Consider the following 72,089-nt stretch of genomic DNA (forward strand, 5'->3'; position numbering starts at 1 on the left):
AAATGGTTTATAAAACACACACACATTATTACAAAGTATTTTAATGAAATAAATACACAGGTTGTTGTAATATTTTACAGGAAGTAAGGAGCGTTCCACACCTCGATTTGCTTATCTCTCAATGCGCCTGCGCACCCCACGCTCCTTACTTCCTGCCGCCCAGTACAAAAGGGCACTTGTTCTCTGGTCGCTCCATACACACCACCGCCGCAGACACCAGTATTTCCTCTGCTATAGGTAACTATGCCCGCTTTCATCTTTTATCTTGCTGTATACTTGTAGCCTCTATCATACTACCAGTATACTTACCGCTGTGGCCTTCTCTTTCATAGCCCCCAACGGGACTCCTACACCCCCTCCAGGGATTTGTGCCCTTTGCTCTGTTTCTACAATTTTAAGGTTAGTTCTTTGCCTTTTAGAGTGTCCACCACCTGGATTTTCCATTCTCTCCTCTACAGTACTGTATTATTTTATTGTGTATGTTTTATAGTGCTCCATATTTTTTACCGCTATTTGCTCATATTTCTGGCTCATCTTAATTGAGTCTTTGTGTCCTTACGTTAGTGCTTCCACGACGCATCCCGCTCTCACTGCCTTCTGCTATATGGATATTCCTTTAGTGCTTCACTGCTATGACAGCGTTCAATTGCAGCCCTGATGTCTTACACCACTATATCCATCTAGTCTCTTATCGGATACTGTCGCCCTGTCATCCACTAGTTTGGCGACACAGCACATATTTAGGGAACCTTTCGTTATTATTTTTGTTTATTGTTGTATATAATTTTCGTATATATTTTGTGTCCATGTTTTGTGATACGTTGTATTTTTTTGTTTATGTTTCAGTAAGGTTTGAGAAAGACCCTGTGGGTCGAAACGTTACCTACCTTGAAACACTGCGGTGATACCTTTATTTTGGTGTTTGTAATAAAGAAAACCACGCTTTTCAGCTTAACCAAAATTCTGAAAACCTCTTCTTTGAGTGTGACTGTTGTTGTATAAGAAATCCTGACGTGTGCACATAGCCTGAAACTTATTTTTCTTCCCCCATCATTTCCTTGGCAACTCCTTCAGGGGAGCCACTATCTACCAAGAAGCCACCTCCGGCTCTTTGTTGATCGGTTCATCTTTGTGGTCCCAGAAATGTTTGTGTGACATCTCAGTCTTTTTGTTTTCTATATCAGGTGTTGAAATCTCCTTATCAAGAACAGCAATGGAACCTTTTAAAGACTTCCACTTATCTAATTTGATGCAAAAAATACAACAATATTGGTAGTAGCAGTAAAAGACACTATACAGCATTTCAAAAAGGGCTGGATGCTTTTCTCACAACAAATAGCATTGTAGGTAATAAATAATCTAGCTTTAGATAATGTAATATTGGTTGAGAAACTTGATGAACCTATGGCTATTGTGAACCTATGTAATTATGTACGGTAATAGTAACATAGTAACATAGTAACATAGTTAGTAAGGCCGAAAAAAGACATTTGTCCATCCAGTTCAGCCTATATTCCATCATAATAAATACCCAGATCTACGTCCTTCTACAGAACCTAATAATTGTATGATACAATATTGTTCTGCTCCAGGAAGACATCCAGGCCTCTCTTGAACCCCTCGACTGAGTTCGCCATCACCACCTCCTCAGGCAAGCAATTCCAGATTCTCACTGCCCTAACAGTAAAGAATCCTCTTCTATGTTGGTGGAAAAACCTTCTCTCCTCCAGACGCAAAGAATGCCCCCTTGTGCCCGTCACCTTCCTTGGTATAAACAGATCCTCAGCGAGATATTTGTATTGTCCCCTTATATACTTATACATGGTTATTAGATCGCCCCTCAGTCGTCTTTTTTCTAGACTAAATAATCCTAATTTCGCTAATCTATCTGGGTATTGTAGTTCTCCCATCCCCTTTATTAATTTTGTTGCCCTCCTTTGTACTCTCTCTAGTTCCATTATATCCTTCCTGAGCACCGGTGCCCAAAACTGGACACAGTACTCCATGTGCGGTCTAACTAGGGATTTGTACAGAGGCAGTATAATGCTCTCATCATGTGTATCCAGACCTCTTTTAATGCACCCCATGATCCTGTTTGCCTTGGCAGCTGCTGCCTGGCACTGGCTGCTCCAGGTAAGTTTATCATTAACTAGGATCCCCAAGTCCTTCTCCCTGTCAGATTTACCCAGTGGTTTCCCGTTCAGTGTGTAATGGTGATATTGATTCCCTCTTCCCATGTGTATAACCTTACATTTATCATTGTTAAACCTCATCTGCCACCTTTCAGCCCAAGTTTCCAACTTATCCAGATCCATCTAAATTTTCTAAATTTTCTAAATTAGCAGCCCATCATCTCTGGATATTACAGTGCATGGATATTTTTTGGCTATATGTGCCATAACTAATACCATGTAATCAAGTAGTTAACATACAAAGCAGGAAACTGTGCTAAGAATAATGAACAAGAAATAATACAAAGTATTAAAAACATAAAATACCAAAGTAAGAAGTCTGATCTCATGACCAGAGTATGAGTTGAACACAATTTTTGCTTCTTTACAGTTTTGTAAAAGTTAGAGTTGGCATTTGTTACATACTGTAGTATGTCACATATGCAATGAACTGTGGAAAACAATTTGGAATTTCCCAAAATATATTTCAGAAGAATGTATAATGGGAATTTGCTATAAAATTGAAATGAACACCCACATGCTAAAAAGTGAAAGCTTTGTTTTAATGGTTGTCAAGGAAATAGATCTGTTTAGTATGCAATAAGAATAAATCTTGCAGACTATGTCTGCCGTCTCCAGAGCAATCTGGAATTCCATATTGAATACTGGCCTAATTTCTAACGTTCCAAGAATATACATACTTAATATCACAGCTTTAGTCTAATGGTTTGCAGTCTCTGACAGAGAGAGACGGTTATTGTTGCTTATTGTTTCCAAAAACAAAAATATTTTAATGATAATAATAATAATAATAATAATTGTATTTATATAGCGCCAACATATTTTTTACAAATTATAGAGGGGACTTGTACAGACAATAGACATTACAGCATAACAGAAATCACAGTTCAAAATAGATACCAAGAGGAATGAGAGCCCTGCTCGCAAACTTACAAACTATGAGGAAAAGGGGAGACACGAGAGGTGGATGGTAACAATTGCTTTAGTTATTCGGACCAGTAAGGCCGGCCTCACACTAGCGAGTTTTATGGACGTAAGAGAGATGCTGAAAATACGGATTGCATACAGTACAATGCTTCTCTATGCCCCAGCTCCTATCAGCCGTATTTTACTGATCCGTATTATACGGTCTTCTACGGCCGTAGAAAATCGCAGCATGCTGCGTTTGTCACCGTATTGCGCAAAAAATCCGCCAATGAAAGTCTATGGGAGCCAGAAAAATACGGATTACACACGGACCAGCAGTGTGACTTGCGAGAAATACGCAGCGGTGTTAGAGAGAAAAGCCGGCAATTCAGCGCGGTGTACAGTAAAATCACACTGAAAGCTTACAATAGAATAGGTAGAATAAATGTGTACACATAGAATAGGTATATATATATATATATATATTTATATATGTCAGTGAGACACATATATGTATATATATTATTCTTTCATATAGCGCGAGATAGCTTTAAAGCCGGTACTTCAATTGCCGCCTTTTGCTATCTCCTTCCTAAACCCGACATGATTTGAGACATGGTTTACATACAGTAAACCATGTCATATCCCCCTTTTTTTTGCATATTCCACACTACTAATGTTAGTAGTGTGTATGTGCAAAATTTGGACTCTCTAGCTATTTAATTAAAGGGTTAAATGGCGGAAAAAAATGGCGTGGGCTCCCGCGCAATTTTCTCTGCCAGAGTAGTAAAGCCAGTGACTGAGGCAGATATTAATAGCCTGGAGAGGGTCCATGGTTATTGCCCCCCCTCCCCTGGCTAAAAACATCTGCCCCCAGCCACCCCAGAAAAGGCACATCTGGAAGATGCGCCTATTCTGGCACTTGGCCACTCTCTTCCCATTCCCGTGTAGCGGTGGGATATGGGGAAATGAAGGGTTAATGTCACCTTGCTATTGTAAGGTGACATTAAGCCCGATTAATAATGGAGAGGCGTCAATTATTACACCTAACATTAGTAGTGTGGAATATGCAAAAAAAATGGGGATATGAGATGGTTTACTGTATGTAAACCATGTCTCATATCATGTCGGGTTTAGGAAGGAGATAGCAAAAGCCGGCAATTGAATTACCGGCTTTAAAGCTATCTCGCGCTGGATGAAATATTAATATATATATACATATATGTGTCCACTGACATATATATATATATATATATATATATATATATATATACTGTATATATAGACAGTATATATGTTTTTATGATTTTTTGAGCCCATGGATCCATTGTATATCCGTATGTTGGTTTTGCAAGCCTGCGAGAAAAACATGCAGTACGGATGCCATACGGATTACATACGGAGGATGCCATGTGCAAAATACGCTGACACACCCTGCCTACGGAGGAGATACGGACCACTATTTTGGGGGCTTTTCTGCGTATTACGGCTGTAATTTACGGACCGTATTTTTATACGCTGAGTGTGACGCCGGCCTAATAGTGTAAGGCTCAGGTGTTCATGTAGTGCTGCATGAACCAGTTAACTGCCTAAGTATGTAGCAGTACAGACAGAGAGGGCTAATAACTGCATAAAGTGTATGAGAACATGTTGCGAGGAACCTGATTATGATTTATTTATTTTTTTTGAATAGGCCACACAGGGATAGTTAGGTTAATGCATTGAGGCGGTAGGCCAATCTGAACAAATGAGTTTTTAGGGCACGCTTAAAACTGTGGGGATTGGGGATTAATCATATAAACCTGGGTAGTGCATTCCAAAGAATCGGCGCAGCACGTGTAAAGTCTTGGAGACGCGAGTGGGAGGTTCTGATTATTGAGGATGCTAACCTTAGGTCATTAGCGGAGCGGAGGGCACGGGTAGGGTGGTAGACTGAGACCAGGGAGGAGATGTAGGGTGGTGCTGAGCCATGGAGTGCTTTGTGGATGAGGGTAGTAGTTTTGTACTGGATTCTTGAGTGGATGGGTAACCAGTGTAATGACTGGCACAAGGTAGAGGCATCGGTGTAACAGTTGGTGAGGAATATGATTCTGGCTGCAGCATTCAGGACAGATTGGAGCGAGGAGAGTTTGGTAAGAGGGAGGCCGATTAGTAGAGAGTTACAATAGTCCAGACGAGAATGAATAAGTGAAACAGTAAGAGTTTTTGCAGAGTCGAAAGTAAGAAAAGGGCGAATTCTAGAAATGTTTTTGAGATGCAGATAAGAAGAGCGAGCCAGTGATCGGATGTGGAGGGTGAATGAAAGCTCGGAATCAAGTATGACCCCAAGGCAGCGGGCATGTTGCTTTGGAGTAATGGTGGAACCCCACACGGAGATGGCAATGTCAGGCAAAGGTAGGTTAATAGAGGGAGAAAACACGAGGAGTTTAGTTTTTGACAAGTTCAGTTTCAGATAGAGGGAGGACATGATGTTGGAGACAGCGGTTAGACAATCACTGGTGTTTACTAAAAAGGTCGGCGTGATAACAGGAGAAGAGGTGTATAATTGGGTGTCATCAGTATAGAAATGGTACTGGAGGGGCGTGGCCTAGGCAACAATGGAGTAGGGTGTGCAGGAGCTGAGCTCTGGAGAAGAACCCTCTCAAATCGGCATACATCCACGCTTTAGAGTGCCCTTTAACTCCCACTCTCTGGATATAAGCTGCCCTATCTACAGGGCTCATTTTGAAACTTTTATTGAGGGTTTGGAGGTGTTATTCGGGCATTTTGCAGCCTCACCGCATGGCAGAGGCCTCATAGCCGACCTGACCGCCAAATCTCACTCTGGCCCTTATAGACGGGCGAGGCGAGCTGGGGCTGTGTTCCCTCTCCGAGACCCGGACTAACAGGTCTGTACTACCCCCTGCATCGTGGTGACCCGCGGGGTGACCGGGACCTCAGGCTGGACAGACCTCCGCCTGCTTGCCTGCATCATGGCCGAGAGACTCTCCTATCCTGCTGAGAGGGTTAGTCACAGAGCACCGCTCGACTGGTGCCGTCCCCTGCCTGCCGGCGGAGGAGTGAGAGACTGCCGCTGCGGCTTTGACAACAGACCCGGGCATCACTCCCCCAAGCGCCGACAAGCAAAGCAGCCGCAAAGCGCGGCATCAGGCGCGAAAACCCGGCGGGGGTGAAGACGCACACAGCCGGCGAGCGAGACAGAGTCCCCCGACCGCGAGCGAGTGGAGTGCGGAGCCCCCTGCTTCCTGCCTGCCCGACGGGGGAGACTAAGAACTGCCGCTCTCTAATGCCACGGAGCACACCACCTCGCTGAGGACGGCGCGGATAGAGACGGAGGACGAGAGGCTCTCCCTGCAGCGACGAACAGTGAGTCCCCCCTCGTCGCTGATTGCGGCGCCTCCCTGCATGCTGACCCGGCGCCTGTCTAGGGTTCAGCCGAGAGACGCTGCCTGTTCGCCGTGGCGGGGACCGTGAGTTCTGCGGTACCACTACACCGCCGCTCTGGCCTGCGGCGCTGGAGCTTACTGAGCCGCATCTGAAGAGCTGCTAGGGGCTGCGGTGGAGGCCAGGCGGCGGGAGGCGCGGACTCACCACCTATTGCAACTCCTGGGAATCGTCGCTGCTTCCTGACCCATCGACACCAGACGGGGAGAGAGCGGATCAGCCGGCGGGGGAGCCGGCGGTGGTCCCGGGGTTGCCTGTGCCGCCGCTCGAGAGGGCGATACTGGGGGAGCTCACCCTCAATAGTGGCGCTCCGCTCCCCCTTTTGTTTTTGCCCAGGTACATCTCTGACTACGGAGAGAGGGAGCTGGAAACTTCCCGCCAACCAAGGCGCCATTGTGGAATCACCGCAAGACGGGGAGAACCCCTGTGGGCTGGAGGGGAGGTTTGCGACTTATAGGGATCGCTCCCCATCTGTGGCATAAAGCTGCATACTGCACCCTGCTGCCCCATACCCACTTGCTTGCTATCGAGGAATTTGCTTTAATTGCTTGGGGGCAGCGTACACTGTGTTACAGGTGTGGTCCAGTGCAGAGCACTACACCTTCTGTCGGGTCCACCTCACAGCTGCAACCCATGAGCACAATACACCCCCTACAAAACTGTGAAGGACGAGTGTATTAGCACCTGTGTATATCCAGCAAAAAGCTGAAATAGTTTTTGATGCTCTACTAAACCTCTAGCACGGGGATACTGGAGATCATTATTTTCCAACAAGACATTATATTTCTTTTCTGGTCTTGGAGTGACACCTAGTGGTCATTCTAAACATATGCCGTTAATCCATTGCAATGTGTAAATAAGATTTCTCCTCTTTTGTCCAAGTTGTGATTGCAGCACTTCACGTTATCAAAAGCTATCAAAATGGTTAAATCACAAAAAGAACGTGAAAAACTAACAAACAAAGCCATGGCAGACGAACAGAAAAAGGGGGCTCATGGTGCTCTTGACTCATACTTAAAAAAAAAAAACGAGATTTCTCAGACTCCTACTAGACGGTCTCTCAAAAAAGCGATCTCCTCCGAAAACATAGATGAATCGGACCTCAGTGATGCTGACTCTGACAGCGATTCCGCCACAGGAGATATAGCCCCTATCTCCAGAGCCTTTATGAAGAAGTTGATGGCCCAAAACATGAAGCCACTTTTGGAGGAAGTCTCGGGCATGCGAGCTGACCTTCAACACCTAGGTCACAGAGTCGAGTCACTAGAAACTGCGAACGCCGATATAGTGGAAGCTGTCACCTGCCTAAATGATCAAGCCCTCAAACAGCAACAACATCTAAACGTAGCACTACTAGCTGTAGAGGATCAAGAGAACAGAAGTAGAAGGAAAAATATCCGGATAAGAGGGGTTCTAGAGTCCTTCGCTCGAGAAGCGCTAGACAGGGTGGCGAGGGAAATCTTCGCTAATCTCCTAGACACAGAAAGGGCTTCAAAAATTATTATCGAAAGAATTCATCGCGCCCTAAGGCCTAAACCAAAAGCTGAAGAACCACCCAGAGACATTATTTGTGGCCTTCTTAGCTACGTTGACACAGCCGCCATCCTGGCGTGCGCTAGGGAACATGACAAAATTATTTACGACAACTCACATATTCAACTTTTTCAGGACTTGGCCCCATCTACATTAGCAAAAAGACGGATACTCAGACCCCTTCTGGCCGCTCTGAAAGCCAAGAATCTGACATACAAATGGCTATTCCCATTCGGCCTTGCAGTTAACACCGCTAGCCGTCAACTTACAATTCGTACCCCAGAGGATCTTCACAAAGCCTGGGAGACTCTAAACATCACACCAATTGATATACCTTCCTGGATGCCAGTCGACTCCAACTGGAGTTTACCCTCAATGAAGAAGCCCTTGGAATGGTCGCAAAAGAAGAAACACACTTCTCCTAAAGTCAAGAAACAAGATCCTAAGAAACACCCACCATGAGCACCCTATTCTCCCTCATGCCCTTTATTGGGTAAAATAGAGTAGTTGTTTGGACTGTTTAGTTTTTTCAGATAGCTACCTCTGCCTTTCAAAAGTTTTTATCTTTTAATCACTATAAGGTATTTTCTCATTGCTATAGACCAGATCACAACTTGGACTACCCCTCGCCTATGTCTGGGTATTTCCCCCCCCCCCCCCCCCCGCGATGGGCGAGGATTTAAATGTAAATAATTTAAATGTATATATCTTGTTGTTTACGTTTTTTCCCTCTTCTCCCAGGTTACCGAGATGGGATAATCTTCTCTTCAAGACATGATGAGTGCGAATAGTAAGGTGAGCTCCGGGTCCATCACAGTTGCCTCCTTTAACGTAAAAGGCCTTAACACGCCCGCAAAAAGAAACCAAATTCTCAATCTCCTAAAAAAACAAAAAACTCAAGTAGCTTTCCTTCAGGAAACACACTTTAAAAGCGGTAGGGTACCTATCACCTCTTTCTCCCCATATCCAACGTGGTTCAATAGCTGCAACTCTTCTGCGTCCAAGGGTGTTAGCGTAGTACTAAAAAAAGGTGTACCGTTCTCGCCCAAGGATATACTGAGTGACCATGAGGGGAGATATATCTTTGTTAAGGGGCATTTAGCCAATACCCTAGTCACATTCGCCAACCTCTATGCACCCAATAAACACCAGGTTCAGTGGATAACGAAAACATTAGAGGTACTACAACTTTTCACCGAGGGATTATTAATTATAGGAGGGGACCTCAACATCACCCTAAACCCCGAGATTGACTCCTCAAGTGGTATGTCCTTTGTTTCTCAAAAATTAAGGCATAACCTCCTGAACAAACTATCCACCCTACATCTCATTGACCCATGGCGTATTATTCATCCTACCACTAAAGACTTCACTTTTTTTTTCCCCCCTCACTCATCCTACCACCGTATTGACCTCCTTTTGATACAATCGCGATCCTTAAATCTAATTAAATCCGCCAGCATAGGCTCCATCACAATCTCAGACCACGCACCGATTTTCATAGACATTGCTATTGACACCTTGCCCCGTCCTGCAACATCCTGGAGACTAAACAAATCCTTCTTGGATAACCCACAAAACCTAGAGAAAATAAAGTACACGCTTTCACGATATTTTATAGAAAATGTTGCAGATGGCTCACTAACACCTAATATATGGGAGGCTCACAAAGCGGTACTCCGGGGAGAACTCATCTCAATCGGAGCATACGCAAAAAAACAAAAAAGATAAAGAGATGATGTCTCTTCTACATCAAATCGCGATCACAGAACGCCTCCATAAAAAAACTGGCATGCAAAATCTTCAACGGGAACTAGTCGACCTTCGCGTCAAGTTAAAGGACTTGCTCAATATCAAATCTGCTAAGATCTTCATGCATTGTAGACATCGATTCTATATGCATGGGAATAAAAATAGCAAACTGACCTCCCACCTTCTCAAGAAACAGAAGGATAGTAAATTTATAAAGCAAGTATACAAAGATCCAAACACGAAGGTCGACAGATCCGAAGATATCGCTGAGGCGTTCAGACGCTACTATCAATCCCTCTATAATTTAGTACCCCCCGAGTCAATGAAAGACTGTGTGGAGGCGACAGATAGAATCCAGGATTTCTTAGCCCCCCTTTCCCTCCCAAAGATTCAACCCAAAGACCATGCGGCCCTTCTGTCTCAAGTCACCAGTCAAGAAATTAGCGACACCTTACAAAATATGGCAACTAATAAAACTCCTGGTCCAGATGGCTTCCCAGTGTCATACTACAAAAAATTCTCGGACCTACTCCTCCCACATCTGACTTCCCTGTTTAATTCCTTTCTTGCAGGAAATCCCCCAACCAAACAGACTTTAGAAGCTCACATATCTGTTATCCCCAAAGAAGGGAGAGATGGCAGCCAATGTAGCAACTATCGCCCAATATCTCTATTGAACTCTGATCTTAAACTTTGGTCTAAAATTCTTGCATCTAGGATTAACAGTGTTCTTGAGTCCCTGATACATCCAGACCAAGTTGGTTTTGTCAGAGGTCGTGAAGGGAAGGACAACACTTTAAAAATTCTTTTAGCCATCTCACATGCCAGACGCTCCGGAACCCCATTGGCTCTCTTATCAACTGACGCCGAGAAGGCCTTTGACAGAGTCAGTTGGCATTACATGGTATGCACTCTACGGAAGTTTGACTTCCCACAACCTCTTATTGATGCCATCATGACTCTGTATTCAGCCCCAACCGCTAGAGTTAGAGTCAACGGGCTACTTTCAGACCCTTTTGGGATAGGAAATGGGACCAGGCAAGGCTGCCCTCTCTCCCCAACTCTTTTTGTGTTAGTTATGGAGACGTTAATACAAAGAATAAGACAGGAGGAGTCGATAAGGGGACTAACCGTAGAACACACAGAATTTAAAACCGCTGCTTTCGCAGACGACCTTATGATTTTGATCTCAAACTCTAAGACTGCATTCCCCTCTATTTCAAAACTTCTTGACGAATTTGGGGTTATCTCCAACTTCAAAGTAAATATGCACAAATCAGAAGTCATGAACGTTTCTGTTGTGAATTCTGTGGCAGAGCTCCCTCCTGTGGTCACAAGTGGTACTTCGGCTGATTCTCTCTGGGAGCTTCCGTTTGTGGAGGAAACTGGTACTGCTGCTTCTGAGTTTCCTCCCTCAGGTGATCTGGTGAGGTCGTTAGGTGCTTCTCTACTTAACCCCACCTAATGCTTTGATTCATGCTTCCTGTCAATGTTCCAGTGTTGGACTTGTGTTTCTCTGGATCATTCCTGTGGCCTGCTGCTCTGCATAGCTAAGTGCTTCTTTGCTATTTGTTGCTGTTTTTTCTGTCCAGCTTGTCTATTTGTTTTGCTGGAAGCTCTGGGACGCAAAGGGTGTACCTCCGTGCCGTTAGTTCGGTACGGAGGGTCTTTTTGCCCCTTTGCATGGTTTTCTTTAGGGTTTTGTGTAGACCACAAAGTTATCTTTCCTATCCTCGTTCTGTCTAGAATATCGGGCCTCACTTTGCTGAATCTATTTCATCCCTACGTTTGTCTTTTCATCTTACTCACAGTCATTATATGTGGGGGGCTGCCTTTTCCTTTGGGGTATTTCTCTGAGGCAAGGTAGGCTTGTTTTTTCTATCTTCAGGCTAGTTAGTTTCTCAGGCTGTGCCGAGTTGCATAGGGAGCGTTAGGCGCAATCCACAGCTGCCTCTAGTTGTGTTTGGAGAGGATCAGGGATTGCGGTCTGCAGAGTTCCCACGTCTCAGAGCTCGTTCTATTATTTTGGGTTATTGTCAGATCACTGTATGTGCTCTGACCTCCATGTCCATTGTGATACTGAATTGCCTATCATAACAGTACAGGAAGACAAAAGTACTAATGATTCTCAATAGAGGGAAAAAAGAAGTTCTGAGACCATTTTTTTTTCTTAGCTTTGTGTTTTGTCTTTTTTTTCCCCTAGACATTTGGGTGGTTCAGTACACAGGTGTAGCGATGGACATTAGAAGTCTGTCTTCATTTGTGGATCAGCTCTCGGCAAGAGTACAAAAGATTCAAGACACTATTGATCAGAAATCTATGTTAGAACCAAGAATTCCTATTCCTGATTTGTTTTTTGGAGATAGAACTAAGTTTCTGAGTTTCAAAAATAATTGTAAGTTATTTCTGGCCTTGAAACCTCGTTCCTCTGGTGATCCAGTTCAACAGGTTTTGATTATTATTTCTTTTTTGCGTGGCGACCCTCAGGACTGGGCATTTTCTCTTGCGCCAGGAGATCCTGCATTAAGTAATATCAATGCGTTTTTCCTGGCGCTCGGATTGCTGTACGATGAGCCTAATTCAGTGGATCAGGCAGAAAAGAATTTGCTGGCTCTTTGTCAGGGTCAGGATGAGATAGAGGTATATTGCCAGAAATTTAGAAAATGGTCAGTGCTCACTCAATGGAATGAATCTGCGCTGGCAGCTATGTTCAGAAAGGGTCTCTCTGAAGCCCTTAAGGATGTCATGGTGGGATTTCCTATGCCTGCTGGTTTGAATGAGTCTATGTCTTTGGCTATTCAGATCGGTCGACGCTTGCGTGAGCGTTAATCTGTGCACCATTTGGCGGTATTACCTGAGCTTAAACCTGAGCCTATGCAGTGCGATAGGACTTTGACCAGAGTTGAACGGCAAGAACACAGACGTCTGAATGGGCTGTGTTTCTACTGTGGTGATTCCACTCATGCTATCTCTGATTGTCCTAAGCGCACTAAGCGGTTCGCTAGGTCTGCCACCATTGGTACGGTACAGTCAAAATTTCTTCTGTCCGTTACCTTGATCTGCTCTTTGTCATCATATTCTGTCATGGCGTTTGTGGATTCAGGCGCTGCTCTGAATTTGATGGACTTGGAATATGCTAAGCGTTGTGGGTTTTTCTTGGAGCCCTTGCAGTGTCCTATTCCATTGAGAGGTATTGATGCTACGCCTTTGGCCAAGAATAAGCCTCAATACTGGACCCAGCTGACCATGTGCATGGCTCCTGCACATCAGGAGGATATTCGCTTTCTGGTGTTGCATAATCTGCATGATGTGGTCGTGTTGGGGTTGCCATGGCTACAAGCCCATAATCCAGTATTGGATTGGAAATCCATGTCAGTGTCCAGCTGGGGGTGTCAGGGGGTACATGGTGATGTTCCATTTTTGTCAATTTCGTCATCCACCCCTTCTGAGGTTCCAGAGTTCTTGTCTGATTACCGGGATGTATTTGATGAGCCCAAGTCCGATGCCCTACCTCCGCATAGGGATTGTGATTGTGCTATCAATTTGATTCCTGGTGGTAAATTCCCAAAAGGTCGACTGTTTAATTTATCCGTGCCTGAGCACACCGCTATGCGCAGTTATGTGAAGGAATCCCTGGAGAAGGGGCATATTCGCCCGTCATCGTCGCCATTAGGAGCAGGGTTCTTTTTTGTAGCCAAAAAGGATGGTTCGCTGAGACCTTGTATAGATTATCGCCTTCTTCATAAGATCACTGTTAAATTTCAGTACCCCTTGCCTTTGTTATCTGATTTGTTTGCTTGGATTAAGGGGGCTAGTTGGTTCACCAAGATTGATCTTCGTGGTGCGTATAATCTGGTGCGAATCAGGCGAGGCGATGAATGGAAAACTGCATTTAATACGCCCGAGGGTCATTTTGAGTATCTAGTGATGCCATTCGGACTTGCAATGCTCCATCAGTGTTTCAGTCCTTTATGCATGACATCTTCCAAGAGTACCTGGATAAATTCCTGATTGTGTACTTGGATGACATTTTGATCTTCTCGGATGATTGGGAGTCTCATGTGAAACAGGTCAGAACGGTTTTTCAGGTCCTGCGTGCTAATTCTTTGTTTGTGAAGGGATCAAAGTGTCTCTTTGGTGTGCAGAAGGTTTCATTTTTGGGGTTCATCTTTTCCCCTTCTACTATCGAGATGGATCCTGTTAAGGTCCAAGCCATCCATGATTGGACTCAGCCGACATCTCTGAAAAGTCTGCAAAAGTTCCTGGATTTGCTAATTTTTATCGTCGCTTCATCTACAATTTTTCTAGTATTGCCAAACCATTGACCGATTTGACCAAGAAGGGTGCTGATTTGGTCAATTGGTCTTCTGCTGCTGTGGAAGCTTATCAAGAGTTGAAGCGTCGTTTTTCTTCTGCCCCTGTGTTGTGTCAACCTGATGTTTCTCTTCCGTTCCAGGTCGAGGTTGATGCTTCTGAGATTGGAGCAGGGGCTGTTTTGTTGCAGAGAGGTTCTGATTGTTCAGTGATGAAACCATGCGCTTTTTTTTCCAGGAAGTTTTCGCCTGCTGAGCGGAATTATGATGTGGGCAACCGAGAGTTGCTGGCCATGAAGTGGGCAATTGAGGAGTGGCGTCATTGGCTTGAAGGAGCTAAGCATCGCGTGGTGGTATTGACTGATCATAAGAACCTGACTTATCTCGAGTCTGCTAAGCGTTTGAATCCTAGACAGGCTCGTTGGTCGCTGTTTTTCGCCCGTTTTGACTTTGTGATTTCGTACCTTCCGGGCTCTAAAAATGTGAAGGCGGATGCTCTGTCTAGGAGTTTTGTGCCCGACTCTCCGGGTTTATCTGAGCCGGCGGGTATCCTCAAGGAAGGAGTAATTGTGTCTGCCATCTCCCCTGATTTGCGGCGGGTGCTGCAAAAATTTCAGGCTAATAAACCTGATTGTTGTCCAGCGGAGAAACTGTTTGTCCCGGATAGGTGGACAAATAAAGTGATCTCTGAGGTTCATTGTTCGGTGTTGGCTGGTCATCCTGGAATCTTTGGTACCAGAGAGTTAGTGGCTAGATCCTTTTGGTGGCCATCTCTGTCGCGGGATGTGCGTTCTTTTGTGCAGTCCTGTGGGATTTGTGCTCGGGCTAAGCCCTGCTGTTCTCGTGCCAGTGGGTTGCTTTTGCCCTTGCCGGTCCCGAAGAGGCCTTGGACACATATCTCTATGGATTTTATTTCAGATCTTCCCGTCTCTCAAAAGATGTCAGTCATTTGGGTGGTCTGTGATCGCTTTTCTAAGATGGTCCATCTGGTACCCTTGTCCAAGTTGCCTTCCTCCTCTGATTTGGTGCCATTGTTCTTCCAGCATGTGGTTCGTTTGCATGGCATTCCAGAGAATATCGTTTCTGACAGAGGTTCCCAGTTTGTTTCGAGGTTTTGGCGAGCCTTTTGTGGTAGGATGGGCATTGACTTGTCTTTTTCCTCGGCTTTTCATCCTCAGACTAATGGCCAGACCGAACGAACCAATCAGACCTTGGAAACCTATCCGAGATGCTTTGTTTCTGCCGATCAGGATGACTGGGTGTCCTTTTTGTCTTTGGCTGAGTTCGCCCTTAATAATCGGGCCAGCTCGGCTACCTTGGTTTCGCCATTTTTCTGCAATTCTGGGTTCCATCCTCGTTTCTCTTCAGGACAGGTTGAGTCTTCGGACTGTCCTGGTGTGGATACTGTGGTGGACAGGTTGCAGCAGATTTGGACTCATGTAGTGGACAATTTGACCTTGTCCCAGGAGAAGGCTCAACGTTTCGCTAATCGCAGATGCCGTGTGGGTCCCCGACTTCGTGTTGGGGATCTGGTTTGGTTATCTTCTCGTCATATTCCTATGAAGGTTTCCTCTCCGAAGTTTAAACCTCGTTTCATTGGTCCTTATAGGATTTCTGAGGTTATTAATCCTGTGTCTTTTCGTCTGACCCTCCCAGATTCTTTTTTCATACATAACGTCTTCCATAGGTCATTGTTGCGGAGATACGTGGCACCTATGGTTCCATCTGTTGACCCTCCTGCCCCGGTTTTGGTGGAGGGGGAGTTGGAGTATGTTGTGGAGAAGATTTTGGATTCTCGTGTTTCAAGACGGAAACTCCAGTATCTGGTTAAATGGAAGGGTTATGCTCAGGAAGATAATTCCTGGGTTTTTGCCTCTGATGTCCATGCTCCCGATCTTGTTCGTGCCTTTCATGTGGCTCATCCTGGTCGGCCTGGGAGCTCTGGTGAGGGTTCGGTGACCCCTCCTCAAGGGGGGGGTACTGTTGTGAATTCTGTGGCAGAGCTCCCTCCTGTGGTCACAAGTGGTACTTCGGCTGATTCTCTATGGGAGCTTCCGTTTGTGGAGGAAACTGGTACTGCTGCTTCTGAGTTTCCTCCCTCAGGTGATCTGGTGAGGTTGTTAGGTGCTTCTCTACTTAACCCCACCTAATGCTTTGATTCATGCTTCCTGTCAATGTTCCAGTGTTGGACTTGTGTTTCTCTGGATCATTCCTGTGGCCTGCTGCTCTGCATAGCTAAGTGCTTCTTTGCTATTTGTTGCTGTTTTTTCTGTCCAGCTTGTCTATTTGTTTTGCTGGAAGCTCTGGGACGCAAAGGGTGTACCTCCGTGCCGTTAGTTCGGTACGGAGGGTCTTTTTGCCCCTTTGCGTGGTTTTCTTTAGGGTTTTGTGTTGACCGCAAAGTTATCTTTCCTATCCTCGTTCTGTCTAGAATATCGGGCCTCACTTTGCTGAATCTATTTCATCCCTACGTTTGTCTTTTCATCTTACTCACAGTCATTATATGTGGGGGGCTGCCTTTTCCTTTGGGGTATTTCTCTGAGGCAAGGTAGGCTTGTTTTTTCTATCTTCAGGCTAGTTAGTTTCTCAGGCTGTGCCGAGTTGCATAGGGAGCGTTAGGCGCAATCCACGGCTGCCTCTAGTTGTGTTTGGAGAGGATCAGGGATTGCGGTCTGCAGAGTTCCCACGTCTCAGAGCTCGTTCTATTATTTTGGGTTATTGTCAGATCACTGTATGTGCTCTGACCTCCATGTCCATTGTGATACTGAATTGCCTATCAAAACACGTTTCATTACCAGAAGAGATAGTCCTACATCTCAAAAAGTCTACCCCCTTCAAATGGCTATCAGACAAATTGAAATACCTAGGTGTCTTTCTTACTGCAGACCCCTCTACTCTTTACAAACACAATTTTGAACCCCTTATGGAAAACCTTCAAGCACTCCTTAAAACCTATGACCTGCCGTTCCTCTCGTGGATTGGGAGGATAAACATAATCAAATCATACATCCTACTAAAAATATTCTACTACATGAACATGGTTCCTATACCCCTTCCCAAGACCTTTTTCACCTCAATCAATAAAATAGTCAAAGGATATGTTTGGAGGGGCAGAAGACCTAGACTCCCATTCAAAATCCTCTCACCCCCGAAGGGGAAGGGAGGCCTTGGTCTCCCTCATTTTGAGACTTACTATCGGGCAATCCATTTGGCCAGATGGATATATCTAGTCAAACCTAGACTTTCCTCCAAAACCCCTAACCTTGAACTCTTATTATTGGGAGGTGGGGCTGGAAAATACCTTTGGACCTCGGCCGTCCCCCTGCAAAATTCCCTAGAAGGAATAACCAGCAACACACTGTCTATCAGGAGGAAGATGATCTCAAACAACTGGCCACATTGTCTCTTTTTAGACAACATGCCTTTGGGGGTCGTGCCCTGGCTCATCGAACCAAAATACTTAGATGCATTTGACCTCTGGGATTCCTTGCCGAACCTCCCAATTTCTCACTTACTTACCAATCAAATCAACTGTACAAATAGTTGGCCTAGTGACGCCAGGAAGCGACCTCGAGATTTTATACAAATACATCATGTACTTGTCTCCCGGTACCTACCTACATGCGACCTCCGATCCTCCCAAGACCTCCTTCTCTACTCCCCTCTCATCTCTTCTTCCCATAACCGTATCCAAGACTTCTCCCGTGCTTCCCCCATACTCTGGAACTCTCTACCCCAACACATCAGACTTGCGCCTACCATAGATACCTTCAAAAAGAACCTGAAGACTCATCTCTTCCGACAAGCCTACAGCCTGCAGTGATCCTCAACCTACTGAACAGCCGCACAGCCAGCTCTTCCCTCTCCTAGTGTATCCTCACCCACCCCCTGCAGACTGTGAGCCCTCGTGGGCAGGGTCCTCCCTCCTTATGTACTCGTGTGCCTTGTTATCTGCTCATGTTTAATGTAATTGTCTATATTTGCCCCGTATTCACATGTAAAGCGCCATGGAATAAATGGCGCTATAAAAATGTATAATAATAAAAATAATAATAATGTACAACACATTAGGTCAAAGGGCTCGTTATCACACATATTCTGGTCATGCCCAATTATCACTAAATTATGGAAAGATGTCTTCGACCGACTCCGCCAAATTGGATTAATAACACAGAACCTAACACCCCAAGAAGTACTACTGTCGCTTCCCACGAAGTCATACAAGCCGAAAAACATGACCTTATCCCTTTTCTAATAGCCGCAGCCAAACACTTGATCTCCTTACACTGGAGACAAACGACCCCCCCTCACATTGATGAATGGACCAAAAAAGTCCAAGACATCTGTAGGATGGAAGAGTTGTCCAGCTGGGACTCTCATTCACACGATAAATTCTTTCGGACATGGTTGCCATAGCAAATATCACCTAACTCTACTTCATCGCCTTCCACTAGCTATTCTTCTTAGCTACACAAGTTTGTTCTCCCGCAATTTCCCCATGTTTATTAACATTGCACTGTGATGGACCCGGGCACTGCTCATTCACCTGGTTGTCTTAGTATTATTTGATACTCTCTCTAGCACTCTTTCCCAGTTAGTTGAAACTACCTGATTATTTCTTGCTGGTTTATGATCTTTTTATACCCGTCTTCTTCAGACGAGAGATTTGTGACTCAGGAAGTTCTACTTGACCACTACATCCCCTCCGGTACATCCCATTCCCCGCCCCCCCTTTTATAGTTTTTGTTGTTCTCTTGTGTTTTTGTATGTTTCTTTTTATTTTTCTCTTTTGTGTTCTTGGGTTGCATGACTCGGACTTTGTGACCTAAATTCCCCACCGGAATCTTATGCAATTACCCAAGCTATGGACATCTCCGGTGAATAACATGCTCAGTTTGATACATTTGTATGGTACAATTAATCCCATTCAGCATTTGTAACAGTATGTCTCAGATTCAAGCGTCCTACTGTATTGTTCATGTATTTTGAAAAGTTGAAAATAAAATAAAAAAAAAAAAAAAAAAAGAAATGGTACTGGAAACCAAATCTACTGATTGTTTGTCTAATAGGGGCAGTATACAAAGAGAAAAGGAGGGGGCCTAGGACTGATCCTTGAGGAACCCCAACAGTAAGGGGAAGGTGAGAGGAGGAGGAACCAGCAAAAGATACAGTGAAGGAGCAGTTAGAGAGATAGGAGGAGAACCAGGAGAGAACGGTGTCCTTGAGGTGGATGGAGCGGAGCATAGTGAGGAGGAGCTGGTGATCCACAGTATCGAATGCTGCAGAGAGATCCAAGAGAATTAGCATGGAGTAGTGACCATTAGATTTAGCTGTTAGTAGGTCATTAGAGACTTTAGTGAGGACAGTATCAGTAGAGTGTAAAGAGCGTAAACCAGATTGAAGAGGGTCGAGAAGAGAGTTATCTAAGAGATAGCGGGTAAGACGGGAGTGGACCAGGCGTTCGAGGAGTTTAGAGATGAAGGGAAGATTAGAGACAGGTCTATAATTAGCGGCACAGTTTTGATCGAGGGATGTTTTTTTAAGTAATGGGTGTATAATGGCATGCTTAAATGAGGATGGAAAAATACCGGAAGTGAGAGAAAGGTTGAATATTTTGGTTAGGTGAGAGGTAACAGCCGGGGAAAGGGACTTGAGGAGAGGTGACGGAATGGGGTCACTGGTGCAAGTGGTTGGGCGAGAAGATGCAAGGAGCCTGATTACTACTTCTTCTGTAACTGGTTCAAAATCAGAGAGTGAACTAGATGCAGTAGGGGAGGGAGGACAGTGCATGGTATGAAGAGATTGGGAGATGATTTCCTGTCGAATGTGGTCAATTTTTTCTTTGAAGTAATTGGCCAGATCGTCAGCGCGGAGATCCGTGGTTAGGGCCTGCACTCTTGGGTTGAGTAGAGACTGGAACGTGTCAAAGAGACGTTTGGGGTTATTGGACAGTAAGGTGATAAGGGTGTTGAAATAGGTTTGTTTGGAGAGGTGAAGGGCAGAGTTGTATGTTTTTAGCATGAACTTATAATGGAAGAAATCTCCGAGTAGATTAGATTTTCTCCACAGACGTTCGGCGCACCTGGAGCACCGCTGCAGGAAACATGTTTGCCATCGGTTGTTGCCGTCTGTGCTGAGTTGTTTTATGTATGGGAGGTGCAGCTTCATCCACAGCACTTTGCAGGGTTTCATTGTAATGCGCATTGTAATGATGTGCAGCAAGAGAAAAAAAATATAACCTATATCATTCTCAGCCATAATCACCACTGACTGGTGAAAATAATAACATTGATTATCTTGTAAAAATGATAGCTGTCATGGAGTGGGAAAAGCAGGAAACGTTGGCGAGTATAAGCATCTAAGCTACTTTGACTACAGTCAAATTGTGATGGCTAGATGACTGGCCGGAGCATCTCTACAATAACATGGGCTGCTCTTTACAAGCACTGGTTAGTACCTACCAAAAATCATCCAAAGAAAGGCAACTGTTTGGCCTGGCATCAAGCTCATGGACATTAAAGGATCTTTGATGTATGAGGGAGAAAAGACTTCCATTTTGTCCGATCCCATGAAAACCCAATGAAGGGTCGACATACCATTAGTGCAGTCTGTGCAGCTGCACAGTGGCCCAAGAGGTGAGAGGGCCCAGTTCCACCCTCAAAACAGAATTAGGTGGACACCACATTAGGATGAGCTATTGGACTGTCTGACCGCCAGTGACCCATTGTACCATAAATTGCTAGAGAAGTTAAGACTGACTATGATGGAAATGTGTCAGAGCAAACAATATATCACAGTTGGCTCCTTGGCAATGCAGTGCACAATGTCAGGCAGGTAGCTTTAATATAAATGTACATCTGTATGCATCTGACTTCAGACATATAGAGTTTTTAATGTGAGATTTGAATGATCTTAGAAATTATATTGGGGATTCAAAAATTTCAGCAGGTGGTGCATTGTCATCATCATTCTGCCTGCGACAGTGTTGAGTATGAGAGCCAGCAACTTCCAATGATATATTCAACTGCATCCATGTAAGGATGTGGATACAAGGCAATGCATCAGCGGAGCTACAAAAAGCAGTACCGACTCCATGACTCTCCACGCAACAATAAAGAAGCTGCAGGATGTCTATTCTTATTCTCTGGGTGCACTGATGATTGTCAGTGACAGTCCGGTGGGCAGGCAGAGAGGTGAGCAATGCCAGTGACTCTGAATCTGGAGAGGGGATGAGGGGCATCATCCCTGAAGCAATAATAATGATTAATTACCTAGGCAGTTGCCTACCTCTGCCTACCCTTTGCCATGGCCCTGACAGGAATTATGCTAATTTTCCTTGGCAGAAAGATTGTTGAAAACAGATGTGCCAACAAATAAACATATAATGGCATGCAATCATTTTTTTGAAGGATACTTTTCTCTTTCTAATACATAGCACATGGGTTTCTTTGCTGATATAAAGATAATTGTTAATCATTAACTAAATAAACTATAAATAAGGTTTTGCTCATCTTATTAAATGGCTTTCTGCTATGTGAACACAAGATGGCAGCACTGAGCTGAGAGTTTCCCTTCAGTTGCAGTGTCTCTCATATTTTGTCTCTGGACAGACCAATCTTTTCTCGTACTTGCTAATAATGTTGAAACATATTTCTCTGCAGATGTACTCAGTGTAATGAAATATCTTAGAAGTCTCAACTGCCAAACACTGTTATGCTTTAAATAGTTTCACATAAAATAATAAAATCAAGAAGCATCTCAATGTGGTGTTCAGATGTTCAGATCAGAAATCCCAAACTATATGCGGGAACATATTTTGAATCCAGATAGTCCTACATTTTTAGGGTCTGAACATTGATGTATACAGAGATTTCTGAGAGGGAGATGCTCAGCACTAGGAATGCGGGAGCTAAAATGAGACTATCTGAGCATTGACCTGTCACTAGCAATCCAATGACACTTATTATATATTACTAATCAAATGGCCTGGACTGATAGTTATAATGCTACATAACATTTGTCTGCATCAGCTACTGCTTCACTGTTTTTACAATTGACTGGACTAGTGTTGGACGTGGGTGCCAAGGGACCACCAGTGACCAACTCCAGAGCCCCACTTTTCAGCTAAATGAAAACTATTATTATTATTATGCCATTTATTCCATGGTGCCTTACATGTGAAAAGGGGTATACATAATAAAAAACAAAAAAATGAAATACAATAATCTTAAAAAAGTTGTCCACTACAATAACCTTTTTTTCATAAATCTTGCTATTATGTGCCACTGAAAACATCCACTGTGTTTATTTTAGCAATATTACCTGTTATCATGCTGTAGCAGCACATCTTCAGTGCTGGAACCAGCTCTCATGGGGTTAATCGACAACTTCCTTTTCTCCTGACTTATTGTGCTCTAATACTACAAGTTCCATGATGCTTTGCAATGCCTCTAAGCCCTAACCTAGCACACCCACTCCAAAACACCCCAAACCCCTCCCTCCTCTCCCTCCACTATCTTCAAAAAGATTTGTGATGTCATTTCTGTCCAACCTCCACTTTTACATTTGTCCAACCCACACTCCATGATAGATAGATAGACAGATAGACAGATAGACAGATAGATAGATAGATAGATAGATAGATAGATAGATAGATAGACAGATAGATAGACAGACAGATAGATAGATAGATAGATAGATAGATAGATAGATAGATAGATAGATAGATAGATAGATAGATAGATAGATAGATAGATATGAATAGATAGATAGATAGATAGATAGATAGATAGACAGATAGATAGATAGATAGATAGACAGATAGATAGACAGATAGATAGATAGACAGACAGATAGATAGATAGATAGATAGATAGATAGATAGATAGATAGACAGATAGATAGACAGATAGATAGATAGACAGATAGATAGATAGATAGATAGATAGATAGACAGATAGACAGATAGACAGATAGATAGATAGATAGATAGATAGATATGGGATAGATAGATAGATAGATAGATAGATAGATAGATAGATAGATATGGGATAGATAGATATGGGATAGATAGAATTAGATAGATATGGGATGGATAGATACAAAGATATATCTATATATCTATATATCTATTTCCATAGATATGTCCATATCCATGTTTCTAAACCCCTTCACCCCTGGAGCTTTTTTCGTTTATCGCTCCCCTTCTTTCCAGAGCCATAATTTTTCCGTCAATATGGCCATGTGGGGGCTTATTTTTTTGCGGGACAAGTTTTACTTTTGAACGACACCATTGGTTTTAGCATGTTGTGTTACAGAAAATGTGAAAAAAATTCAAAGTGCGGTGAAATTGCAAAAAAAGTGCAATCCCACACTTGTTTTTTGCTTGGCCTTTTTGCTAGGCTCACTAAATGCTAAATCTGTGTGCACACGTTGCGGATTTGATTGCAGATCCGCAGTGTTTTTTGCCGTATGGAATTGCATCAAATCCGCAGAGTAGTGCACAACCAATGTAAGTCTATGGGAGCCGCAGACTTGTTGTGCACATGCTGCAGAAAAAGCTGCAACAAAACGGAGCTTTTCTTTTCCGCAGCATGTCACTTCTTTTGTGCGGAACTGCAGCGTTTCTGCACCCATAGACTTGCATTGAGTCAGGCACATCCGCAGCAAAACTGCAGCTGTAAAATAGATTTACAGTTTTGCTGCGGATGTGTGTCCGAGAAACGCTGCAGTTTGGGAGGAGGGAAGTGTGTGGGCGGTGACTGTGTGCGAGTATGTGTGTGCGGGGTCTGCGATCTGTTCGGATGTGTGCAGTGCTGTGCGGGACTGTTCGAGTGTGTGCGGGGCTGTGCGGGTGTGTGCGGGTGTGTGTAGGGCTGTGCGGGGGTCTTTGGGGGTGTGTGCAGGAATCATCTGATGAGACTACAAGTACGCAGCATCCAATCTGCAGCTAATCCGGATGTAATCCAGACAGTGGACAGTGGACACGCACCCTACACTATCCATACATCTATCAATAGTTATATCTATCCATAGATATATCTATCCAGATATATCTATAGATAGATATATGAATAGATAGATGTATGCATCTATAGATCTATCTATATGTAGATCTGTCTATCCATCTCATCTGTCATCTATCTGTCTATCTGTGTGTGTAATAGAGTGTGGGTTGGACAAATGTAAAAGAGGAGATTGGACAATAATGACATCACAAATCTTTTATTTTTTTGTTCAATAATACATCTTTATTTAATACATCTTTATTTAGATGTAATAATACATCTTTATTTTCGTTCAATAATACATCTTTATACATCTTTATTTAGCAAAAACTGCATGAAAACCAGTTGCCATCAAAAACCAGTTTGCATCAAAAACGCAACAAAACTGCACCAAAAACTGCATCAAAACCATGAAAAAAAGCACCAAAAACTGCATCGAAACCGCATGAAAAACACACCAAAACCGGACCAAAAACTGCACTAAAAACAGAATAAAAACTGCACAAAAAACGCATCAAAACCGCACCAAATGCTGCATCAAAACCAGTTTGCATCAAAAATGCATCAAACTGCACCAAAAACGCATCAAAACCGCGCAAAAAACGGACCAAAAACTGCATGAAAAACGCATCAAAACCGCACCAAAAACTGCATCAAATCCTCGCAAAAACTGCACCAAAAACTGCATGAAAAGCGCGCAAAAAAGCGCATCAAAAATTGAATCAAAAACGCACCAAAACCGGACCAAAAACTGCACCAAAAACTGAATCAAAACTGCCCAAAAACTGCATAAAATTCGTGCAAAAAATGCACCAAAAACTGCTTCAAAACCGTGCAAAACATGCACCAAAAACTGAATCAAAACCGCACGAAAAACACACCAAACCTGGACCAAAAACTGCACCAAAAACTGAATCAAAACCACGCAAAAAATGTACTAAAAATGGCATCAAAACCAGTTTGCATCAAAAACCAGTTTGCATCAAAAACACATCAAAACTGCACGAAAAACTGCATCAAAACCTCACAAAAACCGCACCAAAATTCATCACAACCGTGCAAAAAACGGACCAAAAACTGCACCAAAACGCATCAAAACTGCACAAAAAACTGAATCGGAAACCATGCAAAAACCGCACGAAAAACGCACCAAAACCACGCAAACAACGCACCAAAAACTCATTAAAAACACATCAAAACTGCGCATAAACACATCTGTGTTTTCTGCCAGGAGATGCAGATTTTGTGCAGAAAATTCTACATCCAAATCTGCAATGTGTGCACACAGCCTAAAACTGACCTGCTATTATGATTCTCCAGGTCATTACGAGTTCATAGACACCAAACATGTCTAGTTTATTTTTTATCAAAGTGGTGAAATAAAATTCCAAACTTTGCTAAAAAAAAAAAAAATAATTGCGCCATTTTCCGATACCCGTAGCGTCTATATGTTATGAGATATTGGGTTGGCTGAGGGCTTATTTTTTGAGTGGTGAGCTGACGTTTTTATTGATACCACATTTGTGCAGATACGTTCTTTTGATCGCAGTTATTGCATTTTAATGCAATGTCGCGGCGACCAAAAAAACATAATTTTGGCTTTTGATTTGTTTTCTCGCGACACCGTTTAGCGATCATGTAAATTTTTTAATTTTTTTTTTATTGAAAACAGCTGACATGTTGCGGCTTTAAAGTGAGCTCACTGCCGAAGTCCACCTCAAAGCGGGGTATACCGCCAGCTGACGTACTATTCTGTCAGCTGGCAAAAAGGGGTTAATGAACAATGTTTCAGTAAAAAAAATGCGTGGGCTCCCGCGCAACTTTCTGCGCCAGAGGGGGAAAGCCGACGGACGGGGGACAATATTTGTAGCCTGGGAAGGGGTAATACCCATGGCCCCTCCCAGGCTATGAATATCAGCAGGCAGCTTTCTGTGTAGCCTTTACTGGCTATTAAAATAGTGGGACCCCGCAGAAAAATTACGTGGGGTCCCCCTATATTTTATAGCCAGAAAGGCTACGCAGACAGCTGCGGGCTGATATTCCTAGCCTAGAGAGGGGTGATGGATATTGCCCCCCCCCCCTTCCCGGCTACAAACATCAGCCCGTAGCCACCCAGAAATAGCGCATCTGTAAGATGTGCCAATTCCGGCACTTAGCCCTGCTCTTCCCACTCCCCTGTAGTGGTGAGATATGGGGTAATAAGGGGTTAATGTCACCTTGCTATTGAAAGGTGACATTAAGCCCGGTTAATAATGGAGAGGCGTCAATAAGACGCCTATTCATTATTAATCCTATAGCAGTGAAAGGGTTAAAAAAATTAAAGAAACAGCCAGAAAAAAGTATTTTAATATTCTTAATTTAACCATACTTACCATACTCGATCGCCTGCAAAAAATTAAAATAATAAACCAACCATATACTACCTGTCTGCCATAGTCCAAATAATAACGAATGTCCCACAATGATCTCCCCTATAGAACAGTGACATCGGGTGATGTCACTGCTCTATAGGGCCTTCGGTGACACATTGACAGGAGACAATGGCTCCCGCTGTTACCTCAGTTCAGGGTCTCACTTTATGGCAAAGCTGTGTGAGAATTTTCCCACACAGCAGTGCCACAAGTGAGACTAGGGACTATTTTCTCACAGGGGCATAGGAATACATTGTGAGGGATACATTGTGGAAGTTCCCCTCCTTGATTGTATTCCTGGAGCCCCTAAAGAAGGATCACATCAGCTGATGCTGCTGCTCTCCACGGGAGATCGTCGTTGGCCACTCGTTTTAATCGGATATCTGCGGATCAGGGAGTATAGTGTTTGTTTATTATTTTAATATTTTTTAGAGGTGACACTGGCTTCGGGGAACAAGATGACAAGGTGATGTGTTGTGAGTTCCATTCTGGAGCTCCCTCCTGTGGTTGCTGGTGGTATTTTTGCGGGTTCTGCCCTTGGGCTCCCTCTGGTGGTTTCGAGTGGAACTGCTGCTCTATTAGGTAGCTGTAGCAGCTGTCTTCACTAATCGCCTTGCCTGGGTTTGTTATTTAAACCTGCTCTGGGCTTTAGTCCATGCCTGCTGTCAATGTTCTTGGTTGGATTTGATTCTTCCCTTGGATTTCTCATATGGCCAGTCCTTGTCTGCAAAAGATAAGTTTTGCTAGTTTTGTTTGTCCATTTGTTTGGACTCTATTGCTTTGCATTTTGTCTCTTTTGTCCAGCTTGTCACTATGTCTTATTCAGGCTAGCTGGAAGCTCTGGGAAAGCAGATTTGCCCCTCCACACCGTGAGTCGGTGTGGAGTTCATTTTTGTAAACTCTGCGTGGATTTTGTAGTTTTTAATACTGACCGCACAGTATCCTTTGCTCTCTGTCTATCTAGTTTAGTATTGGCCTCCCTTTGCTGAATTCTAATTTCATTTCTATGTTCGTCATTTCCCTCTCCTTTCACAGTCAATATTTGTGGGGGGGCTGTCTTTCCTTTTGGGGGTTTCTCTGAGGCAAGATAGCTTTCTATTTCCTTCTTTAGGGGTAGTTATATCTTAGGCTGTGACGAGGTGTCTAGGGAGTGTCAGGAACATCCCACGGCTATTTCTAGTTGTGTTGTTAGGATTAGGGACTGCGGTCAGTAGGGATACCACCTTCTAAGAGCTCGTTTCATGTTGCGTTTTAGCCACCAGGTCATTTCAGTGTGGAGTCTTAACCACCAGGTCATAACAGTGATGATGAGTATTTACTCTATGTTTTATGTACTGTATGTCTATATGTATGTACTGTATATGTATATTGCATGTATGTACTGTATGTATGTACTGTATGTAGTATGGTGCATGTTGCATGTCACATAGTGTATGTCATATGGTGCATGTTGTATGTCGCATGGTGCATGTTGTATGTCGCATGTTGCATGCCGCATGTTGCATGTCACATGGTGCATGTTGCATGTTGTATGTCGCATGTTATATGTTGCATGGTGCATGCTGTATGTCGCATGTTGCTGCCCATCTGCACTATTCTTCAGCCGGGGGGCCCCTTACTGCCATCTGCAGACTTATCCCTCACAGCTAGTGTTGAGCGATACCGTCCGATACTTGAAAGTATCGTTATCGCCGATACCGATATCCGATACCAATACAAGTCAATGGGACACCAAGTATCGGAAGGTATCCTGATGGTTCCCAGGGTCTGAAGGAGAGGAAACTCTCCTTCAGGCCCTGGGATCCATATTAATGTGTAAAATAAAGAATTAAAATAAAAAATATTGATATAATTACCTCTCCGGAGGCCCCTGAACATCACCGCTGGTAACGGGCAGCCTTCTTTGCTTAAAATGAGCGTGTTTAGGACCTGAGAATGACGTCGCGGCTTCTGATTGGTCGCGTGCCGCTCATGTGACCGCCACGCGACCAATCAGAAGACGCGACGTCATTTTCAGGTCCTAAATTCCTAGAATGAGGAGTTTAGGGCCTGAGAATGACGTTGCGACTTCTGATTGGTCGCGTGGCGGTCACATGAGCGGCACGCGACCAATCAGAAGCCGTGACATCATGGAAGTCCCTAAACGCGCTCATTTTAAACAAAGAAGGCTGCCGGTTACCAGCGGTGATGTCCAGGGGCCTCCGGAGAGGTAAGTATATCAATATTTTTTATTTTAATTCTTTATTTTACACATTAATATGGATCCGATACCGATTCCCGATATCACAAAAATATCGGAACTCGGTATCGGAATACTTGCGGTATCGGAATGGTCAACATTACTCACAGCTTGTAACTGTCTGTATGCGTTCTGCCCTTTAGGAAGTGTCTGTCCTATATTTCCCTGCTCTGTGCTGCTCTGCTCTGTGCCCCTCCCATCTACTTAACGCCTTGCTGCTTGGGCCTAAACCAATACTCTTATCTATGTTATTCTCTATCTCTAATGTGCCCCCTCTATTCTAATCCCCTTATGGTCCTATACTGTCCCTAAGCTTACACACAGTATATAGCAAATCCATCCCATTTCAATACATGACACACATTAATGAACATTAGGGAGTCGCACGTTACATTAGCATTAGCGAACATGAATAACTGTCAGGGTGCTGCACGTGACACGTGTTCAGTGTTCAGGAGAGAGGAAGCACACATGGGTCACTGCCACCTCCTTACAAGAGTACTGCTGGTCATGTAGAGGCATGGTGAAAGAGGGTTATTGTAAGTTGGAGACTTGTCAAAAGAGGTAGGACTTCAGGTTCCTTTTGAAGGTTTCCATGGTAGGCGAGAGTCTGATATATTGGGGTAGAGAATTCCAGAGTAGGGGGATGCACAGGAGAAATCTTGTGTGCGACTGCGGGAAGAGAAGATAAGAGGGGAGTATAGAATGAGATCTTGTGAGGATCGAAGGTTGTGTACAGGTAGGTACTAGGAGACTAGGTCACAGATGTATGGAGAAGACAGGTTGTTAATGGCTTTTGTATTGAAGTCTCTGGCCAATGGGGAGCCAGTGAAGAGAATTGACTGTAAATAGTGGGGGGACAGGTGGATTAGTTAGACAGCAGAGTTTAAGATAGATTAGAGTGGGTGCAAAAGTGTTAGAAGGGAGGCATAGAACAGGAGGCTACAGTGGTCACGGTGGGAGATGATGAGGACATGCACTAGGGTCTTTGCAAATTCTTGAATTAGGAATGTGCAGATCCGGGAGATATTTTGAAGTTGGAGAAGGCAGGAAGTGCAAAGGGCTTGAATATGTGGTTTGAAGGAGAGATGAGAGTCCAGGGTTACCCTGAGGCAGCAAGCTCGCAGGACTAGGGAGAGTGAGCAGCCATTGACTTTGATTGATAGGTCTGTTGGAGGTGTTGATTGATATGGGAGAAAATTGGTGAATTGTTTTGTCCAAGTTAAGTTTTAGAAATCTAGCAGAGATGAAGGATGAAAACACTACAGACATTGTGAAATATTGGTTAGTAATAAGATGATATCGGGTCCAAAGAGGTATATCTGTGTGTCATCATTATAAAGATGACACTGAAAGCCATGGGACTCTATGAGATGCCCCAGGCCAACAGTGTACATGAAGAGCAGGGGTCCTACAACTGAACCTTGGGGGATAGCAACAGAGAGAGGCAGGCTCGGACTGGCCCACCGGAGAACCGGAGGATTCTCCGGTGGGCCCAGGCACTGACACCTGCTGTGTGGGCCCCCACTGCTCCAGGGCCCCCCCGCCTCCCTCCCACCCTCCCTCCTTGAAGACGATACTCACCCTGCTCCAGCGATGGCTGGTCTCGGCGTCTGCAGCTCAGCTCCTCCTGAATGAGCGGTCACGTGGTACCGCTTATTAAGGTCATGAATATGCGCATATTCATGACCTTAATTAGCGGTATCACATGACCGCTCAAGCAGGAAGATGGTGCTGCGCCAGAAGTCGGGACAGAGCCTGGAGCCATGTCGACGCGGCTGCGCGGTGTATGGGGCTAGGACAGGTGAGTCTGAGGGACGGGTCAGGTGAGTATGAGGGACGGGGGCGGGGCGTCCTCCAGTGCAGCGCTGATAGCAGCAGGAGACCTCCTGTGCTGTGGAGAGAGGCTGAGGAGCGGCGCAATGGTGGGGGCTCTGTACACAGGAGTACTCCATGGGGCTGATCTGAGGGTTGTGGGGGCACAGATAAGCGGACGTTCCTACATGGGGGCTGTACAGAGAGCAGGGTGACTTTTGAATGTGGGGGAGGGGGTCCTGTCACGTGGGGGTCTGTGGGGAGGGAGGGGGTGCTGTCACGTGGGGGACTTTGGGGAAGGAGGAGGTGCTGTCACATGGGGGTCTGTGGGGAAGGAGGGGGTGCTGTCACGTGGGGGTCTGTGGGGAAGGAGGGGGTGCTGTCACGTGGGGGTTTGTGGGGAGGGAGGGGGTGCTGTCACATGGGGGTCTGTGGGGAAGGAGGGGGTGCTGTCACGTGGGGGTCTGTGGGGAGGGAGGGGGTCCTGTCACATGGGGGTCTGTGGGGAAGGATAGGGTGCTGTCATGTGGGGGTCTGTGGGGAGGGAGGGGGTGCTGTCACGTGGGGGTCTGTGGGGAAGGAGGGGGTGCTGTCACATGGGGGTCTGTGGGGAGGGAGGGGGTGCTGTCACATGGGGGTCTGTGAGGAGGGAGGGGGTGCTGTCACGTGGGGGTCTGTGGGGAAGGAGGGGGTGCTGTCACACACATGGGGGGTCTGTGGGGAAGGAGGGGGTGCTGTCACACACACGGGGGTCTGTGGGGAAGGAGGGGGTGCTGTCACACACATGGGGGGTCTGAAGGAGGATATAAGCCGGCGCACCATGCAAGATGGGAGCGGGGGGGGTGGAGAGATAAGCCATGCATACAGGGGGGGATAAGATCCATGCATTTAGGGGGGAAATACGAGCCATGATTCAGGGGGGAATATGAGCCAAGCATAGAGGGGGGAATATGAGCCATGCATTCGGGGGGTGGAATATGAGCCATGCATTCTGGGGGGGATATGAGCCATGCATAGAGGAGGGGGGTCATTATACAGTATTGAGCATCATGTGGGATCATTATACAGTATGGAGAACTGTGTGTGGCCATTATACAGTATTGAGCATCATGTGTGGCCAATATACAGTATTGAGCATCATGTGGGGCCATTATACAGTATTGAGCATCATGTGTGGCCATTATACAGTATTGAGCATCATGTGGGGCCATTATACAGTATTGAGCATCATGTGTGGCCGTTATACAGTATGGAGCATCATGTGTGGCCAATGGACATTATACAGTATGGAGCATCATGTGTGGCCGTTATACAGTATGGAGCATCATTTGTGGCCATTATACAGTATTGAGCATCATGTGGGATCATTTTACAATATGGAGAACTGTGTGTGGCCGTTATACAGTGTGGAGCACTATTTGTGGCCATTATACATTATGGAGCGCTATGTGTGGCCATTATACAGTATGGAGCACTATGTGTGGCCATTATACAGTATGGAGCACTGTGTGACCATTATACATTATGGAGCATGATGTGTGGCAATTATACAGTATTGAGCATCATGTGTGGCCATTATACAGTATGGAGCATCATGTGTGTGGCCATTATACAGTATTGAGCATCATGTGTGGCTATTATGTGTGGCCATGTTTTTTTTTGTTTATAATTATTGTATATAAAACAGTGTGATCAGCAGTGCTAAATGGCTGTGGTTGGGACGTGGATATGGGTGTGACTAGTTGTGAAAAGGGTTTGGTCAGAGGCGTGGCCTAAAATTTGCCGCGGCACACTACGCGCGCTGCAAACTTTATACCTCCTTCCCTTCTTCAAAAGTTGGGAGGTATGGTACCGCATTTGCCAGATGATGGCAAGTGCCGCAAATCCCATAGGGAATGAATGAGGCCGAACGCAGTGTTGCCATAAGTGATCCGTTACGCGGCAGATGCAGAAAAACTGCCCGATCTGCTGCAATAGGCGACTTTCACATCAGCGGTTCTTGCCAAAGTCTATGACGATAGTGTCATACTCACCAAAGGAGGAGGCAGCACTAAAAGTGCCTAGGGCAGCAGAAACTCTAAATAAGGCCCTTGGGGGCTACATTATATTCTGTGGGGGGACTGCATTATACTCAGAGTACTACATTATATTATGGGGGGCTACATCATACTATATGAAGGGTTACAGTATACTCTATGGTGGCCTGCATTATATTTTGTTGTGGGGCTGCATTATTCTCTCGGGACTACATTATATTATGGGGGGCTACATCATACTATATGAGGGGGCTACAGTATACTCTATGGGGGGCTGCATTATATTCTGTGGTGGAACTGCATTCTCTCAGGGGACTACATTATATTCTGTGGTGGGTTGCATTATACTATGTGAGGGGGGCTGCATTATACCCTATGGGGGTGCTACATTATATTCTATGGTGGGGACTGTGTCATACCTGAAGGGGTTGCATTATATTTTGTGGGGTGCTGCATTATATTCTATGAGAGGGGACTGCATTATATTTTATGAGGGGGCTACATTTTATTCTGTGAGGGGGCTACCACAACCCTTGCTACATTATTAAAACGTGAACTACCTTATATCATACCCTGATATTAGCGCTTTTTACCGCACAATTGGTGGTCATGTATATATTTCTATGTAGCTACATAGTGGGCCCCAAGAATGATTTTCTCTGGTGGGCCCAAGGTGCTCCAGTCCGACGCTGGATAGAGGGTGAGATGAGGAGGTGGTGAGTGAATAGGTAATGCTGAATGTCCAGTCTGTTAGGTATGAAGAAATCCAAGGTAGGGCCAAGTCTGTGAAGCCAAGAGATGAGAGAATCTGTAGTAACAGGGAATGGCCCACTGTGTCAGAGTCAGAGGACAGGTCCAGGATGAGGAGGACAGAGTAGTGTCACTTGGATTTGGTGGTTAGTAGGTCATTGGTGAATTTAATCAAGGCAGTTTCAATGGAATAATGCAGATGTAATCCATATTGTAATTGGTAAAGAGGGAGGAGAGGTGGGAGGACAGTTAAAGATGGATGTGGTGTTCCAATAGTTTTGAGGCATAGGAGAGAAGGGATATGGGGCAATAGGAAGACACAGAGGAAGAATCAAGGGAGTGTTTTTTGAGGAAGAGTGTGGTCAAGGTGTGATTGAAGCATGAGGGGAAAACACCAGTTGTTAGTAATAGTTTGAAGAGATGAGTTAGTGCTTGGATGAAAACTGTGGTGAGGTTTGGGATGAGGTAGGACGGGATCATGTCAAGTGCACAAGTGGCCAGTAGTTATGGGCAAAACCCCCGATGTTCGAGATCGGCGGATCCATCAAAAAAGCTGTTTCTGCCAGACGGAAAACACATACAGATGAACGGTTTTTCTGATCGGCAAAAAAACGCACAGCAACGGATCCGGCAAAAAAACGGATGAAACGTGTGGCCATCAGGTGCAATCCGGTGCTAATACAACTCTATGAGAAAAAACGGATCCAGCAGAAAAAAAAACAGATCGTTTTTCAAAACTCGCCAGATTGTGCCTGACGGCAAAAACCTGATGTGTGAAATTAGCCAGATAGATATATGGATAAAAACATCTATGTATCTATAGATATATCTATAGATAGATATATCCATAGATAGGCCGATGTTGATAAATGAACATAAAGAAAAAAACGGGAAAAAAACGATGTGGGCTCCCGCACAATTTTCTGCGCCAGAGGGGGAAAGCCGACGGACGGGGGACAATATTTGTAGCCTGGGAAGGGGGTAATACCCATGGCCCCTCCCAGGCTATGAATATCAGCCCGCAGCTGTCTGCGTAGCCTTTACTGGCTATTAAAATAGGGGGACCCCCCAAAATAATGACGTGGGGTCCCCCTATATTTTATAGCAAGAAAGGCTATGCAGACAGCTGCGGGCTGATATTCATAGCCTAGAGAGGGGCCATGGATATTGGCCTCCCCCCCAGGCTACAAATACCAGTCCGCAGCCGCCCCAGAAATGGCGCATCTGTGATATGCGCCAATTCCGGCACTTAGCCCCTTTCTTCCCACTCCCGTGTAGCGGTGGGATATGGGGTAATAAGGGGCTAATATCACCTTGCTGTTGTAAGGTGACATTAAGCCGGGTTAAAAATGGAGAGGTGTCAATAAGATGCCTATCCATTATTAATCCTAGAGTAGTGAAAGGGGTAAAAGCAAAATAAAGACACAGCCAGAAAAAAGTATTTTAATATTCTTAATTTCACCATACTTACCATACTCGAGCGCCTGCAAAAAACGTAAAATAATAAACCGTATACTCCCTGTCCGACGCAGTCCAATTAATAATGTATGTATGTATGAAATGTATGAATGTATTGTATGTAGTATGTATGTAGTATGTATGTTGTATGTATATTGTATGTATGTAGTATGTTGTATGTATGTATGTATGTTGTATGTATATTGCAAGTATGTAGTATGTTGTATGTATGTATGTTGTATGTATGTATGTAGTATGTTGTATGTATGTATGTATGTTGTATGTATGTAGTATGTATGTTGTATGTATGTTGTATGTATGTAGTATGTTGTGTGTGTTGTATGTATGTAGTATGCATGTAGTATGTATGTTGTATGTATGTAGTATGTATGTAGTATGTTGTATGTATGTAGTATGTTGTATGTATGTTGTATGTAGTATGTATGCTGTATGTATGTTGCATGTATGTAGTATGTTGTATGTATGTTGTATGTATGTAGCATGTATGCATGTTTGTTGTATGTTGTATGTATGTTGTATGTATGTAGTATGTTGTATGTATGTTGTATGTATGTTGTATGTATGTAGTATGTTGTATGTATGTTGTATGTATGTAGTATGCTGTATGTAGTATGTATGTGTTTTTTTTTACATTCAACACATTAGCCGGATGATGGGACTACTACTGTCCCATCATTGGCTAATGTGTCAATCACTGTCATTGTAGCAGGCATATCCCGATGGGACTTGTAGTCCCATCGGACGATGCCTGCACACACCCACAAGATTGCCTTGCGCAAGTGTGTACTATGGAGGACAGAGAATGAACTTCAATCCAATACTGCAGCCAGCATGCAGCCAGCGGGTAAGGAAAGGGTGAATCAAACACCTGAAAACTCCACCCATATGACCCAAAACCAGTCCCGCCAAATTCAGGTGACTGGTTCTCTTTAATCAAAATCGCTGGGCTAATATTGTTGTGCAGGCAACAGGCATAACTTCCTAATTTAAATAGTTTGGGTTAACCCCTTAACCCCCAAGGGTGGTTTGCATATTAATGACCGGGCCAATTTTTACAATTCTGATCACTGTCCATTTATGAGGTTATAACTCTGGAACACTTGCATGGATTCTGACAATGTTTTCTTGTGACATATTGTACTTCATGTTAGTGGTAAAATTTCCTCGACATTACTTGCGTTTATTTGTGAAAAAAACGGAAAGTTGGCAAAAATCTTGAAAATTTTGCAATTTTCCAACTTTGAATTTTCATGCCCTTAAATCACAGAGATATGTCATGCAAAATACTTAATAACTAACATTTCCCACATGTCTACTTTACATCCGAACAATTTTGGAGCAAAAATTTTTTTGTTAGGGAATTATAAGGGTTAAAAGTTGACCAGCAATTTCTCATTTTTACAACACCATTTTTTTAAGGACCACATCACATTTGAAGTCACTTTGAGGGGTCTATATGATGTGTTACACCATTCTAAAAACTGCACCCCACAAGGTGCTCAAAACCACATTCAAGAACTTTATTAACCCTTCAGGTGTCTCACAGGATTTTTTGGAATGTTTTAAAAAAAAAATAACATTTTACTTTTTTTCACAAAAAATTTACTCCGCATGTGTTTTTTTTATACCAAGGGTAACAGGAGAAATTGGACCACAATAGCTGTTGTACAATATACGCAGATACCCCATATGTGGGGGGGACCACTGTTTGGGTGCATGGCAGAGCTCAGAAGCGAAGGAGCACCGTTTGACTTTTCAATGCAAAATTGACTGGAATTGAGATAGGACCCCATATCGCATTTGGAGAGCCCCTGAAGTGCCTAAACACTGAAACCCCCAGAAGTGACACCATTTTAGAAAGTAGAATCCCTAAGGAACTTATCTAGATGTGTGGTGAGCACTTTGAACCCCCAATTGCTTCACAGAAGTTTATAATGTAGAGCCGTAAAAATAAAAAATCATATTTTTTAACAAAAATGATCTTTTCGCCCCCCCAATTTTTTATTTTTCCAATGGCAACAGAAGAAATTGGACCCCAAAAGTTGTTGAGCAAATTTTCCTGAGTGCGCTGATTTCCCATATGTGAAGAGATAGAAATGAGGCGCACCACAGTACAAACATGATACTATACGGAGGGTGCAATAGCAGTAATAAAGACAAAACCAAAAACCAAGAGAAAAGCATTACCGCACGACATGCACACCATCCAAATTATAACACATGTAATGAGAGTAACAAAAGAGTAATTTATTAGCACATCTTAAAACACACCAAAAATTAAAACATACTTAAAACAATCGAAAACAATATAACACAGGCTGTAATAACCGTATGAAATAAGGCCAAAACCATAACCTAACTTTACTGGCTCATGGGGCAATGCACCACATCCCTACAGTAAGACTGACCAGCCGGTCATATTGGTCAAAAAGGGGAAGAAAAGGAGGGTAATAGTATCCCCAAAGGTAAATGACCATGACCAGAATAAGGACAATAACCTGAATCAAAGGCTGGGCATAGGGTTAAAGCTGTCAGCCATAAAGACGGCACAGAAGAAGCTCATAGCCATAAAGAGGAAACAATCTCTATGAGCATACAACCTTGTAGAGGCAAATATCCCACGTGTATCACCCGGCGAACCTGGCTTCCTCAGGGAGTGTGCCAAAAGACGCGTGCATGCAGCTTATATAATACACAGTATAATCATTAATAGGATACCGGTATGGAAGGATACGGCAGACCGATAGGAGCAGGAAGCTCACGCAGCCGCAGAAGACAGTATGCGCCAGTGGAGAGTAAAATGGAGTAAGTGTACGCAGCCACAGATACGCCCCATGTCAGGAGGACAGAGGATGTATGCGCCTGTGCAAAACGCAGAGAGAGACAGCGTGCATAGTAATTTGGATGGTGTGCATGTCGTGCGGTAATGCTTTTCTCTTGATTTTTCATTTCCCATATGTGGGGGTAAACCACTGTTTGGGTGCATGGCAGAGCTCGGAAGGGAAGGAGCACCATTTGACTTTTCAATGCAAAATTGACTGGAATTGAGACAGGACTCCATGTTGTGTTTGGAGAGCCCCTGATGTGCATAAACAGTGAAACCCCCCACAAGTGACATCATTTTGGAAAGTGGATCACGTAAGGAACTTATCTAGATGTGTTGTGAGAACTTTGAACCCCCAAGTGTTTCACTACAGTTTTTAATGCAGAGCCGTGAAAATAAAAAAAAATCCTTTTTTTCCCCACAAAAATTATATTTTAGCATCCAGTTTTGTATTTTCCCATGGGTAACAGGAGAAATTGGACCCCAAAAATAGTTTTCCAATTTGTCCTGAGTACGCTGATACTTCATATGTGGGGGAACCACCGTTTGAGTGCATGGCAGAGTTCGGAAAGGAGGAGCACCATTTGGAATGCAGACTTAGATGGAATGGTCTGCAGGCGTCACTTTGCGTTTACAGAGCCCTTAATGTACCTAAACAGTGGAAACCCCCCCCCCCCACAAAGACCCCATATTGGAAACTAGCCCCCCAAGGAACTTATGTAGATGTGTTTTGAGAACTTTGAACCCTCAATTGTTTCACTACAGTTTATAATGCAAAGCCGTGAAAATAAAAAATCTTTTTTCCAACAAAAATTATTATTTAGCCCCAAAATTTTTATTTTCCCAAGGGTAGCAAGAGAAATTGGACCCCAAAAGTTGTTGTGCATTTTGTCCTGAGTACGCTGATACCCCATGTGTTGGGGTAAACCACGGTTTGGGCGTACGGGAGATCTCGGAAGGGAAGGAGCACTGTTTTAGTTTTCAATGTAGAATTGGCTGGAAATGAGATTTGAGGCCATGTCTCGTATGGAGAGCCCCTGATGTGCCTAAACAGCGGAAACCCCCCAATTCTAACTCCAACCCTAACCCAAACACACCCCTAACCCTAATCCCAACCCTAACCATAACCCTAACCACACGCCTAACTCCAACACACCCTTAACCGCAACACACCCCTAACCCTATTACCAACCATAACCCTAATCAAACCCCTAACCCTAATCCCAACCCTAATCCCAACCATAAATTTAATCCAAACCCTAACCGTACCTTTAGCCCCAACCCTAATCCTAACTTTAGCCCCAACCCTAACTGTAGTCCCAACCCTAACTTTAGCCCTAACCATAACCCTAATGGGAAAATAGAAATAAATACATTTTTTTTATTTTATTATTTTTCCCTAACTAAGGCGGTGATAAAGGGGGGTTTGATTTACTATTTATAGCGGGTTTTTATAGTGGGTTTCTATATTTGGCAGCTGTCACACACTAAAAGACGTTTTTTATTACAAAAATAGTTTTTGCGTCACCACATTTTGGGAGCTATAATTTTTCTATATTTTGGTCCACAGAGTCATGTGAGGTCTTTTTTTGGGGGGGACGAGTTGACGTTTTTATTGGTACCATTTATGACATTTTTTGATCGCCTTTTTATTCTGATTTTTGTGAGGCAGAATGAACAAAAAACAGCAATTCATGGATTTCTTTGGGGGGGGCGCGTTTATACCGTTCCATGTTTCGTAAAATTAATAAAGCAGCTTTATTCTTCGAGTCAGTACTATTACTGCGATATCTCATTTACATCTTTTTTATGTTTTGGCGCTTTTATACAGTAAAAACTATTTTATATAAAAAAATAATTATTTTTGCATCACTTTATTCTGAGGGCTATCTTTTTTTATTTTTTGCTGATGATGCTGTATATTGGCTCATTTTATGAGATGACGTTTTCAGCAGTACAATGTTTATTTATATCCGTCTTTTTGATTGCGTGTTATTCCACTTTTTGTTCGGCGGCATAATGATAAAGCATTGTTTTTGCCTTTTTATTTTCACGGTGTTCACTGAAGGGGTTAACTAGTGGGACAGTTTTATAGGTGGGGTCGTTACGGTCGCGGCTGTTGTGGATTCTGTTTTTGGGCTCCCTCTGGTGGTTACAGATGGTACTGGGTGACTTGTGTTCTCTGCGGTCTCGGGTGTCCACCTGTTCTATCAGGTTATGGGAGTTTCCTATTTAACCTGGCTTTCTTGTCATTTCCTCGCCGGCTATCAATGTAATCAGTGTGTCTTGTTACCTCTGCTTCCCGCTTCTGTATTCTTCAGGACAAGCTAAGTTTTTGATTTTCCTGTTCCACGTTTTGCTTAATTTTTGCCTTAGTCCAGCTTGCAGATATGTGATTCCTTTTTGCTGGTTGCTCTAGTTGGCTGATATTACTCCTCATGTTCCATGAGTTGGAACATGAGTTCAAGTAATTTCAGGATGGTTTTTTGTAGGGTTTTTCGCTGACCGCGCAGTTCACTTTTGTATCCTCTGCTATCTAGCTTTAGCGGGCCTCATTTTGCTGAATCTGTTTTCATAACTACGTATGTGCTTTCCTCTCATTTCACCGTCATTACATGTGGGGGGCTGCTATTTCTGTGGGGTGTTTCTCTGGAGGCAAGAGAGGTCTGTGTTTCTTCTAATAGGGAAAGTTAGTTCTTCGGCTGGCGCGAGACGTCTAGAATCATCGTAGGCACGTTCCCCGGCTACAGCTAGTTGTGTGTTGAGGTTCAGGATCGCGGTCAGCTCAGTTTCCATCACCCTAGAGCTTGTTTTGTTTTTTGTGCTTGTCCTTTTGTGATCCCCTGCCATTGGGATCATGACAGTATAGCCGGCCAAAAAGCGGTAATCGTATTGGCTGAAGTAGGAGGAAAAGTAGTCTGAGGAAGTTTTTTTTTTTTTTTTTTCCCCTCAGAGTTTGCTGCATAGCCTTAATTGCAGCCTGGCTGCGTCTTACCTCCTCTTAATCCTTGAATGGCTCTGACCTCAGCTGTTTATCATGGACGTCCAGAGTTTGGCTTCCAGCCTGAATAATCTTGCTGCTAAGGTTCAAAATATACAAGATTTTGTTGTACATGCTCCTATGTCTGAACCTAGAATTCCTATCCCAGAGTTTTTTTCTGGAGATAGATCTAGTTTTCTGAATTTTAGGAACAATTGCAAGTTGTTTCTTTCTTTGAAATCTCGCTCTTCTGGAGACCCTGCTCAGCAAGTCAAGATTGTTATATCTTTCCTGCGGGGTGACCCTCAGAATTGGGCATTTGCATTGGCACCAGGGGATCCTGTGTTGCTCAATGTGGATGCGTTTTTTCTGGCATTGGGTTTGCTCTATGAGGAACCTAACCTAGAGATTCAGGCTGAAAAAGCTTTATTGGCTCTCTCTCAGGGGCAAGATGAAGCAGAAATATATTGTCAGAAATTTCGGAAATGGTCGGTGCTTACTCAGTGGAATGAGTGCGCCCTGGCTGCAAGATTCAGAGATGGCCTTTCTGAGGCCATTAAAGATGTCATGGTGGGGTTCCCTGCGCCTACAGGTCTGAATGAGTCTATGACTATGGCTATTCAGATTGATCGGCGTTTACGGGAGCGCAAACCTGTGCACCATTTGGCGGTGTCTTCTGAACAGGCACCTGAGACAATGCAATGTGATAGAATTCAGTCCAGAAGTGAACGGCAAAACTATAGGCGGAAAAATGGGTTGTGTTTTTATTGTGGTGATTCAGCTCATGTTATATCAGCATGCTCTAAACGCACAAAAAAGGTTGATAAGTCTGTTGCCATTAGTACTTTACATTCTAAGTTCATTCTGTCTGTGACTCTGATTTGTTCATTATCAGCCATTTCCGTCGATGCCTATGTGGATTCAGGCGCTGCCCTGAGTCTTATGGATTGGTCATTTTCCAACCGCTGTGGGTTTAGTCTGGAGCCTCTGGAAGTCCCTATTCCTTTGAAAGGAATTGACTCTACACTTTTGGCTATGAATAAACCTCAGTACTGGACACAAGTGACCATGCGTATGACTCCCGTTCATCAGGAGGTGATTCGCTTCCTGGTACTGTATAATTTACATGATGTCTTAGTGCTTGGTCTGCCATGGTTACAAACTCATAACCCAGTCTTGGACTGGAAAACGATGTCTGTGTTAAGCTGGGGATGTCAGGGGGTTCATGATGATGCACCTCCGATTTCTATCGCTTCATCTACTCCTTCTGAGGTTCCGGTATTTTTGTCTGATTATCGGGATGTTTTTGAGGAGCCTAAGCTCAATTCGCTTCCTCCTCACAGGGATTGCGATTGTGCTATAGATTTGATTCCTGGCAGTAAATTTCCTAAAGGTCGTTTGTTCAATCTGTCAGTGCCAGAGCATACTGCTATGCGGGATTATGTTAAGGAGTCCTTGGAAAAGGGACATATCCGTCCATCTTCGTCCCCTTTGGGAGCAGGTTTTTTTTTTGTGGCCAAAAAAGATGGTTCCTTGAGGCCTTGTATAGATTACCATCTTTTGAATAAGATTACAGTTAAATATCAGTATCCTTTGCCATTGTTGACTGATTTGTTCGCTCGCATTAAGGGGGCTAAATGGTTCACTAAGATTGATCTTCGGGGTGCGTATAATCTTGTGCGGATAAAGCAGGGTGATGAGTGGAAAACCGCATTTAATACGCCTGAGGGCCATTTTGAGTATTTGGTGATGCCTTTTGGACTTTCTAATGCTCCTTCTGTCTTCCAGTCCTTTATGCACGATATTTTCCGTGAATATCTGGATAAATTTATGATTGTGTATTTGGATGATGTTTTGGTTTTTTCGGATGACTGGGAGTCCTGTTGTGGATTCTGTTTTTGGGCTCCCTCTGGTGGTTACAGATGGTACTGGGTGACTTGTGTTCTCTGCGGTCTCTGGTGTCCACCTGTTCTATCAGGATATGGGAGTTTCCTATTTAACCTGGCTTTCTTGTCATTTCCTCGCCGGCGATCAATGTAATCAGTGTGTCTTGGTACCTCTGCTTTCCGCTTCAGTAATCTTCAGGACAAGCTAAGTTTTTGATTTTCCTGTTCCACGTTTTGCTTTATTTTTGTTTTAGTCCAGCTTGCAGTTATGTGATTCCTTGTTGCTGGTTGCTCTAGTGGGCTGATATTACTCCTCATGTTCCATGAGTTGGCACATGAGTTCAGGTAATTTCAGGATGGTTTTTTGTAGGGTTTTTCGCTGACCGCGCAGTTCACTTTTGTATCCTCTGCTATCTAGTTTTAGCGGGCCTCATTTTGCTGAATCTGTTTTCATTACTACGTATGTGCTTTCCTCTCATTTCACCGTCATTACATGTGGGGGGCTGCTATTTCTGTGGGGTGTTTCTCTGGAGGCAAGAGAGGTCTTTGTTTCTTCTAATAGGGGAAGCTAGTCCTTCGGCTGGCGCGAGACATCTAGAATCATCGTAGGCACGTTCCCCGGCTACTGCTAGTGTTGTGAATTAGGTTCAGGATCGCGGTCAGCTCAGTTTCCATCACCCTAGAGCTTGTTCTGTTATTTGTGTGCTTGTCCTTTTGTGATCCCCTGCCATTGGGATCATGACAGTATCGCCGGCCCGAAAAGTGGTAATCATATTGGCTGAAGTAGGAGGAAAAGTAGTCTGAGGAAGTTTTTTTTTTTTTTTTTTCCTTCCCTCAGAGTTTGCTGCGTCTTTCCTCCCCTTAATCCTTGAATGGCTCTGACCTCAGCTGTTTATCATGGACGTCCAGAGTTTGGCTTCCAGCCTGAATAATCTTGCTGCTAAGGTTCAAAATATACAAGATTTTGTTGTACATGCTCCTATGTCTGAACCTAGAATTCCTATCCCAGAGTTTTTTTCTGGAGATAGATCTAGTTTTCTGAATTTTAGGAACAATTGCAAGTTGTTTTTTTCTTTGAAATCTCGCTCCTCTGGAGACCCTGCTCAGCAAGTCAAGATTGTAATATCTTTCCTGCGGGGTGACCCTCAGAATTGGGCATTTGCATTGGCACCAGGGGATCCTGCGTTGCTCAATGTGGATGCGTTTTTTCTGGCATTGGGTTTGCTCTATGAGGAACCTAACCTAGAGATTCAGGCTGAAAAAGCTTTATTGGCTCTCTCTCAGGGGCAAGATGAAGCAGAATTATATTGTCAGAAATTTCGGAAATGGTCGGTGCTTACTCAGTGGAATGAGTGCGCCCTGGCTGCAAGATTCAGAGATGGCCTTTCTGAGGCCATTAAAGATGTTATGGTGAGGTTCCCTGCGCCTACAGGTCTGAATGAGTCTATGACTATGGCTACTCAGATTGATCGGCGTTTACGGGAGCGCAAACCTGTGCACCATTTGGCGGTGTCTTCTGAACAGGCACCTGAGACAATGCAATGTGATAGAATTCAGTCCAGAAGTGAACGGCAAAACTATAGGCGGAAAAATGGGTTGTGTTTTTATTGTGGTGATTCAGCTCATGTTATATCAGCATGCTCTAAACGCACAAAAAAGGTTGATAAGTCTGTTGCCATTAGTACTTTACAGTCTAAGTTCATTCTGTCTGTGACTCTGATTTGTTCATTATCAGCCATTTCCGTCGATGCCTATGTGGATTCAGGCGCTGCCCTGAGTCTTATGGATTGGTCATTTGCCAACCGCTGTGGGTTTAGTCTGGAGCCTCTGGAAGTCCCTATTCCTTTGAAAGGAATTGACTCTACACCTTTGGCTATGAATAAACCTCAGTACTGGACACACGTGACCATGCGTATGACTCCCGTTCATCAGGAGGTGATTCGCTTCCTGGTACTGTATAATTTACATGATGTCTTAGTGCTTGGTCTGCCATGGTTACAAACTCATAACCCAGTCTTGGACTGGAAAACGATGTCTGTGTTAAGCTGGGGATGTCAGGGGGTTCATGATGATGCACCTCCGATTTCTATCGCTTCATCTACTCCTTCTGAGGTTCCTGTATTTTTGTCTGATTATCGGGATGTTTTTGAGGAGCCTAAGCTCAATTCGCTTCCTCCTCACAGGGATTGCGATTGTGCTATAGATTTGATTCCTGTTAGTAAATTTGCTAAAGGTCGTTTGTTCAATCTGTCAGTGCCAGAGCATACTGCTATGCGGGATTATGTTAAGGAGTCCTTGGAAAAGGGACATATCCGTCCATCTTCGTCTCCTTTGGGAGCAGGTTTTTTTTTCGTGGCCAAAAAAGATGGTTCCTTGAGGCCTTGTATAGATTACCGTCTTTTGAATAAGATTACGGTCAAATATCAGTATCCTTTGCCATTGTTGACTGATTTGTTCACTCGCATTAAGGGAGCTAAATGGTTCACTAAGATTGATCTTCGGGGTGCGTATAATCTTGTGCGGATTAAGCAGGGTGATGAGTGGAAAACCGCATTTAATACGCCTGAGGGCCATTTTGAGTATTTGGTGATGCCTTTTGGACTTTCTAATGCTCCTTCTGTCTTCCAGTCCTTTATGCACGATATTTTCTGTGAATTCCTGGATAAATTTATGATTGTGTATTTGGATGATGTTTTGGTTTTTTCTGATGACTGGGAGTCCCATGTTCAGCAGGTCAGGAAGGTGTTTCAGGTCCTGCGGGCCAATTCTTTGTTTGTAAAAGGTTCAAAGTGTCTCTTTGGAGTCCAGAAGATTTCTTTTTTGGGGTATATTTTTTCCCCTTCTACTATTGAGATGGATCCCGTCAAGGTTCAAGCTATTTGTGACTGGACGCAGCCTACATCTCTTAAGAGTCTACAGAAGTTCTTGGGCTTTGCTAATTTTTATCGTCGTTTCATAACTAATTTTTCTAGTGTTGTTAAGTCTTTCACGGATCTGACTAAGAAGGGTGCTGATGTTGCTGATTGGTCTCCTGCGGCTGTGGAGGCCTTTCAGGAACTTAAGCGCCGGTTTTCTTCTGCTCCTGTGTTGCGTCAGCCAGATGTTTCGCTTCCTTTTCAGGTTGAGGTTGATGCTTCTGAGATTGGAGCGGGGGCGGTTTTGTCACAGAGAAGCTCCGATTGCTTGGTGATGAAGCCATGTGCGTTCTTTTCTAGAAAGTTTTCGCCCACTGAGCGGAATTATGATGTTGGTAATCGGGAGCTTTTGGCCATGAAGTGGGCATTTGAGGAGTGGCGTCATTGGCTTGAGGGTGCTAGACATCGTGTGGTGGTCTTGACTGATCACAAAAATTTGATTTACCTTGAGTCTGCCAAGCGTCTGAATCCTAGACAGGCTCGTTGGTCACTGTTTTTCTCCCGTTTCGATTTTGTGGTTTCATACCTGCCAGGTTCAAAGAATGTGAAGGCGGATGCTCTTTCTAGGAGTTTTGTGCCTTATTCCCCTGGAAATTCTGAGCCCACTGGTATCCTTAGGGATGGGGTGATTTTGTCGGCTGTCTTCCCAGACTTGCGACGTGCTTTGCAGGAGTTTCAGGTGGATAAACCTGATCGTTGTCCGCCTGAAAGACTGTTTGTTCCGGATAATTGGACCAGTAGAGTCATCTCCGAGGTCCATTCTTCTGCGTTGGCAGGTCATCCTGGAATATTTGGTACTAGAGACTTGGTGGCCAGGTCTTTTTGGTGGCCTTCCTTGTCGAAGGATGTGCGTTCTTTTGTGCAGTCTTGTGAAGTTTGCGCTCGGGCTAAGCCTTGCTGTTCTCGGGCCAGTGGATTGTTGTCACCTTTGCCTATCCCGAAGAGGCCTTGGACGCACATTTCCATGGACTTTATTTCGGATCTCCCTGTCTCTCAAAAAATGTCCGTCATCTGGGTTTTGTGTGACCGCTTTTCTAAGATGGTTCATCTGGTACCCTTGTCTAAGTTACCTTCCTCCTGTGAGTTGGTCCCTTTGTTTTTTCAGAACGTGGTTCGTTTGCATGGGATTCCGGAGAACATTGTTTCTGACAGGGGATCCCAGTTTGTGTCTAGATTTTGGCGGACGTTCTGTGCTAAGATGGGCATTGATTTGTCCTTTTCGTCTGCATTCCATCCTCAGACGAATGGCCAGACGGAACGAACTAATCAGACCTTGGAAACTTATTTAAGGTGTTTTGTTTCTGCTGATCAAGATGACTGGGTTACCTTTTTGCCGCTTGCCGAATTTGCCCTTAATAATCGGGCTAGTTCTGCTACCTTGGTTTCTCCTTTCTTTTGTAATTCGGGGTTTCATCCTCGTTTTTCCTCTGGTCAGGTGGAGCCTTCTGATTGTCCTGGAGTGGACATGGTGGTGGATAGGTTGCATCAGATTTGGAGTCATGTGGTGGACAATTTGAAGTTGTCCCAGGAGAGGGCTCAGCAGTTTGCTAATTGCCGTCGCCGCGTGGGTCCTCGACTTCGTGTTGGGGACTTGGTGTGGTTGTCTTCTCGTTTTGTTCCTATGAAGGTCTCTTCTCCTAAGTTCAAGCCTCGGTTCATCGGTCCCTATAGGATCTTGGAAATTCTTAACCCTGTGTCGTTTCGTTTGGATCTCCCGGCATCGTTTGCTATTCATAATGTGTTCCATCGGTCATTGTGGCGGAAGTATGAGGTACCTGTTGTTCCTTCGCTTGAGCCTCCTGCTCCGGTGCTGGTGGAGGGAGAATTGGAGTATGTTGTGGAGAAGATCTTGGATTCTCGTGTTTCCAGACGGAAACTTCAGTATTTGGTCAAGTGGAAGGGTTATGGTCAGGAGGATAATTCTTGGGTGGTTGCCTCTGATGTTCATGCTGCTGATTTGGTCCGTGCATTTCATAGGGCTCATCCTGGTCGCCCTGGTGGTTCTCGTGAGGGTTCGGTGACCCCTCCTCAAGGGGGGGGTACTGTTGTGGATTCTGTTTTGGGGCTCCCTCTGGTGGTTACAGATGGTACTGGGTGACTTGTGTTCTCTGCGGTCTCTGGTGTCCACCTGTTCTATCAGGATATGGGAGTTTCCTATTTAACCTGGCTTTCTTGTCATTTCCTCGCCGGCGATCAATGTAATCACTGTGTCTTGGTACCTCTGCTTTCCGCTTCAGTAATCTTCAGGACAAGCTAAGTTTTTGATTTTCCTGTTCCATGTTTTGCTTTATTTTTGTTTTAGTCCAGCTTGCAGTTATGTGATTCCTTGTTGCTGGTTGCTCTAGTGGGCTGATATTACTCCTCATGTTCCATGAGTTGGCACATGAGTTCAGGTAATTTCAGGATGGTTTTTTGTAGGGTTTTTCGCTGACCGCGCAGTTCACTTTTGTATCCTCTGCTATCTAGTTTTAGCGGGCCTCATTTTGCTGAATCTGTTTTCATTACTACGTATGTGCTTTCCTCTCATTTCACCGTCATTACATGTGGGGGGCTGCTATTTCTGTGGGGTGTTTCTCTGGAGGCAAGAGAGGTCTTTGTTTCTTCTAATAGGGGAAGCTAGTCCTTCGGCTGGCGCGAGACGTCTAGAATCATCGTAGGCACGTTCCCCGGCTACTGCTAGTGTTGTGAATTAGGTTCAGGATCGCGGTCAGCTCAGTTTCCATCACCCTAGAGCTTGTTCTGTTTTTTGTGTGCTTGTCCTTTTGTGATCCCCTGCCATTGGGATCATGACAGAGTCCCATGTTCAGCAGGTCAGGAAGGTGTTTCAGGTCCTGCAGGCCAATTCTTTGTTTGTAAAAGGTTCAAAGTGTCTCTTTGGAGTCCAGAAGATTTCTTTTTTGGGGTATATTTTTTCCCCTTCTACTATTGAGATGGATCCCGTCAAGGTTCAGGCTATTTGTGACTGGACGCAGCCTACATCTCTTAAGAGTCTACAGAAGTTCTTGGGCTTTGCTAATTTTTATCGTCGTTTCATAACTAATTTTTCTAGTGTTGTTAAGCCTTTGACGGATTTGACTAAGAAGGGTACTGATGTTGCTGATTGGTCTCCTGCGGCTGTGGAGGCCTTTCAGGAACTTAAGCACCGGTTTTCTTCTGCTCCTGTGTTGCGTCAGCCAGATGTTTCGCTTCCTTTTCAGGTTGAGGTTGATGCTTCCGAGATTGGAGCGGGGGCGGTTTTGTCACAGAGAAGCTCCGATTGCTCAGTGATGAAGCCATGTGCGTTCTTTTCTAGAAAGTTTTCGCCCACTGAGCGGAATTATGATGTTGGTAATCGGGAGCTTTTGGCCATGAAGTGGGCATTTGAGGAGTGGCGTCATTGGCTTGAGGGTGCTAGACATCGTGTGGTGGTCTTGACTGATCACAAAAATCTGATTTACCTTGAGTCTGCCAAGCGTCTGAATCCTAGACAGGCTCGTTGGTCACTGTTTTTCTCCCGTTTCGATTTTGTGGTTTCATACCTGCCAGGTTCAAAGAATGTGAAGGCGGATGCTCTTTCTAGGAGTTTTGTGCCTGACTCCCCTGGAAATTCTGAGCCCACTGGTATCCTTAGGGATGGGGTGATTTTGTCGGCTGTCTCCCCAGACTTGCGACGTGCTTTGCAGGAGTTTCAGGCGGATAAACCTGATCATTGTCCGCCTGAAAGACTGTTCCGGATAATTGGACCAGTAGAGTCATCTCCGAGGTCCATTCTTCTGCGTTGGCAGGTCATCCTGGAATATTTGGTACTAGAGACTTGGTGGCCAGGTCTTTCTGGTGGCCTTCCTTTTCGAGGGATGTGCGTTCTTTTGTGCAGTCTTGTGAAGTTTGCGCTCGGGCTAAGCCTTGCTGTTCTCGGGCCAGTGGATTGTTGTCACCTTTGCCTATTCCGAAGAGGCCTTGGACGCACATTTCCATGGACTTTATTTCAGATCTCCCTGTCTCTCAAAGAATGTCCGTCATCTGGGTTGTGTGTGACCGCTTTTCTAAGATGGTTCATCTGGTACCCTTGCCTAAGTTGCCTTCCTCCTCTGAGTTGGTCCCTCTGTTTTTTCAGAAAGTGGTTCGTTTGCATGGGATTCCGGAGAACATCGTTTCTGACAGGGGATCCCAGTTTGTGTCTAGATTTTGGCGGACGTTCTGTGCTAAGATGGGCATTGATTTGTCCTTTTCGTCTGCATTCCATCCTCAGACGAATGGCCAGACGGAACGAACTAATCAGACCTTGGAAACTTATTTAAGGTGTTTTGTTTCTGCTGATCAAGATGACTGGGTTACCTTTTTGCCGCTTGCCGAATTTGCCCTTAATAATCGGGCTAGTTCTGCTACCTTGGTTTCTCCTTTCTTTTGTAATTCGGGGTTTCATCCTCGTTTTTCCTCTGGTCAGGTGGAGCCTTCTGATTGTCCTGGAGTGGACATGGTGGTGGATAGGTTGCATCAGATTTGGAGTCATGTGGTGGACAATTTGAAGTTGTCCCAGGAGAGGGCTCAGGAGTTTGCTAATCGCCGTCGCCGCGTGGGTCCTCGACTTCGTGTTGGGGACTTGGTGTGGTTGTCTTCTCGTTTTGTTCCTATGAAGGTCTCTTCTCCTAAGTTCAAGCCTCGGTTCATCGGTCCCTATAGGATCTTGGAAATTCTTAACCCTGTGTCGTTTCGTTTGGATCTCCCGGCATCATTTGCTATTCATAATGTGTTCCATCGGTCGTTGTTGCGGAAGTATGAGGTACCTGTTGTTCCTTTGCTTGAGCCTCCTGTTCCGGTGCTGGTGGAGGGAGAATTGGAGTATGTTGTGGAGAAGATCTTGGATTCTCGTGTTTCCAGATGGAAACTCCAATATTTGGTCAAGTGGAAGGGTTATGGTCAGGAGGATAATTCTTGGGTGGTTGCCTCTGATGTTCATGCTTTTGATTTGGTCCGTGCATTTCATAGGGCTCATCCTGGTCGCCCTGGTGGTTCTCGTGAGGGTTCGGTGACCCCTCCTCAAGGGGGGGGTACTGTTGTGGATTCTGTTTTTGGGCTCCCTCTGGTGGTTACAGATGGTACTGGGTGACTTGTGTTCTCTGCGGTCTCTGGTGTCCACCTGTTCTATAAGGTTATGGGAGTTTCCTATTTAACCTGGCTTTCTTGTCATTTCCTCGCCGGCTATCAATGTATGTGTATAGTTCTTCGGCTGGCGCGAGACGTCTAGAATCATCGTAGGCACGTTCCCCGGCTACAGCTAGTTGTGTGTTGAGGTTCAGGATCACGGTCAGCTCAGTTTCCATCACCCTAGAGCTTGTTTTGTTTTTTGTGCTTGTCCTTTTGTGATCCCCTGCCATTGGGATCATGACAGTATAGCCGGCCAAAAAGTGGTACTCGTATTGGCTGAAGTAGGAGGAAAAGTAGTCTGAGGAAGTTTTTTTTTTTTTTTTTCCCCTCAGAGTTTGCTGCATAGCCTTAATTGCAGCCTGGCTGCGTCTTACCTCCTCTTAATCCTTGAATGGCTCTGACCTCAGCTGTTTATCATGGACGTCCAGAGTTTGGCTTCCAGCCTGAATAATCTTGCTGCTAAGGTTCAAAATATACAAGATTTTGTTGTACATGCTCCTATGTCTGAACCTAGAATTCCTATCCCAGAGTTTTTTTCTGGAGATAGATCTAGTTTTCTGAATTTTAGGAACAATTGCAAGTTGTTTCTTTCTTTGAAATCTCGCTCTTCTGGAGACCCTGCTCAGCAAGTCAAGATTGTTATATCTTTCCTGCGGGGTGACCCTCAGAATTGGGCATTTGCATTGGCACCAGGGGATCCTGCGTTGCTCAATGTGGATGCGTTTTTTCTGGCATTGGGTTTGCTCTATGAGGAACCTAACCTAGAGATTCAGGCTGAAAAAGCTTTATTGGCTCTCTCTCAGGGGCAAGATGAAGCAGAAATATATTGTCAGAAATTTCGGAAATGGTCGGTGCTTACTCAGTGGAATGAGTGCGCCCTGGCTGCAAGATTCAGAGATGGCCTTTCTGAGGCCATTAAAGATGTCATGGTGGGGTTCCCTGCGCCTACAGGTCTGAATGAGTCTATGACTAAGGCTATTCAGATTGATCGGCGTTTACGGGAGCGCAAACCTGTGCACCATTTGGCGGTGTCTTCTGAACAGGCACCTGAGACAATGCAATGTGATAAAATTCAGTCCAGAAGTGAACGGCAAAACTATAGGCGGAAAAATGGGTTGTGTTTTTATTGTGGTGATTCAGCTCATGTTATATCAGCATGCTCTAAACGCACAAAAAAGGTTGATAAGTCTGTTGCCATTAGTACTTTACATTCTAAGTTCATTCTGTCTGTGAGTCTGATTTGTTCATTATCAGCCATTTCCGTCGATGCCTATGTGGATTCAGTCGCTGCCCTGAGTCTTATGGATTGGTCATTTGCCAACCGCTGTGGGTTTAGTCTGGAGCCTCTGGAAGTCCCTATTCCTTTGAAAGGAATTGACTCTACACCTTTGGCTATGAATAAACCTCAGTACTGGACACAAGTGACCATGCGTATGACTCCCGTTCATCAGGAGGTGATTCGCTTCCTGGTACTGTATAATTTACATGATGTCTTAGTGCTTGGTCTGCCATGGTTACAAACTCATAACCCAGTCTTGGACTGGAAAACGATGTCTGTGTTAAGCTGGGGATGTCAGGGGGTTCATGATGATGCACCTCCGATTTCTATCGCTTCATCTACTCCTTCTGAGGTTCCGGTATTTTTGTCTGATTATCGGGATGTTTTTGAGGAGCCTAAGCTCAATTCGCTTCCTCCTCACAGGGATTGCGATTGTGCTATAGATTTGATTCCTGGCAGTAAATTTCCTAAAGGTCGTTTGTTCAATCTGTCAGTGCCAGAGCATACTGCTATGCGGGATTATGTTAAGGAGTCCTTGGAAAAGGGACATATCCGTCCATCTTCGTCCCCTTTGGGAGCAGGTTTTTTTTTGTGGCCAAAAAAGATGGTTCCTTGAGGCCTTGTATAGATTACCGTCTTTTGAATAAGATTACAGTTAAATATCAGTATCCTTTGCCATTGTTGACTGATTTGTTCGCTCGCATTAAGGGGGCTAAATGGTTCACTAAGATTGATCTTCGGGGTGCGTATAATCTTGTGCGGATAAAGCAGGGTGATGAGTGGAAAACCGCATTTAATACGCCTGAGGGCCATTTTGAGTATTTGGTGATGCCTTTTGGACTTTCTAATGCTCCTTCTGTCTTCCAGTCCTTTATGCACGATATTTTCCGTGAATATCTGGATAAATTTATGATTGTGTATTTGGATGATGTTTTGGTTTTTTCGGATGACTGGGAGTCCTGTTGTGGATTCTGTTTTTGGGCTCCCTCTGGTGGTTACAGATGGTACTGGGTGACTTGTGTTCTCTGCGGTCTCTGGTGTCCACCTGTTCTATCAGGATATGGGAGTTTCCTATTTAACCTGGCTTTCTTGTCATTTCCTCGTCGGCGATCAATGTAATCAGTGTGTCTTGGTACCTCTGCTTTCCGCTTCAGTAATCTTCAGGACAAGCTAAGTTTTTGATTTTCCTGTTCCACGTTTTGCTTTATTTTTGTTTTAGTCCAGCTTGCAGTTATGTGATTTTTTTGTTGCTGGTTGCTCTAGTGGGCTGATATTACTCCTCATGTTCCATGAGTTGGCACATGAGTTCAGGTAATTTCAGGATGGTTTTTTGTAGGGTTTTTCGCTGACCGCGCAGTTCACTTTTGTATCCTCTGCTATCTAGTTTTAGCGGGCCTCATTTTGCTGAATCTGTTTTCATTACTACGTATGTGCTTTCCTCTCATTTCACCGTCATTACATGTGGGGGGCTGCTATTTCTGTGGGGTGTTTCTCTGGAGGCAAGAGAGGTCTTTGTTTCTTCTAATAGGGGAAGCTAGTCCTTCGGCTGGCGCGAGACGTCTAGAATCATCGTAGGCACGTTCCCCGGCTACTGCTAGTGTTGTGATTTAGGTTCAGGATCGCGGTCAGCTCAGTTTCCATCACCCTAGAGCTTGTTCTGTTTTTTGTGTGCTTGTCCTTTTGTGATCCCCTGCCATTGGGATCATGACAGTATCGCCGGCCCGAAAAGTGGTAATCATATTGGCTGAAGTAGGAGGAAAAGTAGTCTGAGGAAGTTTTTTTTTTTTTTTTTTCCTTCCCTCAGAGTTTGCTGCGTCTTTCCTCCCCTTAATCCTTGAATGGCTCTGACCTCAGCTGTTTATCATGGACGTCCAGAGTTTGGCTTCCAGCCTGAATAATCTTGCTGCTAAGGTTCAAAATATACAAGATTTTGTTGTACATGCTCCTATGTCTGAACCTAGAATTCCTATCCCAGAGTTTTTTTCTGGAGATAGATCTAGTTTTCTGAATTTTAGGAACAATTGCAAGTTGTTTTTTTCTTTGAAATCTCGCTCCTCTGGAGACCCTGCTCAGCAAGTCAAGATTGTAATATCTTTCCTGCGGGGTGACCCTCAGAATTGGGCATTTGCATTGGCACCAGGGGATCCTGCGTTGCTCAATGTGGATGCGTTTTTTCTGGCATTGGGTTTGCTCTATGAGGAACCTAACCTAGAGATTCAGGCTGAAAAAGCTTTATTGGCTCTCTCTCAGGGGCAAGATGAAGCAGAATTATATTGTCAGAAATTTCGGAAATGGTCGGTGCTTACTCAGTGGAATGAGTGCGCCCTGGCTGCAAGATTCAGAGATGGCCTTTCTGAGGCCATTAAAGATGTTATGGTGATGTTCCCTGCGCCTACAGGTCTGAATGAGTCTATGACTATGGCTATTCAGATTGATCGGCGTTTACGGGAGCGCAAACCTGTGCACCATTTGGCGGTGTCTTCTGAACAGGCACCTGAGACAATGCAATGTGATAGAATTCAGTCCAGAAGTGAACGGCAAAACTATAGGCGGAAAAATGGGTTGTGTTTTTATTGTGGTGATTCAGCTCATGTTATATCAGCATGCTCTAAACGCACAAAAAAGGTTGATAAGTCTGTTGCCATTAGTACTTTACAGTCTAAGTTCATTCTGTCTGTGACTCTGATTTGTTCATTATCAGCCATTTCCGTCGATGCCTATGTGGATTCAGGCGCTGCCCTGAGTCTTATGGATTGGTCATTTGCCAACCGCTGTGGGTTTAGTCTGGAGCCTCTGGAAGTCCCTATTCCTTTGATAGGAATTGACTCTACACCTTTGGCTATGAATAAACCTCAGTACTGGACACACGTGACCATGCGTATGACTCCCGTTCATCAGGAGGTGATTCGCTTCCTGGTACTGTATAATTTACATGATGTCTTAGTGCTTGGTCTGCCATGGTTACAAACTCATAACCCAGTCTTGGACTGGAAAACGATGTCTGTGTTAAGCTGGGGATGTCAGGGGGTTCATGATGATGCACCTCCGATTTCTATCGCTTCATCTACTCCTTCTGAGGTTCCTGTATTTTTGTCTGATTATCGGGATGTTTTTGAGGAGCCTAAGCTCAATTCGCTTCCTCCTCACAGGGATTGCGATTGTGCTATAGATTTGATTCCTGGCAGTAAATTTCCTAAAGGTCGTTTGTTCAATCTGTCAGTGCCAGAGCATACTGCTATGCGGGATTATGTTAAGGAGTCCTTGGAAAAGGGACATATCCGTCCATCTTCGTCTCCTTTGGGAGCAGGTTTTTTTTTCGTGGCCAAAAAAGATGGTTCCTTGAGGCCTTGTATAGATTACCGTCTTTTGAATAAGATTACGGTCAAATATCAGTATCCTTTGCCATTGTTGACTGATTTGTTCGCTCGCATTAAGGGGGCTAAATGGTTCACTAAGATTGATCTTCGGGGTGCGTATAATCTTGTGCGGATTAAGCAGGGTGATGAGTGGAAAACCGCATTTAATACGCCTGAGGGCCATTTTGAGTATTTGGTGATGCCTTTTGGACTTTCTAATGCTCCTTCTGTCTTCCAGTCCTTTATGCACGATATTTTCTGTGAATTCCTGGATAAATTTATGATTGTGTATTTGGATGATGTTTTGGTTTTTTCTGATGACTGGGAGTCCCATGTTCAGCAGGTCAGGAAGGTGTTTCAGGTCCTGCGGGCCAATTCTTTGTTTGTAAAAGGTTCAAAGTGTCTCTTTGGAGTCCAGAAGATTTCTTTTTTGGGGTATATTTTTTCCCCTTCTACTATTGAGATGGATCCCGTCAAGGTTCAAGCTATTTGTGACTGGACGCAGCCTACATCTCTTAAGAGTCTACAGAAGTTCTTGGGCTTTGCTAATTTTTATCGTCGTTTCATAACTAATTTTTCTAGTGTTGTTAAGCCTTTGATGGATCTGACTAAGAAGGGTGCTGATGTTGCTGATTGGTCTCCTGCGGCTGTGGAGGCCTTTCAGGAACTTAAGCGCCGGTTTTCTTCTGCTCCTGTGTTGCGTCAGCCAGATGTTTCGCTTCCTTTTCAGGTTGAGGTTGATGCTTCTGAGATTGGAGCGGGGGCGGTTTTGTCACAGAGAAGCTCCGATTGCTCGGTGATGAAGCCATGTGCGTTCTTTTCTAGAAAGTTTTCGCCCACTGAGCGGAATTATGATGTTGGTAATCGGGAGCTTTTGGCCATGAAGTGGGCATTTGAGGAGTGGCGTCATTGGCTTGAGGGTGCTAGACATCGTGTGGTGGTCTTGACTGATCACAAAAATCTGATTTTCCTTGAGTCTGCCAAGCGTCTGAATCCTAGACAGGCTCGTTGGTCACTGTTTTTCTCCCGTTTCGATTTTGTGGTATCATACCTGCCAGGTTCAAAGAATGTGAAGGCGGATGCTCTTTCTAGGAGTTTTGTGCCTGACTCCCCTGGAAATTCTGAGCCCACTGGTATCCTTAGGGATGGGGTGATTTTGTCGGCTGTCTCCCCAGACTTGCGACGTGCTTTGCAGGAGTTTCAGGCGGATAAACCTGATCGTTGTCCGCCTGAAAGACTGTTTGTTCCGGATAATTGGACCAGTAGAGTCATCTCCGAGGTCCATTCTTCTGCGTTGGCAGGTCATCCTGGAATATTTGGTACTAGAGACTTGGTGGCCAGGTCTTTCTGGTGGCCTTCCTTGTCGAGGGATGTGCGTTCTTTTGTGCACTCTTGTGAAGTTTGCGCTCGGGCTAAGCCTTGCTGTTCTCGGGCCAGTGGATTGTTGTCACCTTTGCCTATTCCGAAGAGGCCTTGGACGCACATTTCCATGGACTTTATTTCGGATCTCCCTGTCTCTCAAAGAATGTCCGTCATCTGGGTTGTGTGTGACCGCTTTTCTAAGATGGTTCATCTGGTACCCTTGCCTAAGTTGCCTTCCTCCTCTGAGTTGGTCCCTCTGTTTTTTCAGAACATGGTTCGTTTGCATGGGATTCCGGAGAACATCGTTTCTGACAGGGGATCCCAGTTTGTGTCTAGATTTTGGCGGACGTTCTGTGCTAAGATGGGCATTGATTTGTCCTTTTCGTCTGCATTCCATCCTCAGACGAATGGCCAGACGGAATGAACTAATCAGACCTTGGAAACTTATTTAAGGTGTTTTATTTCTGCTGATCAAGATGACTGGGTTACCTTTTTGCCACTTGCCGAATTTGCCCTTAATAATCGGGCTAGTTCTGCTACCTTGGTTTCTCCTTTCTTTTGTAATTCGGGGTTTCATCCTCGTTTTTCCTCTGGTCAGGTGGAGCCTTCTGATTGTCCTGGAGTGGACATGGTGGTGGATAGGTTGCATCAGATTTGGAGTCATGTGGTGGACAATTTGAAGTTGTCCCAGGAGAGGGCTCAGGAGTTTGCTAATCGCCGTCGCCGCGTGGGTCCTCGACTTTGTGTTGGGGACTTGGTGTGGTTGTCTTCTCGTTTTGTTCCTATGAAGGTCTCTTCTCCTAAGTTCAAGCCTCGGTTCATCGGTCCCTATAGGATCTTGGAAATTCTTAACCCTGTGTCGTTTCGTTTGGATCTCCCGGCATCATTTGCTATTCATAATGTGTTCCATCGGTCGTTGTTGCGGAAGTATGAGGTACCTGTTGTTCCTTCGCTTGAGCCTCCTGCTCCGGTGCTGGTGGAGGGAGAATTGGAGTATGTTGTGGAGAAGATCTTGGATTCTCGTGTTTCCAGACGGAAACTCCAATATTTGGTCAAGTGGAAGGGTTATGGTCAGGAGGATAATTCTTGGGTGGTTGCCTCTGATGTTCATGCTGCTGATTTGGTCCGTGCATTTCATAGGGCTCATCCTGGTCGCCCTGGTGGTTCTCGTGAGGGTTCGGTGACCCCTCCTCAAGGGGGGGTACTGTTGTGGATTCTGTTTTTGGGCTCCCTCTGGTGGTTACAGATGGTACTGGGTGACTTGTGTTCTCTGCGGTCTCTGGTGTCCACCTGTTCTATCAGGTTATGGGAGTTTCCTATTTAACCTGGCTTTCTTGTCATTTCCTCGCCGGCTATCAATGTATGTGTATAGTTCTTCGGCTGGCGCGAGACGTCTAGAATCATCGTAGGCACGTTCCCCGGCTACAGCTAGTTGTGTGTTGAGGTTCAGGATCGCGGTCAGCTCAGTTTCCATCACCCTAGAGCTTGTTTTTTTTTTTGTGCTTGTCCTTTTGTGATCCCCTGCCATTGGGATCATGACACGCGGCGATACTAAATATGTGTACTTTCATTATTTCTTTTTACAGTATCCACATAAATAAATGTATTTATTGCAACAGTATTTTTTTTTCTTTATTTAGGATTTTTTATATATATATATATTTTTACATAGTGTAATTTTTTTTCAAACTTTTTTACTTTGTCCCAGGGTGGGACATCACTGTATAGCATCAGATCGCTGATCTGACACTTTGAAGAGCACCGTGTCAGATCAGCGATCTGACATGCAGTGCAGGAGGCTTGCAGGCACCTGATCTCAGCAGGCGCTCACAAGCCACCTCCCTGCAGGACTTGGAAGGACCCCCGAGGCCATCTTGGATCTGGGGCCTTCAGGGAGGAGAATAGAGGAAGGTAAGCATGCAGGGAGCCCCCTCCCTGCGCAATGCTTCCCTATGCCACCAGAACGCTGCAATCATGTTTGTCCGTGACCACTCCTGGCACATAGTGCCAGATGTCAGATGTGATAATCAGCTGACATCCGGCTGTAATCGGTTGTAATCCGGCTGATCGCATATGACGTACAATCCCATCCATGGGAATTAAGTCCCTGGTCACATGGATGGGATAGTACGTCCAAATGCAGAACTGGGTTAATATTGGTGTGCAGGCACCAGGCCTCATTTCCTAATCAATATTGTTTGGGTTAATATTGGGGTGAAAGCAGGAGTTGGTGTTCGATGTGTATATGGGATAGGTTGTAATATTGCTGAAAGCTCTACTGAACAAACACCATCTTGTCCTATCGAAAGGCGACTGAAAGCATCTGTTACTGGACACGTTAATCAACTCCCTTTCTTTGAAAGCCGCACAAAGGTACGCCTTACAGATGAGGGCCAGAAAGAGCATGTGCTCCAGTGGAATGCAAGCACTGCATCAAATGTCCTCTCCTCCTCTTCCTCCATCACAACATCATACACAGTACAATCTTCAGTGGTGACACACCAACTACCCTTGTTTCCCCCATGCCATAACTTTCCAAACGCCCAACTGACTATGGTGAATAACAGACGGGCTAGTCTTCAGAGATGTTCATACATTCTATTCCATGGGCATCAGTGGCCTGCTCCAAAGATTCACAGAATCCAGAGGAGAAAAATATCTTCACCAATGCCCAAAATATTTTCATGTTGGATCCAAATACAGACACAGTAGGGTCCGAGCATAGTCCAGATGCACTTCACAAGACATTAATCCCTGTTGGTGGAGGTAATCCTGAGACTAAGATACCTGAAGTGCCCATGGACTGTACTGTGCTGTCAGAGCAGGAAGAAGAGAATAGTGACTCTAAGGGCAAGGGGAGAACAAAGAGGATAAGGATGTAGATCCCACTTGGTGTGAACCCAGAGGCACGCAACTGAGTAGTTCAGCAGAGGAAGTGGAGGAGGAGGAGAGTTTACATTGCAACTTCCCTACAGAAACAACTCTGACTGGGGCCAACAATGGTTGCCGGTCTGAAGTTCATAGGGGCGGCAATAGTCACCTAGCTTAGACCTTTTTGAGACAGCAAAGGATTACTCAACTCACATTGTCTGCCAACTTTGAAAAAAATGACTCAGCACAGGCAAAAATTGCAAAAATGTGATTGCGGGACCAATCATCTTTATCTAACACTTCCTCCACTGCTTTTGCCTCCCCCACCTCCTCTAAGACCTCCACCTGCACCCTCAACCTCTCCCTTAATGAAACACTCGTTCAAACAGTACTGAGAGAATCCCCACTCCTCCATACTGCGCAGCTTGGGCTCATTGCTCTAATAGGCTCTATAAAATATAAAATGTAATATCTATAAGTGATGTCTTAATCTAGAAAGATCAATGGTACAGATCAACGTACTGTATATAACTATTTGCAAATCATTATACTATTGTTACTTTTTTTGTGTTCACCAGGATACAACAGTACATTAGAAAAGAACAGTGATTGGTATATCTATTGGCCACAAATTTTTTGGTGGGACCTGTCAATACTAGTAAATAGCTCAATGATGTTAGGGAAGTATTTTCTGAACAAAATCTTGCTGGAAGTACTATGGAAACACCCTCTCTTAAGTCCATATTTTCAGATCTCCTTGTGGCCTATAAAAATAACATCAAGTCTTGTTGGGAAGTGCAATCCTTGGAACACTTTATCAAACAAAATATAGTACCTAGAGGGCTGAGGATACAGATTACACCAGCCTTCAGATCTAGATCAGATACATTGATTGCCAAGTTGGAAAAAGAGTCTATCCAGTCTTCCATACGGTTTATGAACATCCTATTGGAGGAAGAAAAATTAACTTTAGAAAATACAACTAAAACTTTACAAGACCTGATAGAAGAGGCTTTATAACACAAGTTAGATCCAGACTTTGCCAATAGAGAAGTGACACTCAAAACCTCAGTGGAACAGTATCAGATTAATCTTAAGGACAGGAAGCATAGACATGTTGTGAGGGACTTGGCTGACTTCAAAGAAAAAAGAGTGTATGTTTTTGTGGGGGATAATAACCCACCAGGAGATATTTCGTACTCGGATTTTGAAACCTCTGATATGGAGTCTAGACCTTGGATAAATAATTTCTTTTTTGGGGGGGTTGAGGCTGAACTGTAGCATGATAAATACCATATAACATTTTACTCAATTCAAACAGACATATGAGAATGCAGTATAAATATAGCAATGCATCTTTTTGTTCAAGCATACAATTTCATTTATGGGGGGGTTTTGAGGCCGAACTGTAGCATGATAAATGCTGTATAAAATTTGACAGCTAAAAAAAATGGCAGTATTACAATGCCAAGCAAATTTTCACACCTCAGATGGACTTATGAGACTGCAGTATCCTTATAGCAATGCTATTGAGATCCAACCAAGTCTGGCTGTATGCTTTTGACTCACAACTGCTGCAGTAAAAATGGTGTATAATATTTCCCTGATCAGAACTATTTGCAGGATTAAGATGAGAAAGAACATTATTAGCCCTGAGAAGGAGTTTTAGTATCAGTTGCAGGCTGCATAAAGGTTGTACAATTCACCGTATCCTGTCCTACATGATCCCTTCAGCACAATCTCACCAACGGCAGAAACCTAGCCCTTTTCCCAGGGAAGGTAGGTAATACTCAGAATTATTTTTTTTAATAAATACTACTGCTCTAGGCATAACATTTTCTAAAAGTGGGCAACCCCTCTTAGGATCTTTGCTTTCGGTGTCCTTTTATTTCAGACAAGATTTTGTTCTGAACCTCAAGATAAAAAATTTAGAAACACAAATGGCTCGGTTATCGTTATGTAAATAAAGCATATCAGAAGTGTAAAAGTATCATTGATTTGGAAGAAATGTGTTTATGAAATGTTCAATACAAACAGAGGATGCGAGTTGTAACCTCCATTCTCTCAGATTAACATGATGGCAATGAAAGGTAAGACTAAGAATGCATTATTGATTCTGAATGGCTAATGTTTTCACCTCAGATAACAGACATGACTCTGCACTTATTTTACTATTTGCTATCTTCACAGAGTTAGATAACCCAATAATAAGCCTGTCTGTACAGATTGTTCAGTTTAAACCACCAGTGTCCTTAGCAATGAGTGCAGACAGCTGACTGACATGACCCTGACTCCAAATCATACAGTTGAATTATGAAACAGTGAAACCATATATCTAAATTCCCAGATTTCCTGTGAGTCTCTAAGCCTTAACTTCTCTGATCACATGCAGGAACACACATCTTGTTAATTGCCTCTGATGGAATACTGTAAATCTGTATGAAATGCTACATATCCAGAATAAAACATTGGCAAATATCAGAGTAAAAAATATGCTTCAAGAAATGTATGTTCCTGAACTTTACAGTATGGCTATTTTTTTTAAATCTGGGAATATGTCTCTATTATAATGTATTATTATACTCATTTTCTTGTAAGTGGTAGTGATTTTGATAATAAGTTTATAAGAGGATCACTTTTGTGTATGTGGCTTAGAAATCATAACACAATAACCTTCTCAAGATCATTCAGACTTTGGTGGTTACACAATTTATAGCACAATTCTTGGCTGTTACATATATATAGGTTGAGACACAGAGCTTGGTGGTTACACATTACCAGCAAAAAAACTCTCTTAATTCAGTCCACAGTATAACTCACAGTATACAGTTGCTGGGTTTGGTCAATGTCTTAGATCACTTGTTAAACCAGAACTCAAGATACAGGATGGCACTATAAAGGCTACTTTCACACTTCCGTCGGTACGGGCCAGTCGCAATGTGTCAGGCCGACGTACCGACAGACGCTGTGAAATAACTGCATGACGTGGGCAGCGGATGCAGTTTTTCAACGCATCCGCTGCCCATTCTGCAGTCCGGGGAGGAGGGGGCGGAGTTTCGGCCGCACATGAGCGGTCGAAAATGGCGGACGCGACGCACAAAAAAAGTTACATGGAACTTTTTTGTGCCAACGGTCCGCCAAAACACGACGCATCCGTCGTGTGACGGATGCAACGTGTGGCAATCCGTCACGATCCGTCGCTAATAAAAGTGTATGGGAAAAAACGCACCCTGCAAGCACATTTGCAGGATCCGTTTTTTTCCAAACCGACGGATTGCGACGGAGCTCTAAAGACGGAAGTGTGAAAGTAGCCTAAGTGGTCCTAAGCACTTGCAACATCATGGGCTATGTCAACTCATGGAGCACTAACTCTATTAGACACCATAGTAAGCGTTGTCCAGGGCAGGTCAACGAGTTAGATAGTGATCAGTAATTATCCTGTCATATATCAGGGTCTTTACTCTTTCAGCAGGGCCATCTCCAGCTATGGATCTTCCTTGCTGCACTTAGGCAGTACAGGTGTACCTTTGCAGCATGACACACTGCCTAACACACTAGCTCACTGTATTATTGTCTGGACATCTCAGTGTCTGACCAGAAGGAGCCTTGAGGTGCCAGGGACAAGTAGTATGGAGCCATGCTCAGCGTCGGTGCAAGTGGATAAAATGTAAACCATAGGTTCACCAATGAAGTCAGCTGCCACCCTGGACCCATTATTTCCTAGTGAAACATTTGCTTGCAGCTCAATTTCATAACCCCTTCATTCCGAAGCCTGTTTTCACCTTCCTGACCAGGCCAATTTTTACAATTCTGTGAATATATCGCTGCACAGCTGAAAAGTGGTGCACAATTGGGAGCCCAACCCATGAATAATATAAATATATAACTTGGCACTCAACTTTTGTTTAATTTGAAGATTTTTTTAATGCAGTCCTACGGGACTCACCTTTGGTTCCTATGACCATAACAATATTGTTGTCAATAGGGCAAACCCGTTACATAGAGAAACCTCCCTAATAGATGGCTGGTGGGAGTGTACCCACTATTACACACGGAGGGAGCGCCTTCACCCAGGCACCAGATCTCTACCAGTAAGCAATATAAACCAACCTTTTTTTTCTCCCCATAATCATCAGCTGTCTACATATGACAAATTATGCCTTCATTTTAATTTCGATTATAGGTTCCTCGGGACACATCATAAAGTAATACGGTGACCTTTTGCCTTACCTGGGAGTTTTCGGTCAGTGACATAATCACTACAGCTATACATCATATATGCCTTCCATAACATTATTCTTACACTTATCCTTTGCATTATTTTTTACTTTTGTTTGGTTAGGCTCTATACACGGTCACGAACCCTCTATAGTACTCACAAGTACACAGTGGTTTTTCCCACCATAGCAACGATATGTCTCCTCCCTCCTACCACTTACCTGAGCCACCATACCCTGTACTCTTCATATAGCCACATTACCTAGCCCTGTAGCCTATCCTATATTCCACTATATTCCACCATATTGAGATTTAAACAGCACCTAGCAGTCAGGTGTACTTCTTGATGATCAGTCTCTCTTTTCTCCATTTAGGCCATGTTCACACGATCCTTTTTTTCATGCGGAATTGCCGCGATTTTCCCGCTGCGGGTCCGCAGCTGTTTTCCATGCAGGGTACATTACATTGTACCCTATGGAAAACAGGAACTGCTGTGCCCACAATGCGGAAAATAAAAAAAAAAAAGCCGCGCTGAATAGCTGCGGGAAAAAAGAAGTACCATGTCACTTCTTTTTTCGGAGCCGCAGCGGTTCTGCACCCATTGACCTCCATTGTGAGGTCAAACCCGCAGTAAAAAAAATGAAAAAAATATCTGCGGGTTTTACTGCGGTTTGTGGTGCAGAACCGCTGCAGCAGGAAGTGCGGGGATGCGGGCGGAAGTGCGTGGGCGGAGTGTGGCTGTCCCCCCGTGCTCCGATCCCGCCCCCCGTGCTCCAATCCCACCGCCCCGTGCTCCGATGCCCCCCCCAGTGCTCCGATGCCCCCCCGTGCCCTAATCTCCCCCCCTTATACTTACCCGGCGTCCCGGTGTCCGCCCGGCCGTCTTCTCCCTGGGCGCCGCCATCTTGCAAAATGGCGGGCGCATGCGCAGTGCGCCCGCCGAATCTGCCGGCCGGCAGATTCGTTCCAAAGTGCATTTTGATCACTGAGATATAATCTATCTCAGTGATCAAAATAAAAAAAAATAGTAAATGACACCCCCCCCCTTTGTCACCCCCATAGGTAGGGACAATAAAAAAAAATTAAGAATTTTTTTTTTCCACTTAGGTTAGAATAGGGTTAGGGGTAGGGTTAGGGGTAGGGTTAGGGTTAGGGGTAGGGTTAGGGTTAGGGTTAGGGGTAGGGTTAGGGGTAGGGTTAGGGTTAGGGGTAGGGTTAGGGTATTTTCAGCCATTTTAACCCTAAAAAACTTCCTAGAAAACACACAGACTCTGCATAGAAAACTGCATAAAAAAAGGATCAAAAAAAGGATCAAAAAACTCATCAAAAAACGCATCAAAAAAGGACAAAAAAAGGACCAAAAAAAGGACCTGCGTTTTCTGCCAAGAGCTGCAGTTTTTTAAAAAACAGTCCTGAAAAAAAAAGGATGGAAATCAGGAACGTGTGAACATACCCTTATTCTTCCTTTGCTTCTGAGCACAGAGATCACGCCAGATTGGCTGTTGTTGTTATTATGATTTTGTATTTATATTACTTGTGTCTTTGAATGATTTTGTACCAATGACATTGTCATGTATGTATATTCTCATTTAATTATGCACCCTTTGATCATATATCGCAGTTACTGATGAAGGTCCGGTGAGGACCGAAAAGTTGTTTATTTTTGCTGGACTGCATTAAAAAATCTTCAAATTAAACAAAAGTTGAGTGCCAAGTTATATATTTATATAATTTTTACAATTCTGACCACTGTCACTTTTTGAGGTCATAACTCTGTAACGCTTCAACGGATCCCACTGATTCTGAGACTGCTTTCTTGAGACATATTGAACTTTATGGTAATGGTAAAATTTCTTTGATATGAAATGTGCTTATTTGTTAAAAAATTGGAAATTTGCAAAAATTTTGAAAATTTTGCACTTTTCAAAATTTGATTTTTATAATCTTAACTCAGAGAGTCATATCTCACAAAATAGTTAATAAATAGAATTTCCCATATGTCTACTTTACATCAGCACAATTTTGGAAACATAATTTTTTTCGTTAGGATGGTTAAAAGTTGACCAGCAATTTCTCATTTTACAACAAAATTTGCAAAACCTTTTTTTTTAGGGACCACCTCACATTTGAAGTGACTTTTTGGGGACTATATGACAGAAAATACCCTAAAGTGACACCATTCTAAAAGCTGCACTCCTCAAGGTACTTAAAACCATATTCAAGAATTTCATTAACCCTTCAGGTGATTCACAGGAATTTTTGGAAAGTGGAAGGAAAAAATAAACATTTACTTTTTTCACAAAACTTTTCACTTAGATCTAATTTTTTTACATTCACATGGGTAACAGGAGAAAGTGGACAATAAATTTTGTTGTGCAATTTCACTTGAGCATGCTGATATCCCATATGTGGGGGAAATCTACTGTTTGGGCACACGGCTGGAAGGGAAGTTGCCATTTCACTTTTTGAATGTAAAATTTGCTGGCATAATTAGCGGACGCCATGCCATGTTTGGAGAGCGTCTGATGTGCCTAAACAGTGGAAACCCCCAACAAGTGACACCATTTTGGAAGACCCCTTCGGGAACTTACCTAGATGTGTATTGAGCACCTTGAACCCACAAGTGCTTCACAGAAGTTTATAACATTAAGCTGTGAAAATAAAAAAATCACATTATTCTCACTACAGAAGTGCCAAACATGTGGGCGCTAAATGTGTTTTAGGCACACTGGGGCTCAGAAGGGAGGGAGAATTTGAACTTGAGATTGGAGAATTTGCGGAATTTTTTTTGGGGGGGACGAGGAGCCATTTAGCTTTTCCAGAGCCTTTGTGCTACCAGTAATGTGGAAGCCCCCTATATTCCATTAACAGATGAGAGATCTGAGAGGGGACTTGCCTTTTTTGTGGATTGAATTGAAGCTTTTATTGGGAACATTTTACATAATGCTTGGGTTCAAATGTATCCGGCGCTCTACGCTGACCATTTACTTTGGGGTTTCCATCTAAATCTCCGAGTGACGTGACAGATGAAACCCCTGAGGGATCAATTCATTATAGTGAGGCAGCAGAGTTACTCCGGACTACATCTGGCCTCTGTTCCGTGGTGTCCTTCTTTTCAGAAGTGCACAAAACTGCGGCTGATTGTACTTTTATGCAATCCTAAGAAGACGGACACTACCAGAGCACAGGTCAGACGGCATCCACAATGCCTCCATCTGCCTCATTATACAGAATCTTCCGCCGGGGTTCTGTCTAAATCATGTATTTCAGAGATTTACATGGAAACTCCGGTGTAAGCGCTCAGCGTAGAATAAAAGTGCCTTACTGCAATCTTTTGGAAGGCAGAATGAGAAAATCAAGAGCATGTGATTTGGTTTTATTTATTTTTTATGCCATCCCTCGTGCGGTATTAGTGATTAGGCAACTTTTTTCTTCGGGTAGGTGCGATTAGTGATACCAGATTTATATCGGGATTTTATATTTGGCTTCTGTCACACACTAAAAGATGCTTTTTGTTGCAAAAACTAGTTTTCACATCACCATATTTTGAGAGTTATAATTTTTTCATATTTTGGCAGACAGAATCATGTGATGGCTTGGTTTCTGCAGGACAAGCTGATGTTTTTGTTGGTATCATTTTCAGGCACGACTTTTTTTGATCGCTTTCTATTCTTATTTTTGGGAGACAGAATGAACAAAAACCAGCAATTCAGGAATTGCTTTTTGTTTTGTTTTTTTGTGGTAAAATTGGTAAGGCTGCACCTTTATTCTTCGGGTCAGTATGATTACAGCGATACCTCATTTATATATTTTTTTGTTTTGGCACTTTTACACAAAAAACTATTTTAGAGAAAAAATAATTATTTTTGCATTACTTTATACTGAGAGATATAACTTTTTAAATTTTCCTCTGATGGAGCTGTATGGCGGCTTATTTTTTGCGGGACAAGATGTTTGCAGCGGTACCATTTTTATTTGTATCCGTCTTTTTGATTGCATTTTACTGCACTTTTTGTTCGGCTGTATGATGATAAAGCATTGTTTTTTGTCTTTGTTTATGGTGTTCCCTGAAGAGGTTAACTAGTGGGAAAGTTTTACAGAGCGGGTCATTACGGACGTGGCGATACTAAATATGTGTGCTTTTATTGTTTTTTTATTTACATAAATAAGTGTATTTATTGGAAAAATGTTTATTTATTTATTTTTTTATTTAGTGATATTTAAAAAAAATATTTTTACACATTCTAATATATATATATATATATATATATATATATTTTTTTTTTTTTTTACTTTTTTACATTGTCCCAGTATGGGATATCACTATATAAGGTCAGATCGCTGATCTGACACTCTGCACTGCAGAGTTTCAGATCAGGATCTGACAGGCAGGGGAGGAGGCATGCTGGCACCTGCTCTAAGCATGCGCTTGCAAGCCACCTTCCCTGTAGGACCCGGAAGGACCCCGCGGCCATCTTGGTGCCAGGGGTCTCCATGTGGTAAGCAGCAGCTACAGGTCTTTATACTCCCCTGATGAGTCCATCTGGACGAAACGCGTCGGGAGACGCGACGGTCTAGCGGAGGCAGTCTCACCCTTTGAGAGTCAGGATCAGGCTCTCCAACATTGGGTGAGATCCATCCATCATTTTTTGAGCTATATGGAGATTGACACTAATGTGTCTGACAACAAAGGCTATTTCTCCATAAGAACCAGAAGTGTATTGATAAACACAGAGGGATGCTCATGATCGGTTTCATGGGGCAGCATGGTCCCGTTCTGATGTTGGTTTTCTAAACACTTTGCATGGTCATTCTTTGCTCACATGCCTCCTATACGCTGCCATGTTATTTGACAGTCACATATGACGCACAGTGTATGTGTCATTGCCGCTTTGAATGAGCTTGGTACATGCTCTAGGTCACATTGTAGCCTTCGTGTTTGTTTTGGCTGATGTGCTCTGTTATTAATGGTATATTAATGAGATAATCACCATTATATATAGTATACAGGACCTATATCTAGCGGCATTGGATCAATATAGAGCATACTCATGACATATTAAGAAAGTACTTTGGGTTAGTTTAGCTCTATGATCCAAGTCATACATACAGACCTTATTGGCTATATATGAGCACCACTGCTTGCAGTTCACTGAGGGTTGCCAATAGCCTTGATGGTTTGTCTACCCTATCTCTATATAGGGGAATGTGACTTTGTCATTTTTTTGTATATATTTGTTTTCCCCATTCTGTGTTTGGTGAGGGTCACATTGGCACTTGGTTTCTCTTCCCCATTGTTTTAGTTTATTTGATCTTCAGATTTTATATGTAAGACCTAATAAAGGTTACGTTTTATCCAAATTGCTACTCTATATTAGTCTCCATGGAGACCATCAGGATATTGCGATATTAGGATACGATCATAATGTCCCGATGGAAGCGTGCAAGGAGCCCCCCTCCCTGGACAATGCTTCTCCATGCCGCTGTCACTTCTGACAGCGGCATCAGAGGGGTTTAATGCCCACGATCAGTGCTAGCACCGATGGTTGGCATTGCTGCTGGGTGTCAGCTGTCACATACAACTACTACCCGCACCCAATCGCCGCGGTGCTCAGCGTGAGGCTGCGCGATCGTGCTACCATACATATAATGCTCTTTGCGTAAACACACCTCTTGCAGTATATGCACGGCACATATCAGGAAGCCGTTAAAGATCCATTATATAATGAAAACTATTTCTGTTATTTTGCTAGAAACATATTGTCATCGGGAAACAGTAAAATCCATAAAACCTCTCCGGAGAGGGAAGAAATTACCCTCACATTGAACATATGGGGTAAACTATAACTGGGGAGTGAGAGGGAGCTGCCACTTCTGCCTCCATTAAAGTAGGGATCTCCTGCAGTGATCAGGTAATTATAGCAGATATCTGCTCTGTGAACAAGCCACAAAGAATGGGAGGTGGATAAATACATTTCCGAGGCAAGATCTTCCTCTGTTCAAAGCACTGGTCCCCAAACTTTTTGAAGCCACTGGTCAATGATGAATATTATGGTTTGCATCAACCTGATACTTATGGGAGACATATTTTTGGCATCATAGTGAAAGGACGAACATAATGTATTCACTCACATCACTGTAAGGACATTCTAACCCCTCCAACTTTGTATTGCTCTGATGCATGATGCTATCAATGTCATGTTTTATCTCTATAGAAAGGTAAATTCACAATAGGAAATATGACAGAACTATTTACCGCTTGGGACCTCCAGGGGCAAAGATATCCTAAAAGGTAGGGATCTCATAAAATTCTAACAGACCTAGGACATCCCACAATCAGACCTTATATGAGATTAGCAAAGGGAGGTTTGAGGGTGAATCTTTGATCTAATAAAAGTAAAAATGTGGGTTTTTGTATTTTGTCAGTCCTTGCTGTGGGTTCTGTGTGTTTTTCTAAGGACTACCTCCTTCCGCTAAGCTCTGATCTGTTACCGTGATATCTGGTTTAATAATTTTCTTTAGTTATCCTTTTAATTCTATGAAATTTTATATACCTTAATGTTTTGTTATCATTTTGTAACATCTTTTGTTTATTTTTATAAACACTGCCTACCTTTCTGGATTAAATATATAAAATTGAATAGCTCTGTACTTCTTGCTCTGGAAACCGGACTCCTGAAGCCATAACCTAACTGTAAGGCTACTTTCACACTAGCGTCGTACTCGGCCCGTCGCAGTGCGTCGGACCGATGTACCGATGCATACTGTGGAAGCGCTGCACAACCGGGGCAGCGGATGCATTTTTTCAACGCATCCGCTGCCCCATTGTGAGTTGCGGGGAGGTGGGGGCGGAGTTCTGACCACGCATGCGCAGTCAGAAATGGCAGACACGATGCTCAAAAAAACGTTGCAAGCAATTTTTTTTTGTTCGGATGGTCCGCCACAACACGACGCAACCGTTGCACGACGGTTGCGACGTGTGGCAATGCGCCGCAATGCGTCGCTAATATTAGTCTATCGGGAAAAAACGCATCCTGCAGACAACTTTGCAGGATGCATTTTTTCCCCAAAATGACGCATTGTGACCTATCCCAAACAACACTAGTGTGAAAGTAGCCTAATGGGTGTGCATTGGAATCGGAGGTATAAATGCCATATGCTCACTGCGAGTTGCCCAATAGTGGGAGCAGCCGCTTTTAGGTCCATCACTCATCAGTCAATTGCATAATTGCCCTGACGATTGGAGGCAGCGGAGTTGCATCCTCTGGCAAACTAGCAACAGCTGTGGAATCTGCATGATCTCTCCAGTGTCATCCGTGATACATAATAAATTAACTTTTTGTGCAAAAAATAAAATGACTAAAATGGACTAGGGAAAGGCCACCAGTTACTTCAACGATGGTCCTTTCCTGCCCCCAAAAATATGAACATTGAACCATCGATCAACATGTCTTTCTTCAGCGTGCTGATTATGATATGCTTTCCTGTGAACGTTTAGTGGGCCATTCCCTATTTCAATCCACAGCAGCTTGTTTTACTTGCCAGTCTGTTGTTTAACGTGGACACAATTAAACCGCTAACAACAGTTAGAGTGCCGAGTTTTTTACTACTGTTTTACATGCCAGTGATAAGTTGTCACTTCGCTAGTCTACTTTTCAGTTTGCAATTTTCTGCTCCTTTCCTATTTAGATCCTGACCTCATTTTATGTTCTCGCAATGCAACCATATTTTGATTTTGTCCCTAAGCTTGACCAATGTCCAGTTCATACATCTTAACAGCTCATTCACTTATAATAATTATTTTATTTTTATATAGCGCTAACATATTCTGCAGCGCATTACAGTTTGCACACATTATCATTGCTGTCCTCGATGGGGCTCACAATCTAAATTCCCTATCAGTATGTCTTTGAAATGTGGGAGGAAACCGGAGTGCCCAGAGGAAACCCAAGCAAATTCTTTGCAGATGTTGTCCTTGGTGGGGTTTGAACCCAGGACTCCAGGGCTGCAAGGCTGTAGTGCTATCCACTGTGCCACAGTGCATATCACGGTATCATTAAAATTCAACTATGACCTACATGCCCATATAGACGCTTAAGAGGAATGATTCTACTGACAGATCACCTTTATATGTGAAAAACGTATGTAATATGGGAAACAGATGTGATTGATTAAGTGAAGTAGAATTTTTACTAATAATAAAATTGCATCTCTCAGTCAGTAGCTATATATTTAATGGAAAATTTTGGAGAAGCTTCAATAATGACATAGGAATAAAGTCAATGATTACTTTAATCTTACTTTAGTCTACAGCCTGACATACAGCACAACACCTTGATTGCAAGAGAAGAAAATCATATTGAGTAAATTCATGATATTTTACATTGGAATTTTCTT

This window comes from Ranitomeya imitator, chromosome 1 (assembly GCF_032444005.1).
Source record: "Ranitomeya imitator isolate aRanImi1 chromosome 1, aRanImi1.pri, whole genome shotgun sequence".
NCBI classification, from domain to species: domain Eukaryota; kingdom Metazoa; phylum Chordata; class Amphibia; order Anura; family Dendrobatidae; genus Ranitomeya; species Ranitomeya imitator.